The 72,089-nt window shown below is 37.3% G+C and overlaps 1 protein-coding gene across 1 annotated transcript; it reads right to left on the reverse strand.

The window, feature by feature from the left end:
- Window positions 1-2,812: 2,812 nt before the first annotated feature.
- On the reverse strand, window positions 2,813-40,433 carry SMYD3 (SET and MYND domain containing 3; the record flags this gene model as incomplete). Its single annotated transcript, XM_009080096.1, has 5 exons — window positions 40,324-40,433; window positions 37,554-37,656; window positions 28,790-28,900; window positions 6,398-6,485; window positions 2,813-2,987 (listed from the first exon to the last, which is right to left on the reverse strand). Coding segments are annotated over exons 1-5 (587 nt in total), but the record flags the coding sequence as incomplete, so codon positions are not given.
- Window positions 40,434-72,089: the final 31,656 nt, after the last annotated feature.

Consider the following 72,089-nt stretch of genomic DNA (forward strand, 5'->3'; position numbering starts at 1 on the left):
ACCTAAGGGAAATCTGTCTTTTTCAGTATCTCTGAATCTGATCCTTCATGAGCAGCAGTCAGCCCAGAGTGTGAATGTGCTAACTGAGACATGACAAACCCATGTAACACCTCTTGCTGATATTCTGTTATTCTGTGGTTAAGGCTCATGAGAATTTTTGAAAGGAAGTTTATTTTTGCAAGCTGCTGAGTGCTGACTATGATGTGGGGCAGCTTTCACTTAGGCAAATGTCTTAACTTTTGTTAAGTCTCTTGGACAGACAGGCTATTACTGTGACATTTACAAGTAAAGCCATGTAGATACACTTGGCTTAGGCTATTCAGTGAAAGTACTTGTAGGTTTTAACAAATAATGGACAGCTATGGTTTGGCACAAAAGGAGAAGACAGCTTTTCATCTTGGCAGACACTACCTCTCCCCTTCTTTTGGAAGTTCAGAAGTCCTAAACAATGCTCCTCATAGGTTATTGTTGCTACCTAAAACATAGAGTCTGGCATTCAGTATGACAAATCAGTGTTATGTAGTTTGGCTGTCTATCTCTGCCAGTTATGTGAAGTGGATGATTCTGAAGGTCAGCAACCATCACCACAAAAATATACATTATGATACAATGCATCACGCAGCACTGAAAATTAATCCTGCTGCTAAAGAAATGGAAAATGCACAATAAACACATTACCTGAAATTAAAACTGGTTTTGACCAAATCCCCAGAGCCTTTAAACTTGTAACAATGATTTCCTATTTATATAGACTGTGTGAATTCTCAGGTGATTCCCTGTGGAGAGTTGTATGAATACTTTTTCCAGAGCTGAGGAAAGGAAAATAGGTAGCTATAATGGAACTGCAGGAGCAGCCAAGCAGTAGATTGATTCAACAGGAGAAATTCAATGTATCCCAAAAGATTTCCTAGGATTTGCTCTCCTGCTGCTTATGGCACAATTTGTTGTAATGAGAAACCGAGGATTTTGTTTCAGGTGTGTCAAACCTTGTAGTGATGACTTGAAGGCATAAAGAAAAAGCAACAACTGAAAATCTCTCTTAAATAATGCTTTTGTATGATGAGAGAACAAGGACAAGCTCTTCAAGGTGCAAAAAAGGTCAAATATCTCCTGTAAATAACATTCCTTAAGAGATACTAATTGGACGCACAGTTGAACCTTTTCTTTCATCTCTAAACTGCTGCATTAAACAGCTTGAAAACTATGGTACACTTCAGCAAGCAAAACAGAGGAAGCTTTATTAAATTAACTGGTAAAATTGCACTCGGTCTCACTGTAATCTCTACTCTTGGAAATGTATGCAGAAAAAGAATCTCAGTTTTCAGTTGTGAAAAATGAAAAAAAATTTATTTAATTTATTTAACAAGGGAACATTTAAACAGGCAGACTACTCTGTTCATCTGGAGTGTGCTACATGGTATGGTAGGAGGCTGCAAGGAAGCATGCACTGCTTCAGTACTACACAAGTCCTGTTTGAAAGGTTAAGTGGGACATGCATGATGTGAATTTCACCCTGAAGGAATGTGAAAATGTGTAGGCACTCATGTCCTCCTCTACGAAAAAGAACAGTCATTATTAATACAGAGCTACTCTACAGAAATGTGAAAATGTGTAGGCACTCAAGTCCTCCTCTACGAAAAAGAACAATCATTATTAATACAGAGCTACTCTACAGCTGTGATGTACCACAGCCTATGCTGGTTTTCTCGATAATTACTTTTTAGTGAAAGCTCTGAAACACTATATTGTTTCCCAAGTGAAGCCCAGAGTTTTATTCAGAAACAGGCTGCCACATGAAATTTCCTCAGGCAAAATGCTGAATGCTGATGGCATCCCCATTTGATTAGGGAAAACATGTAAAATCTGAAATGTGCATGTTCACAGCAGAACATATTGTTTAGCACTAGCATGCCCCTCATACTTCTCAACATCACACTTTGTAGTGAAACATCACATGGTGTACCAACAGAGAAGAAATGGATGCTCTAAAAAATACCTTACAAAGAATGAATATTCATGCATGAACGATATTATGTCTGCACATTCAACATAGGCTTATATTTAGTTAAAAACAATGCAAATATCCAGAACCCAAAGATTTAAGTCTCAGAGCTTTTAGACCACAAATCAAAGCAGAGAGCACCTGCCCTTTCTCTACTAGATAACCAAAATCACATTACAGCTCCAGGCCCCACACAGTTTCAAGACCTACCACATGATGTATGATCTCCTTATTCTTCCTTATCGACAAACAACCATCAGCCTCAGAAACTCCCCCAACATACAGCATAGGAACATTTACTGACCAGGAGAGAAGAAAAGCAAGTGCTTTTTCACCCTAGTACTTTCCCTAAGTAAGAGATAGGGGCCTTTTCATTTCCATCTGAAGCTGCATTTTGCAAGGTGGCTTTTTTTTTTTTATTCTTTCCATAAATTCTATGTATAGAGTAAATAGAGAATATACATTATTTCAACCAGCTACCTGTGCCTCAAGTTTGACCCTTCTCAGCATAAAACACCAATACCCTCATGGCAATGTAGCCTGAACAAGAAAGTCAGCTTCTGCTCAGGGCTGGGCCAGCATCTGAACACATCCAACAGCAAGGAGCTAAGAACCAGTTATTTTTATAGTTCCTGTAATAATTTTATTTGCTCTCAGCCTGACTGTGGAAGCAGAATGAGAGTTCTGCCTGACGTACAGCAAGAAATAACAAGAGTGTGAAGCATAGAGATGAAGCACAATCTTTCCTTTTAATGAGACAGCCAGCTCTACCCCATCTTTGGAAATACTTGAACCAATTACATCTCTTACCTATATGGTTCCAGAGTCCTGCTGCCATAATACAATGCTTCTTCCCAGGATTCAAGGTTAATACAGGCATCCATGGCACAGTCAAGCATTTTCAGCTGATAGATATTTGTGTCTGGTAGGTGACCCGTGTTGCTGCTCAAGAGATTCTGGCATCTTGCCAGAACCTGCTCCCACTCTGTTATTGGCCTTAGTTAAAGAAATATATTTAATCAAACAAAACCACAAGTTCTAAATGTTTCTAGCAAGGAGTAAGAGCTACAGGGTATTAAGATAGAAAGGCTGCCATCATTCCAGACTTTGCTTCAATTCTTGAAAGCATACTTGAATCCAGGAGTGGTAGCTTAGGTAACTGTGCTTTGTTTACATCTAGCAAAACAATTTCTAAAGAAGGCAGCATTTTAATAATAAAGGGTAAAGGAAAGATGACAAATTTCAAGGATATTTTAATATCTAACAAAAATTCAAACACTTTTTATTTAGCTGCTGAAACATGATTATTTACTTAATAAACTCCAAATCTTACAGCCAACGGCAAGAGCCCGTGGAAATGTGTCTTAACAAAATGTCTCAGCAGCTAAAAAAAGACAGCTCTAATAGATATTAAAAAATGACACATTTTTAAGCTGTTCAAAATTCTGTTTAAAATTCTAATGCAATTAGAACCTTTTCTTGAAATTAATTAATTTTCACTCTCCTTGAAACAGTCTTAAAGAACATTGTTGGGTTTTTTTGTTTTTCATGTACAGCTGCATGTTTCATGCATGAGAAAGAAAAGCATTATAGTTTTGATGTCTGACTGTAGTTCAGGACTAACAATCTCAGCAGTAAAGAAGATTTTCATGTCCAATACTCAAGATTATTTGTGTGCTTGGAATAGAGGAGAAGTAACCTGGGACTTGCAGTCCCTTTATTTGGATATTCCTTACCACAACCACTTATTTTTATTACTTCTTTGTGGACCAGATACTTCTCTCCCTGACCATACCCAGGCTGAACACCAATACTTTCAGATTTTAAATGAGTATTGCCACCTGTGACTGTACTTTGTGGGAGTCCTAGAATGCAAGCAGTCTAAACACCAAAAAGATACCATACACATCAGTAAGAACAAATGAAATAAACTAGAAGTTAGACTTATAGTATGAGAAGTAATAACAGTGATTGTATCATAGCCCTTTCCATACATTCTGCTCAAGGCAGTCCAGCAGTTATCTTCACAACATTACTGAAAGTCTTATTCACACTAATCTGTCAATGAATTCAAAGTGTACAATGATAAACCTGTGATGAAGTAATTAATCCCTCTTGAACATGGGAATATTTACACACTTATATTTAAGAATGTGACCACTATGTGGCTGGGCCAGGATTTATAGCATGGTTGTTACAAGGCTAAACTAATTATTTGTGAATTGCTCTCATGGCCCTGGATTGAAAGAACCATATAAGGGAAGGAATGTGTTATTATAAAATTGCACCTTAACCTTTATATCTCTGGCAAACGTCCATGTGTTCTTTACAACTGATTAAGGACAGACAAACAGAAGAATGAGGGATATTATTTCCACTTGATACAATTTTTGTAGAAAGTACAAAGCACTGACATTCTTGAAAGATTACCATTTTAGCTGATGCATAGTCTGTCTGAATCTACTTCTCATTATTCTGCTTTGTTCACTCACTAGCACATAACAGCAGATGTGCTATATAACAAAACCTGTAGGGACCAAATTTGTAGGTATGTAAATTGCAAACTAGAAAACACGTTACCAGCTGCAATAGCACAAAAGAGAAGCTGAATGTCCTGTATCTGCCTGAGACTAGAGCAACAGTCCTCAAGCAGCTCCAACTGTAGATTTAGCATTACAACACTGTAGCAGCTATAATCAGTAGGTCAGATTTTTTTTTTCAACTATAGAAACTGTTGATTATAATCAGTAGGTCAGATTTATTTTTTTTTCAACTATAGAAACTGTTGACTTAATTTGCCTAAAAAAGGTGACATTTGCAGAAACTAATAATCATATGCCTGAGTCAGCCAGGAAGGTTTTCTACTCATTATTGGCAAGTGGACAAAAGTCAAGTTCCTTCTTCAGGTACTGCACTTGCCACTGCATGTCAATTAGCACTGCTATTGTGGTGCAGGGGAAGGAAAGGTGACACATTTCAAACAGTCCATGACTGAGAACAGAAGCCGAACAGACAACAAGGATGTATTTTTTTCAACCAGTCCTGATACCTTTTATTATGATGTGTTTGATTAATTTTTAAATATCAGTTAAATCAGTAATCTTAATTAAAGACCCTAGCAAAATTCCTTAGGTGCAATTATTCCAGAAATTAAATATAGGAACATTGAATAGGATCAGTATTCTGACTTCATAGTTACAGTATAAAAAGTATTGCAACTTCAGGTTGCATATCTATAATTTAACTTTCAGGTTAAAGCATGAGCCCTGAAGTAAAACTGAATGCCTGAAGATCTATATCAGTATTGTTTATCTCAATCCAGTGACTACAGAGGAACTTAGACTAGAAGGTATATGAAAAATAAAGTAAGATACGGTGTTTCCTTTTTGCTAACGAATTGCTCTGGATTAGAAAGAAACAAACTCAGTTGAGTGGGGGTTTTGTCATTACAATAAAAATTGTGATCACTTGTTTCCAGCCTGGAATATCACTGTGCAAACTTGTTTTCCATACTGCCAAAAAGGAGTGCTAGAAGATTTACTTGTCTCTACCTCAAGAGAATGTCCATGTTTCTGAAAATGGTAAGGCATCTTGCCACAATAGGCCAAATTCACAGTCAGCAAAATTCCACTGAATGGACCAAGATAAGGGAGAGAGCACTATACTCACAGTAGTCTTGCAAAAACCTCCACCTCTCTTCTGCTCATCTTTTCTTGGTTGTTGCTGTTCACTAATTTTTTTAATTGGATTGAATATCTACATGACAGTCATTAGGCTCCAGTTCTGTTTATTAGTGCAAGATCATCTCATTCAATTTGCTTAATTACCATTATTATATATTATTATAACTTATTATAATGATTCTGTAATGTCTGCTGTGAACCTGACTGTGATTATTTCCTTGTTATTGTCATTGCTGTGCAAAGAATGAGAACCTCTAAGTGTTCATGCTGAGAGTAATGGAACAAAGAATTTAACAATGGTTCAGATTAAGCTTTATTTCATTTAGAAATCAATTTATATGAAGTGGTGGGCTGTGATGACAGAAATCTAAACCTGAGCCAAAATAGCCCTTCACATCCTGGGTAGCAACTATCCCTGCCATAATGAAGTTCCAGTCCAAATAATCAGAAACTCTATTACTATCGATATAATAAGGAATATTACACATTTTAAACATCAAATGAATTTAAAGTATTTTTTAAAAAAGAAGAATGTAAATGTAAGGAAATAAAAAAGAGATGAACTTAATACTAAGGGATTCTCCAGATTGCTTTCACAACCAGAAGAATGTAAATGTAAGGACATAAAAAAGAGATGGACTTAATACTGAGGGATTCTCCAGATTGCTTTCACAACCAAATGACAGACTACAGCCTGTCACTGAAAGGATACCTTCTTTTGATTTTGGATATTTCACTTCATTTACAGCATCTTTGACTTCTTTCCAGGCATGCTCTTCACCAGCCAATTTCTCAGCATCCTGGTGAATGGAAACAAATGCATTCGATGAGAAAAACAATAAAATGAGAATATGCAGCAATAATGTAAACCAGGGTATAAAGATTTCATAAAAGCTACTTGTAGAGATTGTATCATTTTATTTTGTAAACACCCAAAAATTTATTTCACCTGGCATTCATACTCACCCCCTGTGATTGTAAGTAAATGAGATGTTATAAAGAATAATGAATTCAAACTTGGAAACATTAAATACTCAAATCAGCTACCAGATCAGTTTGCCACAAGAACTACGATCAACTAGGAAAGAGAAGTAACAGCATGTGATTTTTCCTATCAAAATGCATTGAGAAGATCAAATTCTCTCAAAGACCTGCTGCCTAATCTTTCACAGAAGCCCAACAACACTGTAGAAAGGATTTAGCAAATAATTTTCATTAACCTGTTGTGGTTTAACCCCAGCCAGTCACCAAAGACCACACAGCTGCTCACACACTCCCCCACCAATGGGATGGGGCAGAAAATCAGAAGGATACAAGCTAGAAAAACTCATGGGTTGAGATAAAGACAGTTTAATAGAGAAAGCAAAACCTGCACACACAAGCAAAGCAAAACAAGGAATGAAATCACTGTTTCCCATGGGCAGGAGGTGTTCAGTCATCTCCAGGAGAGCAGGACCCATCATGCATAACAGTTCCTGGGAAGACAAATACCATCACTCCAAATGTCCCCTCATCCTCCTTCTTCCTCCCACTTTACATACTGAGCATGATGTCATATGGTATGGAATATCCCTTTGGTCAGTTTGGGTCACCTGTCCCAGCTGTGTCTCCTCCCAATCTCCCATGCACCCCCAGCTTCCTTGCCAGTGTGGCAGTACAGAAAGCACCAAAGGCCTTGCCTCCATATAAGCTCTGCTCAGCAATAACAAAAACATCTCTATATTATCAACCCTGTGTTCAGCACAAACCCTAAACATAGCCCCATACTAGCCACTGTGAAGAAAGTTAACTCCACTTCAGCCCAAACCAGCAAACCACCAAAACCATGTGGTGATTATGCAATCTTTACAAACCTTCATCCATTACAGTTACAAACCTTAATCCATTACAGTTATAAACATGAGCTTGCAGAATAAGTCTGCCACTCAAAAAAAGCTGAATTTTAGTTTAATAACTCATTGCTATTTCTTCCCTATTCCATTGGATTCTACAAACTGCTACAGTTTCCCATCACTTTGTCATAAAGAAAGCAAAAATGATTAATGGCTACAGCAGTAGAAAGAAAGTTTCCATTTTCAACTCCCTAGCAGTGACAAAGTGCACCTTATGCAAACCACTTGAAACAAATTTATTAAAGCATCTACAGACACAGTTAAGCATCTTGAGGTATTTCCAAAAGTATCTAGATATTCAATTTCCATTGCTATAGCAGTTAAATACTGTCCTGGTTTCAAAATCTCGCCTGTAAGACACTGCAGTTCATTACCTCTCTCTCCTTATAAAAGGCCCTACTACTCACAAAAGAGGTTTTTAAGAGCAAGGTCTTGCAGGATTATTTAAAATACATTTCTAAAAAGATCAGCCTTCAGCAAGGGTGGAAGCCTGGAGATGAACGGAGAAGGTGTGTTAAAATCTAACCAAGCACTTTGTATCCAACAGATGCCCACTGGGCATCACAGAAGTACCTCTATTGAAAAGTCTGTAATGTGCATCTGCCTAGAATGGCATAATTTTCTTATTCCACTGCTCCTCATTTACCATAAATTCAGAATAGAAAATATTTACAGTGAGACTCAGCACTCAGTTTCACATTTAATTTGCAGTTTTGTCTTTCCATCTGCCTCATGAAACAGCAGACTTCTGCATATTCCTGGGATGATTAAATCAAGATTAAATCAAGATTGTTCTCAGCAGATGCCCCACCATTCTGTAGGGCCTTACAAGGAAGGCAGGCTGACCCCACTGCATTTTGAACATGTACTTCCCCTACAGTCAGTTCTCTGATCAAAATTATCACCTGGAAATAATTTTGTGCAGAGCTGAATTTGCCATCAGAAGGCATAAGGTGAATGTTAGGACAAACAAGCTCATACTGGAGAAATTTTATCAGCAGAGGTCCCTACCTAGACCTCATAGAGCTTTGCAATAGACACACACTGAATCTGTTAGCGTCAATGTAACTTCTACCAGTTTTTATGTGACTACATCTACTTCTGAACATAGCCTGTTAACCTCTAACAATCTCTCTAAAATGTCTTTGCAGATCAAGTGATGCACATTGGTTGATCGAAAAAATAAATCTATCCTGTAAGATCCTAATAATGAGGGCTGTGAAATTTTAGGTTTAAGGTGCTACCAAAACAGGAAAATTGTTTTAAGCTGTCTTTTCTTGCTGGCCCAAGTATTATTCTTGGTGTTTCTCTAACATGCTGCAAGCCTAGCAACTAAAACCTCTGAAACACAGGAAATGAGAGAGATTTATAAGTGAAAGAAGAAAAACAACCATGCACCAAGGCCAATGACTGATGCATCATTAGGGCTCACTTTGCACACAGCAAGACTGATGGATGAATCAGACTAAAGTGTTCACATGGGATTAATCTTTCTCTGTCTACTGTAGCCTTTTGAGTTGTTTTCCGTTGTCTTCTAGCATTTCATTAACAACACAAAGCAGTGCAAGGTTGGGGTTTTCTCTAACCTTTGCACTAGTGCATAGGGTTAAATCAACACTGGCCTCATATCCAGGTAGAGAACAGAGAGTGTCTGTTGCACCAATAATCTCCCAGCCCTCTCTGGATTATCTCTCTTTATCTCTCTTGTAAGAGAGTTTAGGATGGAGGTGGCTGGGCCAGATGCCCAGTTCTGGAAGGGATTTAAATCACAGGTTTCAATGAGATGATTTCTGTGTTCTCAAGATGAGGCATTTTGGGGACTGGCTGATGTAAGAACAAGCAAAGATCTGGCTAGTTGGGCCTTTTACACCTCTACGGTTCTTCATCAGATTTTCATACATGAAAGAAATCCTGTCCTTTCCTAAACAACCTAGTTCAAGGCATGGAGTCTGCTTCCAAACAGGCAGCCAAGCAGGGGCTGCAAAACAACCAAGAGAGCTTGTCACCAGGAATGCTTCTGTCTTCCAGCCTCATAAGCTTTCTCCAAGTAAGTTGTTTCTCTCCCTTGGACAATGCCTTGAAAGTCATGGCCATGTGATACGATTAAAACTGCTGAAATTACAAAGCTGCCTTGGAGTTGGAATTATGAAAATAATTGAAGTGGTTAATAGTTACACTGAACTATTTAATTTAATCTCTGAGCACGGCAGTAACAGCTATGGGTAACAGCTTTCCATGGAGTAATACCCATTCAAAGCCTCTCATTTCAGAACATGTTCCCAGTCAAACCTCCAGGTGTGCAGAGCTGCCAGTGATAAAGGAAGAAAGGCTTTTTTCATCTGTAGAAAAGAAGAACATCAGTTGAAGAAAAGGAAGAGGCCTTTGAAAAAGAAGGAAGAGTTAGCTACTTCTGCCTAATTATTTTCCCTTTTTTCTGACATTGACACTAAACACAAGAGTTTGCTTATCAGAATGTTTGTGCCTTGGTCTAAAAAATAATTAGACCAGACACTCAAGTCACAAAAATGTGTGACAATCTTATGATGGCTGAAACTGGCATGCTTTAAAATTCAGCTTTTGCACACAGAGGCATGCTGGAGAAAAGTAGAGAGTACTTCTGCTTGAGAGAAGAAGTGTTGAAGGCTCTTGGGGAAAGCAAAAAAGAGCTGCATTAGATGCTTTCCCATGGCAAGTACACAACTTGGTAATACTCTTAACACAGGTGCCAGCCATTGGAGGCAGTGGTGTCAGTGGATGTTCTAGCTGAACCCACAAATTAGGGCACAAGACAAAATTGACTCTGCAACTTATTTTGAGCAACTAGTCCAGAAAGAAGATGGTTCCAGTACCTGCTTTCCCCTTACTCCAAGCATATGCAAGGCACACTTATTCATTCAAAGGTGAATTAAGACACAACATTTCAATTCCATCTCTCCATTCTTCCAATACTACAGCAACTGCTGCAACAGCATTCTTGATAAGACACACCTGGGGATTCATCATCCTTACACTGAAGCTTTCTGGAAATGTCTATGGACTATCTATCCCTTGGACTACCCATCCCTTGGACTACCCATCCCTGACTGATTAGATCTGTGCTTCTAATCCTGTAGGTGAAATAATATCCAGTTATATTCAGTTCTTGTGAAACAAACTGTAAGCTAAATTCTTCACACCTGACACCACTTGCCTTCATATATTCATGAATTTAGTTAGAGCACATAAAACACAAAGGCTCATTTACATCATTCAACCAGACAAAATTCTACCCTTGAAATCTATTTGGCTCTTCAAAATGGGCAAATGTAAAATATTCTGTAAAGCAAAAGTTTTCTGCCTTAAAGAATCATCTGTCCTCCCACAAATTTAGCTATTGTGAAATTCTGCTGTATAAAGGATTCAGTAAGACTAATTTTCAAAAATATTTGCTTGAACAACATATTTCTATAGTTTGTAGATCAGAACAACATTAGTTGTTGTTTTTCTTTCAGAATACTTCCTGCTTTTATATCCAATGGTTCTCCAGACTTGTAAATTTGTAGATACTAAACTAAACTGTTTTAGAAGCCTGAGAATGGATGTGATCAGCTCTGCCCAGTAAATGTTCATAAAAATATAGTTTGTCCTACACAATACACCACAAAATGCCAATATTTGCTTTACATATTACATTTTTTCAGAGTTTCAGTTCCATTACTGACACTTGGAAAAATTAAGTTATAACCACTCATAACAAAGCATTAAACAAAAGAGAGAGAAATAAGGGAACCGGAGGGTATCTGATGAGGATTGTAATCTGTTTGGAGAGTGATGAAATACAAAATGTTTAAAATGGCTTTAAGTGATATTTAAGTGATTTATTATAAAAGCATCATCTCCTGAAACAAGTAGAGACATCAGCCACCAGAGAAATAAGCATTTGAAAATAACCACCTGTTCCATTCCCTACTATTCCTTTCCCATGTTCTTTCTAAGAGTCAATCTCTTCTTCTATTTGAGTGTCCTCACCCATCCTTAATGGAACTCTCCTTAGAAAGGAGTATGATCTTCAAAGTACATGTGAATGTTTCTCTTTCCTTCCTGTTGCTTTACACCACTCTTTCTTCCCTGACCACTCTTCTGTTTTTTATACTTGCTAAAAGTGCTGCCTGTCTATTAATTTCAGGTACCACTGCTTTCACACACTGTTTTCAGTCACTGTTCTTTGTTAACCCAGCATTTAAAATCCTGAATGCTAAAAGATTTCCACATGGACAGCATGTCCTCTGAGAGAAGATACCTCTCTTAACAACACAAGCACATGCCAACCAGTAAGTACCTTTGCCTCCTTGGCCCAAATGCTCTCCCATAGTCCCAACATTGCTCATTTGTAATGCATTGCACCTCTGAAACTCTCCCGAATATTGGACAGATTGATGAAGAGCTAGTTCTCCTTTCATACTTTGGCTACAGGATAGAAATAAGACATGGATTTTCTGTCCTCTCCACAAAATTCATCTTTCTCACAGATGAAAGTAGAGAAACAAGCCAGAGCTCACCCACAGAGAGGAACTGTGAAGCATTCCTCACTTCTCTTTAGAAAGCAAGTTTTCTGAACTATAATATTTTAACACTTTAAAAGTTACAGATATCTCAAATACCTGAACATTTCATAGAAATTGTTGATCATTGGTTATGACTTGCTTAATTTTTAAAAATATAAGTGGTAACTACAAATGTGCACCCAACAGAAAAATTCTGACCAACTTTTCAAATCAAAAAAGGTTTTCTTGGGTTTTATTCCAAGAAGGTGTCAGAGGAGCTCAGACACATTTAAATTAGGACATGACATTTTAGAACAGATCTCAGGTACATTATGCTCTGAAAGCATAAATAAAAATTTTATGTTTCTGATTCTACTTAAAAGTGCCGTAACTACTGAACATATGTTTCTAGTAAACTCAGTAACTCATCGTTTTATACTACATAGTAAAATAAAAACATTAAATGAGTGAAGACATTGCAGAACTTCTGAAGTTTCACTTTCAGAACAATTAAGAAAAATGTCAGAGAGAAAAAGTGTTATGGAAGCTGTTACAGTGCAGCTAAACTTAATTTCTGATTGGAGTGCTTCAGAGCAAAGAGGGTATGAGGGCCTGCCAGGCAATCACAGGTGCATGCAGCCATAGGCACAGCAAGAGAAAGCACACTTGAGTGGTTTCCCAAAATATCTGAGGTCATCTGTTGTGAAATATTTTCTGGATGAAGTTTAAACTCAGAATCAAAGACTCCTCATATCTTATTATGAGGGTTGTGGTTTACGGAAGCCTACAGCTTCAGCTGAGGATTCACTCACCTTCACTCTTGTGAATGCAATTTGTTATGAGCTACATGTGAAGTGATCAGTGCACAGAGCCCTGTCATAATTCAGGATTTACATGTGATTTCTGAAGTTTTAAAAGCTCCCCTACCATACTCCACGAAAAATAATTCCAGGTCCACAAATGCTTGTTCAACTGTCCTTTCCAACCTACACAAGGTTGTCCTCAGCAGAAGATGAGATGTCAGACGAGAAGACCTTATGTTTTCTGTCTGTCCTCCTCTCTGAAGAAGGTGGATGGGACACTTGGTAATTCCAAAGCTACTGTGTTTGCAAACAAAAACAACATTCTATTCCCTGTGAGGCTATTGGGAGGGGGTGAACTCAACTTCTGAACAAACTGAATTTGTACCTTTGATTTTTGAATTCTAAAACTAAACTAAGACACATTACAGCGGGATGTCATACTGCAGCTGTGCAGTACATTGCTCAGTATTAGGCAGGCTGCATTACCTCACATAATCGATATCAGCACTTCATGGATTACTGACTCTGGTATCTGGAAGTGCATAAGGGCTGCACAGGGTAGTAATACTCTAAATCGTATAGGTATTGGAAAATCTAACAGTTGTTCACACTAGTCATGTTTAAGTGCTCTACTTAGGCATTGAAATCAAGATGAAGGTTTCCCCAGACCCTGCATACAAGTAGTTTGAAAAGCCAAGCACCTTCACGGGGTAGTTATAAACAACCTTCGCTTAACATTATCCAACTTAGTTACAACATTACAATATTTACTCAGAAATTTAAAAGTGACATCAAAAACAGCTGTGGGAAATTTATTAAAATGAAATGCTTTCAATAAGGAGAAAATTAAGATCAGCAAGTCTGTTTTAAGAAGTCAGTTTAATTTATTAAAATTAAATGGGACTAAGATAAGTTTATCCTAATAACATCTTAGATTTAATTAAGACTTAAAGTATAAGGTAAGAGGAGCAAACAGACAAACATTTCTCAACCTCTCTGGCTGCAAGTCCAATATCTGTCAGGTTCACAATTCTGCACACCAAAAATAGTAATTGCATTTCTGTCAGGCTCATAGTCCTTTCTTATCCACTGCAATCCCACTTCAGCTATTAATTTCTGTGATTTTTTTTACACACATATTTTTAAACAGCCTTTTCAAAGATTGCTGCATCTGTCTATTGTATGTTATACAGGCAATCTCATTAATGTTTCATAGTGAGACAAACTGATATAATTCTTCCTACTGACTCCCCTGCTTACAGATTCAAGGGTCACATTAGCCTTCTTTGTCAGAGGAAAACACAATGTTTTCCATTTCTGTTCAGATACCCATGCTGAGATTCATCTGGCCATATGTAGACATTTGGGCTACCCTTCTATTTGACAAAGAAACACTCTCACTGTAGGTGTCTGAGATTTGGTGAAATAAATCATAGCTGTAGATCCCCATTTCAGATGTAGAACATGTGTTCTACCTTTGCAGTGGTGGTACATTTATTTCAATAGGTCTAATTTGCCAAGCAATACCAGTTACTCTGTATTATTTACCTGTTCTCATAAATGTTTATTATTCTCTCAGTCTTTGTCATTCATTATTTTACTGGCAAGGATTTTGCAATTACTTCCACTTCATTCATAAAAATGCTGGTTACCATAGAAACAGGGTTATTATGGACACTCTTTGGAACTCTTTGGTAAGCATTATATATAACTGATGATTATGGTGATTTAATGTTTAAGTGGTCAGAACAATCTTTAGAATGAATATATATTTAGAGTGTATATATATAAACTCCAGTAGTAAGAGAAATACATCCAAAAAAAGGAGCTGCAGCTTTCATTAATCTTGAACATCACAACCCAGCAGAACTTCTTTAAGACCAATAATGCTCACAGACCAAGTGTTATTATTAGAACTTTTCTGGTTTACATCCACTCCATGATAAAAATCTCAGCAAATAACATTACAGACAGTATTTTCTCTCTCAAAAAGCAGTATAAAAGGGTGCTAGGCTACTTAGCAAGAAAGCAAGATAGTGTCTAGAGACCTGTCAAAATAGAAACAATACACAGGTCTAAGCAGCTAAACTACATCATAGCATCTTGCTACCTGCAGACTCTTCAAATGAAAGACACATGCATTTAATTCATTCTGAACTCATTTCAGTTAAGTGATGGACATTCTGATTGCTGACCAAAGCAGTCCCCATATTTATTTTTAAACTAGGTTGCTTAAATACTACTACTCTTTTTGGTGAAAAAGGAGTCATAATTATACTAGGGCTATCCTTGTGTCACACATAGCTCAGCCACTGGGAATGACTGATACTTTGCAGGCCCAAGATCCCAATGCCAGCTCCCAGTCAAGTTGATGTAAGTTGCAGGAGCAACAGGACTGAGCTTTGTGTCTGTAACAGCACTGCCTTTATAAACCTCCCTATTTCAGGAGCATAGAGCTCACTGCACAATTCTCATCCAAACTGCATAGGTTACAAGTGGAAATAAAAATTGATTGGACAATGGGAAGAGCAACAAATAGAAGCTCACTATTTATCAACTTGTAAAAGCCAGCAGAAGGGAGCTGGAGAAAGGAAATTATTTACAGTTCAGCATGAGAGAAATAGGGCCTTATGCCAGATCACCCAAAAATTCTTGTCACGTTCATAATTCCATTGCAATTTCCAGCATTAGTCCAAAAATAAACCCTGTGGGTAATTCATTTACCTGGGGAAGGATACTGTTCAGCCTAATCCCTAGCAACTGTTAGGCTGGTATTTCAGGCTGTCTTAGACATTACACATTTATTAAGGCAATCTCTAGGTATATCTTAACACACAAACTGACAGCCATAAGGCAAATCTGCTTTATTCCTTAATTCTGTAACCTGTGGAGACATAGAGTGTCACTGAGTGCATTTAGTGGCTCAAAAGAGATATGTAGGTCCAAAATCCTCAGAATATTTAGATATTCACAATGCATAATCCAATCCACATCCATCAGTGCATTGAAATATGCACTTAAGTTTAAACACATGTATAAATCCCATTAAAGTTAATATTTATGTGAATGACTAAACACTTCACTAAGTAGAAGTGTAGTTACTTGTGTATCAAAGTTCAGTTTATGCTTCAACAATCTGAAGAATGTGTGCCCATTGAATTACTCGTTCTAACTGAAGTTAGATATTTATTTTTGAACACTAATATAAAAACAATTTAATATCTTATAGCCTTAATATATCACATGATAAAATTGTAGCTACAGTAATTATAGGGTATTTTAATGCATACTGCAATGTAAAAAACCAATATTTACTTCAGCATATGTTTTTTGAATGAATGGGCATGAAATAAAGGAAGTTGATTGTTTAGAAAAGTACATGCAACATGATTAAGATCATACACAGTTGATCAATCTACTCTATACCTTAAAATATTTGCTGAATCTCAAAAGTGAAAGTGGTAAGTCCTGGAGCACTGGTGAAAGCTGACTGCCTGATTCGTGAACATTTTTCTTGAATATTCTGTGTCAATACTGAAATCCACACTCTCTAGCCTCCAAGTTTTTAAAAGTCATGAATAAAGAAGGTTGAATTTATTTTTTATAACTGCAGCTCCTTAAGAGACTCCAGTATCTGGAGTTTCCTCCTCCTCTAGAATTTTGCCAACAAATTTGACTGTCACCTAGATGAATATTAGTTTAATATAATCAAAGAAGGGGATTGCAAATACCTTTAAAAGATGTACTGTGTTGTAGTAATTTCAAGAACTTCTACTTTGGAGAATTATTATTGACTTTCTTCATACTAACACTAATTTAAACCAGTAAAGGCTCTTCCACTGTGTAAGAGAAGCAGCTAGAAACACTCCATAAGGCAAATGAATGCTTGAAACAGTTTCCAGTACCTTTTTAGTACTCTATTGCTCTGATTCAATAATACAGACATTTTAGTCATTATCGCAAAAAATAGGAAAGTGGCCACATCCTAGAGGATGAAAAGGACTTCTTTAAAATTTCATAATGTCATGGAAACTATTACAAGACCCTTGAATATTTCTTAGGACCTTTATTTACTGTTTGGATAGCTATCATGCAGCTGGTTCCTGTTGACTGTGTGTTAGAAGTATTTACATGCCTCAGCAATCCACAGTGGTCAGCCAAGGCGATTCGAAGCAGGAGAGTTAGCCTACACCAAAAAACATGTACTGAAAATTAGACATCATGACTGTTTATGTGACCTGGTGCAGCAACATAATTTGGTGATACATAATCTATATTGGATTTCCAATTTTCCAAAACACTTCCCACTACTAGTCATCTATTTCTCTGCTTCCTGATAAGTACTCTCCATTAAGTACTTTGCTCATTGCTTAAAAACAGACAAACTGTTCTCCTAAAATATTTTTCCCAGTCAGATGGAGGAGTGTTGTCCCTCTGAAAAGCATGCTGTCTCAACCCTGTCTTTTTAAAACCTTTTTTGCAGGTCAGGGTTTGGGATAGGGGAGAAGCACCTTACTTTGTATGGATCCCCACCTTCATTAACCAAATACAATCTACTAGGAACTTCACTTCACAGAATCTTTCTCCACTGTACCAGATGTCTATACATTCAAACTACTGTTACTAGGCAGTAGCTGGAATCACATCAAAATAGCTGGAATCACATCAAAAGCTTTCAAAGTTCAGAAGAGTTTCTTTTGTGCATGGGAATCATGCAAACAAAATAAAGTCATGCACAAGAAGTACTTAAAGAGCAAAAATTTAGTTGTCTATATATTGTCAAAGGATGTGCAGGACCTTTAGTTTACACCCAACACTTATCAGCACTGATCAAGACAAAGATTCACAGCATAAGCAATATGATGCAGCAACATGTTTTTCTTAATGATGGTGTTCAGATGAATCTAGGGCAGAATTGTGATCCACTGTTTTACTACAGTCCCCAATTCAAACCACTGTTTATAGTATAATCAACGGCTTTCATACAATTCACTGAGCAATCCTGTGGAAAATAGCAGGACATCCTGCAATGGGTCAACAAATTACACAGTCCTCTGCTGTAACTCATGTGGTTGGAGTAAACACTGCCTTTTCAAGCCTGCTGTCGTTTACACAAAAAAAATGTTCCTATTCATGTCTTAGAATAAAGTTCACAAATACAAGATTTATAACTACAGCTTTAGTTACTGCACTGTTGTGATATTAATTAAATTAATGGCAAGAAACCGATAGGGCACATTACTTATCATAGCAATTTTTTGATTCAAAGAACTCAGTCTGCAGTTTTGCAGTCTCAAAAGTTACAGGCTTCCTTGTTATTCAAATGAGCTTGTTCTTGCTTTAATAGATTTCAGAGGATATTAGTTAAGGACCAGAACTGATTTAGGCACTGGAGAACATGAATCTGTCTTTCTCAGCCTAAGGTGCTCCTATAAATTTGGCCAGAGGCCCAAAGTTTGAAGTATTACACTGTCAAAAAGAAATTAGAATGAAGTCATGATACCTGATGACCTTGCCCAGGGTCTTCAATCAATCAATCAATCAATCTTTGAAAAATAAAATTAAAAATATAAACTGTCTTGCAAAGAGTGTCTAAAAGTTTAGAGGCAGCTACCAGAAAAGTCATCTTTCTTAATTTAAATAAACCTAGAGTGAAAGTTGCAATTCTGCAATGTGGCATGGGAAATAGCAATGTGAGTCGTTGTAGTAAGTTTCATACTGAAATATATTAAAGAATAATTCATCTCTTTAATTTTAGTTGCATAATGGGCATTTCAGTATCTGCAACAGGACCAGGGAGGTGATTGTGCCCCTGTCCTCAGTGCTGCTGAGGCCACACCTTGAGTACTGTGTACAGTTCTGGGCCCCTCAGTTCAGGAAGGATCTTGAGGTGCTGGAGCAAGTCCAGAGAAGAGCAACGAGGCTGGTGAAGGGACTCGAGCACAAGTGCCATGAGGAGAGGCTGAGGGAGCTGGGGGTGTTCAGCCTGGAGAAGAGGAGGCGCAGGGGAGACCTTATCACCCTCTGCAACTCCCTGAAAGGAGGTTGTAGTCAGGTGGGGGTTGGTCTCTTCTCCCAGGCAACCAGCAGTAGGACAAGAGGGCACTGACTCAAGCTCTGCCAGGGGAGGTTTAGGTTGGATATTAGGAAGAGATTTTTTACAGAGAGAGTAATCAGGCATTGGAATGGGCTGCCTGGGGAGGTGGTGGATTCACCATCCCTGGAGGTTTTCAAGACGAGACTGGATGTGACACTTAGTGCCATGGTCTAGTAATGACAGTAGGGTTGGACTCCGTGATCTTTGAGGTCTCTTCCAACCCGGTTAATTCTATGATTCTATGATACTTTATGGAGGGAGATATGAAATAGGGCTGCACATTACTTTGTAAAGATCACAAAACAAATAGCAGCAAAAGAAAACAAACACCACCAGGTACTACACGTGTAATATATTGCTCACAAAAAAGGCATCTCTTTAAAATTGTCCCTGAATGTTCCATGCATGTACCTATGCACATACATATATGCACGCAATATTGTTTTTCCCTTTAAAACCTGTTTGTCCAGTTTAGATAAATGTCCACTACACCACAAAAAGCAATTGCATTGAAACGGGTCAGAGAATACACTTCTTCTAAGTTAGTGTTCTTCCAAGATAGACAGGTTAAGGACATCATTTAGTTCATAGATTTAATGATGAGCATATTACCAAATTAAAATATAGACTACTAGATTAAAGTTTTCCCAGACTTTTTTAACCCATTATTGACCCATGTAAAGTAAAACCATGATCATACTTCAGGGCCCAATCTGCACAAGTCTGCTTAACACAACCACTTATTATTCTTCTCCTCTGATTGGAATTACCAGAAAACTAGAACAACAGACATAGCAATGAAACAAACCTACTGTATATGTAGAATTTAATTCTAGTGATTTCTGGGCATTGTATGAACAGTACTTGATTTCAGAAAAAATATACTGTAATAAAGGTAAGATTTATTAGCACAATTTTTTTTGGCTAAGGAAATATACCAAAAAGAATACAAACTGCCTAACATCATAAAGTATAAAGTATACAATTAGGATGGCATTAAGAATCAGAAATTTGGCGTATGAAGAAAGTATATTTAGAATCTGAAGAGAAAGACACAGAATGCACTGATACGAAGGGGCATCATAGGAACCACATTTGAAAAATGTTTATCCAGAACGAAAAAGGTTCCTCTGGACTACTTTTAGGTGGTGTCTTCAACAGGGAATAAGTTTGGACATGACAAAAACTTTTGCTGAAATTACTTGAAGATGGCCTGTTGCAAAAACATTCAGTGAGCTAATAAAAACATCTTATTTCGAGTTACTCGCAAATTTGCTGATAAACAGTAGAGTCCTTTTCCATCTTGTTTGTTTTCTCCATGTTGGTGTGACTCAGATTGTTTGTTGACTTCACAGTTGCTAGTATTTATAAAACTGGCAGTATCAGAATCACTTGATACTGTTTTGCAGGTTTTTAGACCGTACAGCATAAAAGCAGTAATCCCAAAAAGCTGAGTCTGACAGGAGAGAAAACAGTGAAATGGAGGGAGCAAAATATACAGCATGCCAGCAAAGGCTGAAGTTATGGTCAGCCCATATAATGCTGATGTCCTGGTTTGGAACTTTAAAGGTAAATGGTAAAATTCTTTCCGTGTCAGAAAGGGATTTAGATAACATACAGAGAACCAATGAGAAAAAGGTATTTCCAGTGACTTTCTTTTCCTTTTTCTTTAAAATTCATAGTTCATTAGTTAAAATATACACTTGGAAAGATAAAGATCCAAGCTCTTATTTCTACTTGATTTGGAGCAAGAATCTAGAAAAAAGATAGGGTGTGCTTTATGTACCCTGGACTCACCTGAACCTCACCCATTGCCTGAAGCACTAACAGAGTTGTGGAGTCCCCTTACCCCATGTGATCTGCTCTGACATCTAGGAAAAGATGTCATCCTGGTTCGGATACAGCTATTATTTTGTCCAAAGTGGAAGACCTTCAACAGGAGAGATGTTTGTATCTAGAGAATGGAATCCCAGTCAGTCCAGAAAAATGCAGTTTAAAGATACAATATCTTTTCTTTTGTTTAAGCACTGAAGTGGGACCTGAATTAAAATCCATCATATTTCAAGTAAATTACCTAATAAATGGGATTTTAAAAGATCAAGCATGATGCAGAGTAGAAGAAAGTGACTGAAAAACAGAGCAAAAACAGGCTTCCAAAATCGAGGTTATTCCCTTAGGTACTAGTGATATTAGAAACCATCTTGACATGTTCAAACATACAAGACCTTAGGAACATCAGTGAAAGGGAATTCAATATATATTTAGGATAAAAATGTGAACTGGTCCTTCCAAAATCACTGCAGGAAAAGAAGGTGTTTGGAAAATGATTTGTCTGATCTAGTCTTCTGGTTTAAATTACCACTGTTTCTCTCAGCATATTCTATCTTCTATATGTTTATTTTAGACTGCTAACCCAGAGTGAGACTTTTCTCATTTTTGTTTATCATTCAGCAAGGAACAAATACTGACTGCTATAGAAACAACACCATCTGAAAAAAAAAAAAACCCACAAAAAAAGAAACCATAACAGTAACAGCCAGTTCTAATAACAGTCCCAACAAAGCTGGACAACTACAAAGGGGGAACACTGCTAGCCAGCCATTTAAGTGGCCTAAAACAGTAATGAGAGTGGACTCCCTTCCCTTAGTTAAAAAAGTGTTTCTGCTTAAAACATCTGCCAAAACATTTACATTTCCTATTAGATGCCTAGGTCTGAAAGGAATGAAATTCTGTTCCCCTCAGATGAGCAGAAAGCCAGACTCCCAGTAGAGTCCACCTCCAACTTCTATGTTTGCTTCAAATATGAACTTGTTGGACCAAACTGATACAGGTTTCCTTATTAAGGATCTCCTAAACAGGCAAGGAGTTTGCATACAGCTTTCAACTCATGTCTGTTTATAAGAATAGCTGTATTTTTTCCATGACCTTGACTACCCAAGTGAGCTCCAGCTGACTGCTGCCAAGTGGTGACCAGAGCACACTGAGGCAGTCCTGAAGCAACTGGGAGAGGCAAGCTGTCAAAGAAAAATGATCACAGACCATTTGTCACTGTCTTTGGAACTGCCCTTCAGAGGAAAAAAAATTACAATGTTGAAAGATGGAAGGATCCTCAGAAGTCACGTAAGAAATGCTAAGAAGCTGAAGAGATGATGCCTTTGTTAAAGAACAAGAGACCCCAGAAATTAGAAGCGGTTGCCTTGTTTTCTGTGCCATTTTTGGCACTAGTAAAATAAAAGTCCTCTGTCCTTGGCTGTTTGGAAATCCATCCCAAGAGGATAAGATCCTCTGAAAGGGAACAGAAGAATCTTAGATTGACTGTTGGATTTCAGGAACCAATCCAGGGTTTATTTCACTTCTAAATGTCTTGCCAGAAGAAAGGAACTGTTAATCAGCCAAGCACCTATGGAAAGAATCAGCATTGTGTCCCAGTGGGCTGCTAATTACTGCCACTGGGTTTTGTAGGCACTGGTTATACAAACGTTGGGCTGAAAGAGTAGATGGGTGAAATATGCCTGATCTCTGGCTTGATGTCATTCTCTAGTTTGCTTCAAAGGCAATTCTAGTGGCAAAACAGTAAAAGAGATGAGAAATGAACAATTTCTACAATTAACTATTGCAAACTCTATATTTTGACAGAAAATGAATTAAACTAGGATTTTGCTGGAACAAAATCCTGATTTTTTTTTTTAAACACACCCTTTAGTACGTTACTACTTAGCAAGTTCCTTAGAATCATGACTAGATATACAGCTGCTCCTAGTTTATTCTTTGCTTTGATCAAGGGGTTTTATGTTCAGTTAGCTGCATAAACAGACTTCAACAATCCTATTTAATCCTTGCTTCCCAGGCTTCATCTTTTGAATTAATTTGGAGATCTTGTCTTTCATACTGTACATGGAAAACTTAGTGAGAATGTAAGTGTCTGAAAAAAATTAAATATTGGGGAAACTGGGACACAAATTTCTGGAACTTGGCAATTCAGCAATTTAAAAAGGCACTTCTTGACATATAATTTTGTATTTCCTGTGTCCTAAATATATGATCTCTGAGGGAGGGGTGATATTTTTGGACTAATACCAGTACAGTGATCTTGCATGAAGCCATTACATGCTAATTCAAAACAGTCAATAATACTATTCTTCATGTAACAAAGTCTCTGTGATTTAAGCACATATTCTTCAAAGGTATTGCTGACAACATGAAGGTCAAAGGTGGAAGTGTTGCGCAGATTCCACCCTTGGCCATATTCAAGTATCTTTCAGAAATCCTGGTGAAGCAAATCAATCATGGACATATGCTGTAGCAACAAATTCAATCAACTTAGATAGAGGTCCATTTACATTTTATGAAATTCCTAAACCACAGGTGTGTTTTTTCCTCAGCTAGGAAAAGAATGCCACAACTTAAGGTTCAGGCACTTATTCAAGTAGGGTTCTTTTATAATAAAGCTGGTGGATGTATGCAATAACAGCTAAAGAATTACAAGTGACATTTTTATATAGAGGTAGATAGCTTGGCTGCTGTTCAGGTGACCTAATTTTGAGAATCCTTGAGCTGGAAACTGGACTTGTGATGTTCTCTACCAAAACTCAGGATGCAATGTAAGTAAAGTACTAAGTAAAGCAATAAACTAATTAAAGAAATAACGTGCTTCCTGGCATTATGTTATTATTAACTTTGGCAACTGTCAAACACTGCCCAAATATAAAAATTATTCAAATTCAAACCCATTGCTTTTGACCCTGTAATAAATAAAAGCTTTCCAGAACCCAAGCTAGACTAAAATATTAAATCCTGGCTCCAAAAGAGAAAGACGACTCATAACACAAATGTCCCTGAAATCCTTGGCTGAAAATGTAGAACATGAACAATACTCTGGCTCATGACTGTGGAAAAAACTGTTCTTCATTTAAAATGTTTGTCATCAATGTAATCCCATCTTTAATTATAATTAATGTAAGGGGCTTTTATGTGCTGGAATTGTAATACATGGCCAAGAGTTCAGCTTTTACAAAGGCACACATTTCTGAATTACAGTGGAGATTGTTCTTAAAATAAAGCAAAGAATAATGTATAAAGCTGTCAGAGATACAATGAACTGAAGACATTATAGCAGCTATAACTTAAAGTACTGACAGTCAGGAAGTATTCTATGAATGACTTTTAGAAAGACATGGGCTTTTCCCTCTTTCTTTTCCAAACTTTAATCCAAAGTGTTGTTTAGATTTGTAGCTAGCACCATTTAATTTGCCAAGAAAAGGTTCATCTCGATCTTAACCACATAGAGTGCCAGGCTGCTTGACCAGTTGCTAAAAGAGACTAGCCAGCATTACAGTATGTCCTCATAGAATTAAAATGCAGCGGACATAGAGGCCCAGGCACCCAAAATTATTTAAGATCTCCAGGTCCTGCTAGTGCTACTGTTTGCCTCCATATTTTCTCATTCTTTATGCCAGCTATGCATCTGGATTATGCCATGGCTGTGCTCACAGTTGAAGAAGAAGATAAAAACCTACTTCTATATAGCAAACACAGATTCACTTTGAAGTCCTTTCACCAGCAGTAACCATTGAGGAAAGCTTCCTCTCATTTTGCATGCAATGCAAGTGTGACTGCACAGCTGTGGAACTCACCATTTGGTCTAGGGCTGTGACTGCTCACACTCACTGCCAGTGTGTATCAGTTGAAGCTGATGCTAAACTATACTAACTTTGGCTTTGCCAAGGGTCCCTGTGGTTGGGCTGCAGCCTGTTTCAGTATACTTCAAAATATAGCATTTGCCATATTACATATCTTACAGTCGTGCAAGGGAACTGTGTATACTTAGGCAGTGGTTAGAGAAGATTGTTATGCTGTATGAAATTGCTATATCTAGCTAAAAAGACTGTGTGACTATGAATTTTAGACATTGCTGATGCTAGAGTGAATTTTGCTGGTTTATATAGCTGTGACACAAAATACCACAGTAAATGAGAAATAAAGAATATTTCCTCATAGATAAGTTGAATTTTAAAACATAGGTCAGAAATCTGAAATATTAGAAAAAGCCCTCACAGAATCATGCAACTTAGCATGACAAAAGAAGGCTTTGACACACTGATCTCTTTTGTATGCACAGCTAAAATCATAGAATCATAGAATCAACCTGGTTGAAAGAGACCTCAGAGATCATCGAGTCCAACCCTCCTGTGGTTACTAGAACATGGCACTAAGTGCCACATCCAGTGTGTGACTGTAGTAGGATGTAACCACTATCTGAGTTTAATCAATTTTAGCACAAGCAACAGTGATGACGTAGTGACACTGGCTGCAAGACATATTTGTCTACAGCAGCAGCCAGAGACAAATGCTTCAAGTGATCTGCATAAACAAATTTTAGCAACAATCTGGATGTTGGCATGCTGAAACCTACATAGTTGTAACTGCACTCTGCTTATCCATGTCAGCTAGCATAGAAATGAAATCATGGGATTCTTGATTCTGTGTTTATATATACTTAATGGAGCACATAATTTATCTCACCAAACTTTATCTGTCTAAAGTGTGGGCATTTACTTGAAGGCACTCTGTTAACCTCTTATATACATTCTAGTTTTCATAGATTTCTACTGAAATGAGCTGCTTGTCTTTTCTTTGGGCACACGAATAAACCTCAAACCATTCTGCTTCAAGAAATTATTCTCATTTAAACAAATCCATCACATAATGCTAAGCGACCTTGGAAAATACAGCATCTTGCTTTATTATCCTTTGGGTATTAGAATACTCAGCAGAAGTATGAATTCCCATCTTTGTGCTGCATTTGTAGAAACTGAGCAAACCAGAGTTTCAGAGAACATTGGCAATAATGGCCCCCAATATAGACAGACTGATCTGGTTGCTAGCCAAAAACCTTTTCATCTCCAATTGAAATGGTAGCTTCTCACTAATTATCTAAAATAAGGGTAGGGTCTTAGAAAACACATTGGTTGCTTCTGAATAAAATGAGTTATCCAAGTCACCAACTGACTTGAGAACAGAAACGTGATAGCATCTTCCTATTCCACTCAGGCATATAACACTAAATGAATGAGCCATTAGAAAATATAGCAGGAAACATGAATTTCATTTATGATAAACCTGCAAAGTATTTTTATAAATATGCAAAAATAAGCATGCATGTAACTAAGCACAAATAGATACAAGGTGGACATGCTCATCATATAAACTGTAACGTATAATTCCCACAGGATTCTTAGGATCACTTTTAAAACATTATAAAGAATGTAGAATAAAAGCTACAGTGAAATTACTTGACTTACAGATTTACTTAAAATTGATATGTGCGTCTAATGAGTTTTCACTGGTCCCTAGTATGTGCTCAGCATCTAGCAGACACACTCAGCAAGACTGCAAGAAGCTATGATCTCTCTAAGTGTTTGCAAAAGTGTCTATGAGTGTTTTGAAAAGGAATCCAGCTTTATTGATGAGATTCCTACAACTGAAAATATCCCAAATATCCAAGAACTTTGTTGAATACATAAAGTATTTCTGGAATTTGCATTTTTACATATAAGAAAGATAAACAAGATGAACTGCTGTTGACTAAACTATCTTTTTCTTACAAAGCAATGTTTTAACATGGGAATTTACTATTAGCTGATTCCATTGAGTGATTCACAATGTAGAATCTGCCACTTTTGAAGACCCAAAGTTGCAGTCATTTCCTATTCTGTTGACAGAGACTTTGCTTTTTAAACATTTTCGAAGATGTCTTGGAAATTTGTCTCAGTATCAAGGGTATTTCAGCAGGGATGTTATTGATTAATTTTATCAACTGATGATTTTCAAGCATCTAAATCTAGACATTCTGTAGTGTAAATCAACAGAATTTCCAAAAATATTATCTCCCACTATAGCTGCAGCATTACATGCCTCTCAGCTTACCAATAGTGACTGAGATCAATGGGAAAAAAAATAAATCTAAGTCTCCAAGCTAGTCATGTAGAGATTTTATAAATACAATTGTTTGTTACAGATAAATGAAACATAATACTATTAGGACTGCTACAGATAATATCTAGTCACCCTAGACTGAGGCTGAGGGTAAAGGTGTCTTCTTCATAGACATCAACAGACAAAGTTGCCATGAGGCTCGTACACCTTTCACAGACTTCTGTACATGGGAACATGGTAACAATGAGGCAATTACAGAATTTCAGAATGCAGACCCAGAGAGCTTTCCAAATATTTTGCAGTACCATTCCCAAGGAAATTCTGCAAATGGGAAAAAAGACCTATAGAACATGAACACACACTGCAGTTATATTTTCAAAAAGGAAAAAATCATTAATTAATTTTAACCTATGTATGAGACTATTGTTTTCATGAATATATGCACATATAATTTCACTACAATATTTTTGATGTTATATGTTGACTCTTACAATGACGTATACACCAACCTGTGGATTTTGTTTCTTAAAACATTCCACATGCTGAATGGGCTTTACACCACTTGTCTACCCTTTCACAAACAGTTAAGTGATCCTTAAAGACTCTTTGGTCTGCTTATTTTTCTTAATCAGCATTGCCTCTGTAAGGATGCCATTTAGCCAAAACTAATCCAAGATTTCACGGCACTTGAGTGACCATCTTTAAAAAGAAGGCAAAAAGAGGTCTTCACTTCCCTTCAGTGCCTCTGAATAGACTTGCAGCAGTCTTTATCAGGCAGAGAATGCCAACACAGACAGGAAGTAATTTAGCATTATGTCATAAGCCTGAAACCTTTCCGTGTTCTCTTTTTTGAACTGCATACTGATGAACCAAAGCATGTATTGCAGTTTAAACTTTGGGGGGGAGGGGGTTGTACTTCTTTTTTCTTTTGTACACTAATTATTTAATGAACCATATTATGCTCCTTGGAATTATATTTTCATCAATACCTTTCTTACTATTTCTGATCTAGCAGGAACACATTTAGCTATGGGATGTGACTCACCCCAAACAGGCATTTGTAAAAATAAGAACAAATGTACATATAATGAAAGAGAGAAAAAGCATAAACAGCCCAATTTTGCATATTCCATTTGATCTCTCATCAGGCTCTGAGACAAAATTATTCTGTCAAGACCATATAAATATGAAGCAACCCAGAATTTAATTAAACCAGGCTAGGTTGAACCCTAGTAAAAGGTCACACTGAACAAAACTTTATCTATGACAATTACTGACCTGCTACTCCAAGAACTTGTGATATAAATGATCATAAAAACTACAAAGAGTCACCCAAGGAGGTTCACCACTCTCTCTAACAACTGCTGAGTAAGTCTGGTAGTTCTTGAAAATTACTGATGCAGGTGATTATCAGAAAAAATTCAATATTATTATGAGGATCAGCACAGCCTTCCTGTAGCATCAGACAATTGGCTTCAGTTAAAGTTCCAAGATTATCCTTTTGAATAGAAAAAAAAAGATTTTCTTTCAGCTTAAAGTCATGTTAACTCTCATGTTCCAAGGTCCTTGAATCTCAAAATGATCTGGACCACATAAATGGTTCCTAGCTTTATGAACAATACATATTTTACTAAGAAATTCTTCTTGTCATGTTACCAGCATTTTCTGCTTTTCTTTCCTTCACAGTTGTCTTTCATAGCAACACAAACAGCACACTGAGGGCAGAGGTCATTTTCTCCTTTATTCTGGCCATTCGATTAGTAGCAAGAGATAAGTATTACATTAAGGAAGGGAAGCTGCTGACAGGCCTTGGAAAATTGTTTCATTGGCAAGGAATTTCTCCACTCAACCTACCTTCTCTTGATTCTGGCAGAGAAGACAATCACATTCAAAGCAATACTGGCGCACCAGTTGCTTTTGGCGTTCACTGGTGGGCATCAGTGATTCTATGTAGCTGATGGTGAGCTGTAGGCAGTATATAAAAAACAAGAGTTGGTATATTTTACAAAAACTCTATATTCAGTATATGTACAGCTAAGGTAACAGTTTTTGGATACAAAACTCTTTTCCAGCACAAAATAAAATGTTAACAGATCAAAAATAATTTCCATGGAAATTTATATACATTTTAAGATCAATATACACATTTTACAATATACACATTTACATTTCAGACAATATCGATCTTATACACATTTTAAGATCAATATTGTCTGAAATCATTAATCCCCCCAAATTATCAATATCACAACTTTTCTTCCTAATTTGGAATAAAAAGAAAAAAGAAAGGAGAGCAAAAAAGAAGAGCGAAGAAACACAGTATCTGAATTCCCTGTGCATGAATTCTCATTTTCTGTCTAGCCCCAAAGCTTAGGTGTGTATTTACCACTGCTGTTATACAACATCCAACTATCTCCAAAAATTTTATCTCAGGGAAGCACCTACTCTCTTGGAAATACATGTTTGAGCCTGAGGAAAGTTCCTCTTATGTCATACGCATGTTCAGTATCTCTGTGAAGTTTCCCTTGTGACCAAGGAATCACAAAAGCATTGCAGTCTAAGTTGTTGAAACTATTGACAAGAAGATTTGTTAACATGAGAAAAGAAAATTTGTGCTTACATTTGTGCCATTCTCAACTCCTCATGCTGTACAGAGTGAATTCCAACAAACTACAGAGGTCTGTAGTTTGTTCACTTTGATGCCTGCCAGAAGAAATTTTACAGGGCTAACCATTTGTAGAGTTCTTGAAATGTTTAAAGTGCTGCACAGGCACAAAATAATGATAAGGGAAAGAATATAAGAAAAAAAACAGCCCAGCTCAGACCAGCATGCAGTCACACATGCTATTGAGTGATTACACTATACGCCCAACACACTTTGAAAGACTCCAGAGGGGTCAGAGCTAAAAAAAAATCAGGTCACATTATTTCATCCTGAGCCTAGACACTTCAACTAATTGGGAGAATTTTCCGTTGGTTCTCAGTTAAATCATGAGAGTCCACTCAAAGAAATTACAGGAAAGCCTGACCAATTTGTATTAATGACTCTGAAATCCATTGTCAGAACCTACATTTTGCAAATTAGTGAGCATTCTAATTGAATGAGCAATTAACAAGAAACTAAAACAATGCCTGCATTTTTTTCATTTATTATCACAGTATAATTTGATTACATATTGAAGGAAGACTGTGTTAAAAGAAGTCTACTGAGATGGCAAAGTCAAGCATTTAAAATTATCATAAGCAGAAAGCCTGCAGAAAAAATAAATATGCTCTCATAATTGAAGATTAATAGTATAATTAATGAAAGAGACAAATTAAAGTTCCACAATTAATCAAAAGTTACAAAGTGTGAGAACTTTTTTGGGTTTTGCATTCTATATAATGTTATTCTTTCCCAGCTTGTGCATGTTCAAGCCAAGGGAGGAATAGTTTCAACACTATTGGCTTAGAGCAGAAGAGTCTGTACTAATAATTTACACAGGAGCCATAGGCTTCTTGCTAAGGTTTCTGCAGTGAATGGATGGAAATTGTGCTGCCTATTTATTTTCTTCTCTTGTCTCTCGAGCTTGGTCTCTTCTGCCCCATTATCTCCAGTGGTCTTCTTATTCTTTCTCTTCCCTATTTCTCCACATGAGTATCATTTTCCAGTCTTCTTCTCCACACCTGGTTATCTAAACCTGGTTTCCAGCCCTCAATTCTAGCTCCTTACATAGCCATTCTTGGTACAATGGGCCAATTTCATCATTGTGCCAGTCTCAGATATGCCCTTCTGCCTCATCTTACACCTTTTCTCCATATTTGATCACCAACACTCTTACTCTCCCAAGTTAACAGTCCTTGTTGCCCTACTCTGTTTTCTCAGACATCTTCAGTGACCCTACCAACTTTGCCCTTGCTTCCACAGTTAGTCCTAATCTGCATCCTCCCTGATGTGGTAAGAAAGTATGTCTCCCTTCCTTCCCACAAAGCAGTTTCCAGCCAAGCTGCAGTCCTAATCTCATCCTTCAGACATTCCAAATGCAAGTTCCCTCTCCCACTGCAAGCCTCCCAGTCGTTACGTCTCCTTGCAACTTGCAAGTGTTTTCTGTCAAAATTGTTCCACACACTAGCTGGTTCCCTGTCTTTTACCCTCTGCATAAACCTGTTGGGTTCTGACTCACATCCTAGAGCGCTTTAGGTTCAGGTGGCATCCAGCAGTAAAAGGGATTTAATCAAGTTCAGACACAGTGCAAGACAGTAAGAATCTTCTGGGAAAAATATTTCATGTGAGATTAATCTATTCTTGGCCAAAATATTTAAGACAATGGTTTAAACCCTATCATCACTGTTGAAACCATCATTAGGCAGCGTTCAGTTCTAATACTGCAAAGCAATCACAGAGTCAAAATCGAATATACTTCATCTATCATCAGCCTATAAGCTTTAACCCTTTCACTCTTTATATTTTTAGCTTTTTTGTTTGGGTTTTTTCAATTTATGCTGCAGAAACCTTGGAAGTAGGAACAAATTTCAAACCAGTAATTAATATTTTTCAGAGGTTACCAAAGATTTGTGGATATGAACAGTCACATAAAAACCTGCTCTGGATTAGAGCATATGACTGAGCAGAAGGAGGAGGACAAGAAGCTTCATGACACTGATATCTCCTTTCAGCATTTCAACAACCTAGGGTTTCTCTTGCTGTCAAAGGCCAAAATCCAAATTCCCAGTCCTGCTAGCAGAAATCCATAAGTGAAAAAAAGTTTGTAGTTAGCAGACTGAGTGGGAAAATATAATTAGAATATTTAGAAACATGACAAACCTAACAGTGACTAAGCCTATACTAATCGTTTAATCATTTAAACATAAAAATTCTGTGCTCAAGTCTGTCTCCTACACTTGTTTTAATTTTGGATCACTTCATTAGATGCAAGGCTCATTTAACTTGTACATATTTCGGAAATATGCCCATTTATCAAAGATTGTCTTAATAGTATTTGCATGTGGGATGCATGCTATTAATTAAAACATTATTTCAGCTGACCAAAGCTTGCCTCTTTAATGCATCGCTTATAAAGAATGCAGTAAATCTTTCTCCCCCAAACTGGAGAAATCTATATTAAAAAGCATTTATGAAGGCAAGGAATTATTTAACAGCCATGAGACTTATTGACTCTCAAGACTTGTTCCTTAAAAATGCAGCTCTGTCTGAGCCCTGCTTCTTGCTCTGACACAGAAATTCTTTAACCATGGGTATGGTGGTTAGTTTCTCATGTTCCTCATCTACCACATGAGGTGGACACAATTTTCCAGTACTGCTGTGCTGCAGTGGACTCAATTTATGTGTGTGTGTGTGTTGGTTGTTTTTGTTGCTTGCTTTGGCTTGGTTTGTTTGGGTTTTTTTGCAACAGACTACAAGCTACAAAATTTCCAGATAGAGAATGCTGGGGAAATTTAAAATCAATTATTTTAATGCAAACAGCAGGGAGTAAAAAATGAATCTTCTTCATTTTGCAATCATGGGTCTCGGGGTCTTAGGGAGGGCGGTGTACAGAAATCTGTTCCTGAGACAATTATATACTAAGTGGTGCATAGTCTCTGCTCTTTGTCTTTTGACATATATGATCAAAATGTCTTCTAACTCAAGTAAAAATTTGGTTGTAAAACCTGCAATGTGACAAAATGTAATGTGTCAATCATACACAGATCTAAAAGTTCTCATAGAATTACAATAAAAGAAACATTATATAACTTGGTTGCAACCTAACATGAAGTTAGATTTAACTGCTGGTCATCTGAAATTATGATTTGTATTTATCATTAATTTAAAAAAATGTTGCTCTGTAAAGAGCACAATCAGTTATGCAATTCCCTGAAGAAAGATACAAATTTGCTCTAACTGAACTCTGAACATGATGAGAAGCCAAGCATCATTTTGGGGCAGAACAACACCTCAGCTAATCCATCCCATCTCACAGCAGAACTAATTGAACTAACCATAGACATACAACTTCTGATTGGAGAGGAGGTGAAATCAGCATGTGTCTGCCTGCAAAACACCAGGTAGACTCAGTAATTAATAAAAAGTCAACTGAAATTATAGCATACATCTTGATGGTGTTTAAAGTGGTTACTTAAGGGTAGGGAAAAGATTAAGACCTCTTTAGAGCAGGCTGCTTGTCTTCTTGACAAAACTAGCTGACAGGCTATCTTATCATTGAAGGAGCCTTTGTGATCTCTAGGTGAATAATCTTTGCTTTCTGATAATCCTTCCCCATACTTTACCTTTCTTTGCAGCACTGAAATTTATTTTTTGCAAAGAAGGAAGAGCAAGAAGAAGAAACCTTTGTATGCTGTCAAAGTAACATCACCTAAAGTTACAAAAACTGTGATAGTCAGCACTACAGAGAAGTGGTGAAGGCCCCATCCCTGGAAGGGTTTAAAGCCAGGTTGGATGTAGCTCTGAGCAACCTGGTCTAGTAAAAGGTGTCCCTGCCATGGCAAGAGGGTTGGAACTAGATAATCTCTGAGGTCCCTTCCAACTCAAGCCATTCTATGATTCCACGATTATCCTGAAGAGCAAAAAGTTGTTAGAATTAGTTTTGAGCTGTTGGAAGCAAGTTTCAGCATTCAACAGTCTTAAGTAAGGCCATATAGAACAAAGTCTCCACAAAAATCCCTTGGTTTTTAATTCATGTTATTAGATTAAATTATGCTCAAAAACCTGCTACAGATTAGAGTCTACAGAGTCTTATGAGACCCTTTCTAGCCACCTCAATCCCACATTTATGCATGGAGACCAATAGTTACTCCCAAGCCTTTTCCCCTTTTCAGTTCTTTTGTCCTCCCCTCTGCTCCCTATCTCTTTCATTCCCTTTATACCACTTGTAGAGCAGAAGACATTTAAATTTAATGGTGAACATTACCAAATGGTAAAGCACTAGAATTTGTGATATTAGCATAGACCCATGCTGCCTTATATGAATTATAACAGAGTCAGAGCAAGGATGAATAAGGAAAAAAAAGAAAGGCTACCAAGCTTGAAGGAAATTTCATATCAGAGCCAAGTTTTCACTTTAAAATTCTAGATTTAATGAGGATTTTAAATGTAATTTTAAAAAGTTATATGAAATCCTTTATTCTGAACATCACCTGAAGTATTCATTGGCAAAAACCAAAGGGAACATAGTGTAATTTTGTTTAAAATTGTTATTTTCTGCCCTCAAAGAGCATAGAACCACATTAATATAAAACCCAAATAATATATGTAAAGATACAGCCGAACTTTTGTTTTCCAAAGGAAAATTCAAGGACCATATACTTCTCCATCTTATGATTTCTGAAACTTACTGTTTTCTTAAAGCTTCAGCTTGGGAAACCATAGAATTACACATGAATCCTTTCTTTCAATGCCCTCAAAAAAAAGTTAACATTCGTTACATGTTTTTGTAGTGCTTCAGGACTGGCAACACCGTCTTTGCCACAAAAAAAAAAAAGAAAGGCCTTGATGACTGGAAATTTCATGTGTGATTTTTGAAGTGATTTGTTTTTCAAATATACAGCATCATCAAATTTAGCACTTTCATCCTATAAGAATACAGACAAATATTTTCTGGCTCATTTTCTACTGCCTGAGATACAGTCTGGCCTTAGGATTTGAAGTAATTTCAAGGCCCAAACCAAAATTCAATTAAATTCCACTAAATACCACATGCTTTCCTGTCAAAAACATGCAAAGTCAAAAGAAATTCACCCAGACATGAGACTAAAATTGAAATGAAACAACTTCAATCAGAACATAAAAACTTTCTGAGGTTTTTAAAATCTTGCATGCTTTTTATCACTGACTTGATAAATATAATTTGAGCTTGACCACTCTGAAGTGTGGTTGGGGTATAAATGTTACTCCTGAATAAATCTGCATTATGCTGCAGCAGCTACATCCAAAGTAACAACATCTCTTCTAGTTTAAAACCAAAATAAGGTCTAGTGGTACCTCCATCTTTATATGATTGTGAGATGACTACAATGGCCAGGCACCTCAGCTACCTTTGCCTCTGTTTTCCTTGTGGTTACAGGTGGTCAACAACTCTTTAACATGAGTAAACTGCTGTAGCATACTCTGAAATAAAGCACTAAAAATTTGAAAAAATATTTTTACTTCTCACTTGCCCAATAAACACATCATATTGTAATGGCTGACACTTTCCTGCAGAAGTCTTATCAAGTTCGTTACTGTATGGACAGAAACCCCATGGTCCTCTTTCACTAATCTAAGCTTGACTTCCTACTTAAGCTTCTTATTTCTAGTAAATCTTAGTGCTTATTTATTTTCTATTAAATATTATATAGGGGATCTCATTCTGTCTAAATCTAGCGTAGATAAGACAAATTTTCTAGTAAGTTTTCCTCTTGCTTCATTCATCTTACCAGCTCGGAGAACCCAGTTTATTCAGAAAACCCAAACAGATTCCTCTCTAGCATGTATTTTCTCTCTCATTGGCTCAGATCATGACATCAGTAATGTAAGTTAAAACTCAGCTCATAACAGGTGATGTAGTTTCATGTACATACGTGTGTGAATTCAATACATGGCTATTAATAAAACTGAGTTCACCCTGCTGTAGGCAAACAGTAAGGCACTGTGGAAACAAGCTGTACCAAAGTCACCATGTAGAACACAAAATGAAAAGTGGGAGCAGTTGTGTAAGAGGAAAAGTAATTGGGTGTTGAAATAGTATTAAAGTCCTGACTTATACATACCCTCATAATATTTTATTTCCCTTCCTCTTGCCATAACAGATCTAAACTAATACCTACTGTGTAGCTTTACTTCGTCACCTAAGCCCATTTTCTTCTATAGACACATCCTTACTCAATGAATCATGTACTTGAGACTGAGACTTTTATTTCCAGCTAAGTCAAGAAGACACCTGCTTTAACACAGTGTGTTGATATGTGTGTGTAGTCTTCATGTTCCTTAAGGCAAGTATTCCTTTCACTACCAAACCCAGAAGCAATTGTTGCAACAAAGACACCAGAACATGCACTCTTTGGAAAATTCTGACTTTAACTGCCTCATTGGCAGCAAAGTTTCTTAGAAAATACAATATGCCCACATAAGGTGCAGTCATTTTAAAGCTTGTATTCACACAACTGCCAAGGTCACCACAAACAAATGAGTCCTAGTTGCCCTGCTTATAATTTACATTTATTTCCTGATTACCTCACAAATGACTCATAAGTTACACTGTATCTCTCACCACTGATTTTAACCTAGACACTTCTGTGGGTTACAGACCACTAAGCCTAAAATTTAGGTCATAGCTTAATAGCCATATTACAGTCTGCACAGTGCTCATACCTGCACAGAATTCTACCTCACTTCTCACTCCAGAAACACCAAGGGCCACATCAGGGCCTCTCCTCTCTTTAAAAGCTGGTTATTACAAAGAACTGGCTTATGAAATTTACTTAGAAAAATATATACAGGTACATAAAAATAAAATAGCTTCAGAATTTAGAACTTTAATAATGAAGCCAAAGGCATCCTGGGAAGGCATTAGAATCTATTGCATTTTAAAATAAACAACCTATCTTAATGAACTGGGAAGCCAAGAGGAAAGTTATGTTTCATGGATAAAATAGAAGAAAGCCATCTATAATTTGTCTTAAACAAGAATGACAGGCAGAAAGATGTCTAGAGTTAATAGCTCCACAAATATATATTGCATCCTAAAAGATTTCAAGGTAAGCATGCAAAAGCATTTCTGTTGACTCTTAAAAATGTTTTGCCTAAAAAAGTATTTTACCATTTACTTATTTGAAAGGATACATTAAAAAAGAAAAAATTCCACAGGGAGAAAAAGAGATATTACTTCTAAATTAGAAGATGTATGCTCTTGATACTCCCAGAGTTTGAAGCACAGGTGTGAGTTGTATTTATATTAGGTCATGATTTTGAAATGACAAACAGCTAGGACTGTGCAGGTCATTGGTGCATCTGAAGTTATAAATATACACACACCTTTGCAGGTCTTATTAAGCAAACTCAGTATTGAATTGCTGCAAAAGACATTTACATTTACTTTGAAATGCTTGCCTAGCCACAAATGTCTATTTGCAAATTAATACTAATGCTGTCATAAAAATAAGCTGAGAAGACCTTAAATCAAATCAGAAACCTCTCAAAAGGGTTATTTTGAAGTCTTCCCTAGTGAAATGGACAAGAAAGGAAACCTTGTTTTGCTGCTTTGACTGTCAATGAAAGGTTTACTATAACAGCATTGTTGCAGCCTGACAAATGCTTACTGTTGCAATGCCTTAGTGAATAATTGTAAGTGTTTCCATCAGGGTAAAGATGCTAAAATACAAACAAAATTAAGTGCCTAGAGGAGGAAAGGAGGAACATGAATTTATCAAGACTGCTAGTGATTTATGAGAAGTAATGATTACGAGGCCCAGGCAGTGTGAAGAGATGATTCTATTTATCATTTTCCCCCTGATAGCTATGTGCTAGAAAGTGGCATCAATATATCATCAAAATATTAAGCTGGTGGCCCTGCAGTCTGGAATTTATTTAGGGAGATGTCATTGTTGCAGGTGTCTGTGATGGAAGGGAGGACAAGTTAATTACCTCTTCACCAATCTGGATCTCGCGGACAGAGCGCAGTAAAAGCTGGAATCCTTCAAAAACGATCACGCAGTTTGGGTCACAGCTGTGGTTCAGTAAAGACATGCTGTGAGGGGTGGTAGAGGGGGAAAGAGAGAAAAAAACTTAACAGAGGAGTCGTCACTGCTATTTCCTTTTAATCACGTAAAAGTAGCTAACATGATTACACCTGAAGTATCAAGCAATTAAGTTACAAAACAAAATCCCTGGTAAATCAGCAGCTCTTGGTTAGGGGAGGAGAATTAATGTTTTGAAGATTTATATTCACTACTAATAGGAGCCATGCCTGGATATCTTCATGTGTTTCTGCCTTCTTTGTCCTCAGGGTGGGAGGGAGGCAATGGCCTCCCTGTGACTCTCCGAGAGACCTGAGTCAGGGGAGAGGGCAAGTGGGGAATAAAGTAACCTGGACAGTTCAGAGGAAAGGTACCTCGGGACTGACATATTTCTACTGCTTCTGCTCAGTTTCAGGGCTCTAACCTTATCAGTTACCTGGCTGTCATTGGAACCTCAGCTCAAAGGGGACAATAATCAACCTCTATTTCATATCAAGAGAAAATGGAGTATACTAGGTCCCAAAGTCAAAGAACTTGGCATGTAGAGCTGAAAGAAGAAACACAGCCATTGCCTCTGTTTTACGCATTTTTTGGTCCAGCCTCTGTTCTTGTGGCCTGTGACAGCTGAAGCAGCACAGCTCTTTGGGGAGCTGCTGCCACCCTCAAGAGACATATACGCTGCACAAACATGCCCTTCCCTCTTTTTGAAGGAAGCTGTTAAGGACAACATGCACTATACATTTTTGAGTCACATGTTTCATTAGCTGAGAAACAACTGACTTTGTGAGGCCAACATCAGTCCCATAGCAGAAGTGGGGCTGATGGTTCTTCCCCTATGGGAATGACTCATTGAAAGAATAATTATGGCATCATCAAGCTGGAAAAAGAATTTTTTGCTTATCCAGCTCCTAGTTGCATTTATTTGCTTTCCTTGTCTCCTGAGTCAGCAACTCAAAATCCCAACTGTTGGCAAAACAGAGCATGTTGCCGAGGGTCAGAGCCCTGCATCAAACCATGTTTATTCACTTTTTGATTCTTAAAAGAGGTATCAACAGGAGCCTTGATCTTTCAATATCCCTTTTAGCCTAGTATAATATCTGTGGTTAATCTCCACAAGAACCTGGTAATGTATGCTGGGAAAGAGCATCCATTATATTTATTGTGAGATCACTGGCCATCCTCCCAAAGCTGCTGGCAAGGAGATGTAGAGCAGGACTAGGGGATTTTGTCTAAAATATATTGGGATGATGAAACTATCAAGCCACACAACAATATACAACCTCCTAAAGAGACTAAACAAAGTACTTTTAATTTAATTTCATCTCATAGAAGCACTAGTGTTTTTGACAACAATTTCATCTGGAAGCAGATGAATTCATCTGTGAGGACATTTGCCCAGGACTTGTGAACTGCAGATTTCAGTCCACAATTTTCCCAGCTCAGAGTGATTTGAAACAGCAAAACTCAAACTGCTCTGAAGTGACTTGAGGAAAGAGTTCATCTCTTGGCAGTGCATTATCATTGACCACAGACAGATACTTTCTTGACAGTTACGGGCCTTTCTCAACCAAACCCAAACATTTCACTAATAATAATGTTCTAAAATAATATTTCATTTTTCTCAAGTATGTGAAAGTATTTGTTTCCATTCAACTATGAAATCAAATTACTGTTTTGCACTGTTCATAACTGCTAATTCCCATGGCCCCACTGCATTATCATTGACCACAGACAGATACTTTCTTGACAGTTACGGGCCTTTCTCAACCAAACCCAAACATTTCACTAATAATAATGTTCTAAAATAATATTTCATTTTTCTCAAGTATGTGAAAGTATTTGTTTCCATTCAACTATGAAATCAAATTACTGTTTTGCACTGTTCATAACTGCTAATTCCCATGGCCCCACAGACACCTTTCCCTTATTTATACCACAAAGCAGGCCTCAAGATGTTAAGTGTCCTTAGTCAGATCTTACATGTGTGACATTGGTAGGAAAATAAACAACAGTGACAGCTTCACTGAGGTATTGACAACATAGTTCAACAATGCATTAACCAAAAATGTAGATAGCAAAATGTAATTTTAAATGATAAATACTAATTTTCCATACTAATGATTACAGGGAACTAATTCTATGAAGGCAAAACTTTCACTGGTATATTCTTCTTATCTAATACAAATAAGAAATAATAACAAGGAATTCAAATAGTAACATCCATCTTTCAAGGAACATATCTTTTCACCTTACTGTTTTCTTTGTTATGGCAGTTTACTAATAAACATATTATATTTTTTCTTTTAATTGCCAGTTCTGAAGGCTCTCAGCTGCAAAATATCTGTATTCTAAAGCACCACTGAACAGGTTTCCTTTAACTAGTCCCAGTCACACATTTTTGAAGGCAACATTTATTCTGACTTAGAAAAGAATGCCACTTCCATAAAAATAAAATATAAAGATGAATCTTATTAAAACTGTTTTACCTCTGTAATCACGACTATTAAGAATATTTACAACTAGATCATATTTTTTATTTTCCTTTAATTTATTTGCATTTCCCAGTTTCTTGTTTAGACATGTTACCTGCTGCTTTGATGGCCCTTACAGCTACCTTGCAAAAGATGAAAAAAAACTAACATAGATTTTGCCTGTGAATGAAACAGTGTCCACAGTACCTGGGATATAGGCCAACACCAACATCCTGCATCTCTCCATTACTGATGGTGAAACAGTTACAGGTCACCTGTAAAAACAAGGGAAAAAAATACAGGATTACCAGAACCATTTGGAAACCCCATACTCCAGTTAAAAAACCTTCCAAAATAAAATGAAGGGGCGATTGGTAATTGAATGGGAAACATTCAAGCCCAACACTGGTGCTCTTTCATTTTAAAGCAAGCACATCTGGGGCACACTCTCCTGTAAAACTGCTGTCAATTAAACCCAGAAATATTAGTATCCTGCAAAAATGTGGGGTTAAACACATGCAGAGACCCTACTTTCCTGTCCAGAGAAGGGAAAAAAAAAGCCACCCTACACAGAGCCAGAGAAGCTCAACCCAGAAACAACTAACACAACTAACAGATGACAGCGACTTCTGATGAAAAGAGTTTCCATGCAGGGACTCTGCTGATGCCAGGCTGTCACAGCACCTTTTAATGCGTAGTAGTGGAGCCCAAAGAATAGATATGGGACAGTTTTGAAGTAAAAAGCAGCCTTGGTTGTGGCAACCTGATCCAGGCATAAATAAATACTAAGACTGTACAATAACCTATCTTTGACATTATGGGTATTTTGATTTGCATGTACAAGATCCCACCAAAAAGGCATGTTCAAACTGCCATTCAAGAGAAATATAACCTTTCCTTTAATCTCAAATATTCAGCCTGAAAGTGTATTCTTCCCTCCTACAATCACACAAAGCTAAAGTGGTTTTAGAAAAGAGTGGAGAAGAAGAGAAGATGCCTGCAAGCAGATATACCACTACCCTAAACTATCAGACTGAAGATTTTTGGTGTTCAAGATATATCAATATGTAGCAAATGATTAGCAAGTATTTTCATGGCCTTAAACAAAAAGCAGAACCCAACTGTGAATGCTTTTTTAAAATAATAGATTTTTTTGGAAATGAAAAAAAAGCATGTTTTTTAATTTATTTTTGAGATTTGTTGTCAGTTATCAATGACATACTAACAAAATATTTTATTTCAAAAAGTGCTACATGATACTGTATTGACAAGAGAAGTCTCAGGTCTCTTCTGCATAACATCGGATTATTAATATAATTAATTCTCATTAGAACAGAAAATGACTTAGAGTGTAATTTGGCAGACACAGAAATGAGATTTGAAAGTTGCAGTTTTATCCACAGAGTAATTGTCCAGAACAGTAAATGCACACCTATGTTTTAAAGAGGTACACTGAACAATTTAATAGTACAACTTATCCCACAAAGTGACAAATTATTATTTATGAGAGCATTAACCATAAGGTGAAAATGAAATCCTCTTTCAAAATTTCTCATAAATTCTGACAGGAACATTAATTTAAATAAATGTACAAGCAGTAGGGCATGTGCTTTTAGTAAATCGTTAGACAATACTTTGATTAGTCTATTATTTATGTAACCCATTCAAATGTTCCTGATCAATTACCAAATGCATGCATCTTAATTATTTCTTTCCTGCTGGCATTGGATATAAAGTGTCAGACAACTTCTGAGCAAAGATTAGTCCATTTAAAGTGGCAATTATCCTGGTTCTAAAAATATTGACTCGATTTTGGTATTTATTGAAAAAATAACGCCTTCCAGGTAAACCAGACAGAAAGCCAGCTTTGGTGAACTCTAACTCTCTCTAATGGATCGTGAAGTAGCAGAGGTCAAACATCTCTTAGAACTAAATTAACTCCTCTTTCTTGCAAATCTCTTCTAGTACCATAAAACTTGTTTATTAATAATATTTAATTCTGATCACCACCGAGTTACAGAGGCTGTTTCATAATTTTCTATTAAAGGTATGTATTTTATTATGTGAAATGTTTTACACACAGAAGTCACCATAGTTTTACTTTTTCCTTTTTGTAAACATGCATTACTTTTTCGTATCAGGACATATGTGAAAAATGTGAGAGGAATGGATAAGCTGAGACTCAGACATCAAGAGATACTTTCAAGAGTAGTTCTCTGTGAGGCATTTTTTAACCTCTCTGTTTTAGATATTTTCACAGTATGCAGGTGCTTCTCAATATCCCAGTGAGGTAGTGAAATGCCATCTAGTTTCTATTTATTTTCAGTTTCGAATATAAGACTGAGAATCCCAAGTATACAGGGCCAGATCTATAAAAGTATTTAATAAACAAACACAGGCAGAAGCCTAACTGCTTTCATGAATTTTGAGCCACATCATTTTGCACACAATTGTACCAGAGGCATAAGAAGTTTTCAGGTGCTCTGGGGTTTATTTAACCTCCTAGGAAACAATCTTTCTCCCCTTTTAAACTCAGGTATGAAAAAACCAATGGTGATACACATATAATGCAGACTACAAGTAATAACCTTAGTTATGGCTGCCTTTTGTGCTCAGCAAGTGGAGAGAGAGGAGCTGAGATTAGGGTGGTGAGAGGAGGATGATCTTGCCATTTACAGTGTGAGAAATTGTGATATAATGACACTCCTTCACAGACAGTTAGCATCTTGCAGCAAATATCTAATATGAAACAGCCATAGTCTGTCACCAGAGGATGGGGCTGTTTTTTTTGTTTTCTTTTAGATTTGTTACATTCTCTAAAATCTACTGAATCAATTCTACATTTCTATTTTCATTTATATAAACTTTTAAATCTCAAAGATCAGTCCTACCAAGGGGAGTTCAGAGATTTCCACACAGGATTGATGTAGACCACACCTCCCAAGAAACAAAAGGATGAAGGCATTTCTTTTACAGAACACCCAAAGAAAAATCAATTTTCCTAGCTTCCTAGGGCTCACAGATGTAGCACAAATAACAGCTAAATCTGAAGTATCTAATATTGCTGCAGGAGATCATGAGTAAGCTGCTGGTTCCTGAGGCAATTGTTTACAGAACGAAACCTACCAGGACTGGAAGTTAGCTAACTCTTTTTCTAGGGAAAAAAACCCCAACAAACAACAAGGCAAATCAAATAAAATTTTCTTCATGCATCACAGTATTTCTTTCAAGGTTCATGGTCACCTTGTGCTATATTTTTTCTGCCTTAATCGACCAACCTTGTTCCTTATGCTACAACCAGGTTCTGATTCTGTGTGAACGCAGATTTTAAAATAAGAAAAAGAAACAATTCTCAGCAATTGAGTGCCTCAATAAGTATATTCTTCCATACAAAGGCATGTCCCTTGTCGTCTTAACTCCTGGAGAATCATTTGTCTCAGTAATTTAATTTGTGCCTGTCCCTTCTGATTCCTCTAAAAATTCCTCTCTATCCAGCCATGAATCACTAAAACTGCATATCCACATATAGAGGCAGAACAGAGTACTCACAATTTGTTAAACCCACAAATAAAGAAAATTGCCACATATTTCAGAACTTCAAAGTTGCAAAGACAAATTCTTTGCCCTTTCTAAAATTTCTGAACTAACACATCTCCCAGCATGAGAACCAAGGGAAAATTCTCAGGGGAGAATCACAAACTTGTCAAACCTCCACAATGCAAATCTTAGAGGTATCCTAAAGTTCTCAAGGCTTACCATCATAGCCTGATTGGCCATACAGCTCAGCAACAGTTTAAAGAGTCAATTCTCAGTGGTTTTGGCTCCATGGCAATAAACCTTGCAAGTTTATTTAAAAGGAACTGCTATTTCAAAAAAAATAATATTAGAGAAACTGATTGAATTAAATAAAAAGATTTGTTCGAGAGGCTGCACATATTTTAGAGAGGTATCCTGTACTCGGTAAAGTAACCCAAGTAGAAGACATTACCTTTCCTAGACTGGTAAACACACAATGAGTAAACCAGATTTGCTTACTGGCCAATATTCTCAAGCATACCTTATCATCAAACAAAAATTATTGCAACCTGTTAAATCTGATTTCCTCTCTGAGTGACTAATGAAAGCTCTGCAAATTTACCCTGTAAAGAGGTCACTGTTTACAAGATGTCTGGAGCTACTGTCTGAGCAATCTCTGTCTGTGCCAGACTCACAGTCTAGTGGACAGTCATGAAGATTTATTTCAGTGTTTGCATTTGACAGAGTATGAAGGCTTTGGTCTGGCAACATAACAAGTTGAATTTGCTTTCAGTTCAGACTTCCTTCATATTGCTTTGTACTAAGGATTTGCCTTTGAGTTAAATAAAGCAGAATTAGGCTTGATAGCAGGACATTCCAGATTTGAAATTTTGGACACTAAGACAATGAAATATGTCAATAAGAGAGTAAGGGAAAGAAAACAAATCATTATTGGCTAACGCTTGCTGCACCGATCAAATTGCAAACACCAGGGCCAATAATCAATCATTTTGTCCCCACGTGCTCCTGTCCATTACTGCAACATAGTGAAGCAGCTCTTATAACATGTGTAAGAAACCCTCACAAGAAGGACTCTAGCCATCTCTATAAATGGTGTGTTACAGCTGGTGTATTCTAACCCACCACCAGGAAGAAAGCCATAACAATTTTCCCTCTAATTTATGACCTCAATGTAATGTAAATTAAATATATATAAAAAAACCCACTTCATGGATTATTAAGTTTCTCATTCACACCAAGGCTGGCTTTGGGTATTGCTGGTCATTGGCAAATATTTAACAAAAGATGCTGCAAACAGTTCTCATGTTAACAGGCTTCTCAAGAGACTCAAACATTTTTCCAGGAGTAAGGGTTGAGTAGTAATGCTATGTGAGGGGTACATTAACTCAAATGACCAAGGTATACCCCAGAGATCTTCCAGTACCACAACATCCCACTATAGCTCTGCACTGATAGCTCTTTCCCACTCGAGGATGAGCAGATACCAGGGACAGATGGTTGATAGATCTCAAACCTGCTAATGACTTCATTTGGCAGTCAGAGCACCAGAGCTAAACCGTAAATGCACAGTATGCCATGGCAGAACCAGACCTGTCAAGCCCCTGTTTCGAGTGTATTTCACTCAGCTGCTCGTGCCCATGGATTATGACACCCAGGCTTCCTACTCAGGAAGAGCTTCTTGCTCTGAAACCTCAGGTCTGTCCGTGGTGGGAAGGCATCTGCTATCTGAACACTGTGCACCTTTGACAACTAGACTGTTGTGGCTTATATATACATGCATACAAGCTTTTACTGAATCAGGAACCTTGAATCCAAGTCTAGATTGTATTGAACTCAGGACCTGCTTACTGGCTCCCATGGGAGCCATGGAACCAAAACTAGATGAAAGGAGATAACAGAAAGAACAAAATAACTGAGTGAAAAAAATTATTCTTTGGTGTTTTGTTCTAGACAGAAACCAAAACATATTAGAAGGGCTTAGAGGAAGTTTTCTTATTTAGATTTTCAGAGACTAGGTAAAATGAACAAGTAGTTAACAGTTTGTGACATTTGCTCAGAAGCTAAAGTATGCTGCAATACCATGAAATTTGGAGAAGTTACATTTCTTTCACACCTTGAATGAATTTGCAAATATATAATTTTACTTCAGAAACTTCCTATTAATCTCTTGTGCCAAAACATCAACGTTTCGGCTGAATTAGAAATTACTATTACTTCAGAGCTAGTTATGGTGAAGATACGCATTTCCAACTGTTTTCTAAGCTCTTCATCTTACATCTTTGGGCACCTTTCTTCACATCAACTATCAATATTTCAGGCCTTTTTTTTGCTATCCTAGCACATAAAAGTTTCTGATGAGTGTGCAGAACACAGGTATCCCTTGCAGATAGGCTGTCACCACCTACAAGGCAGCAGACCAGAAATTTGGCCTGACATTAACAGATGATTTAATGGAAGTGTGCTTCAGGCATCCCTTTATAGTACTCAGCTAAGTGGTGCAATTTCGATTGGATTGGAATGAAAATAGGTCATGGCAAATTACCTCCTCTCTTCTTAACCTGACACATACCTCTCCAATCTTTCAAATAAAAATATTTAGCTAAGCACCTAAATATATTTGATTACCAAGAATTTCAAAGCCATCATTACTAGGATAAATGTTATGTTTGCTGTGAGCACCTTTTAAAAAAATGTCTGTGTAACATGTAGTTACAAACCTAAGACTTAAAAAACTAAAGCTTGAAACATGCAAAATTATTGCACTCTTTGGGTAAAATGAAATATCTTGACGTTTTGTAGAACTCCCATTAAAAGTTTTGTGCAACCTGTCCTAACCTTTTCACATTTCTCCTCTGACAATAGTCAGCAAGTCTCATGTTCCCCTTGGTGAAATTCTAGCTTTTAGCCAGCTCTGTAAATGTCATTATTATTCCTGCTTTTTGGAACAGAACTGAAATGCATCTATTTCTGGAGCAGAACTGGAGAGTGGGAGTGCAAAGTTGCTAATGGATCATATTACAGTATGCTTGCAGCATTTGGTATTATTAATTGGAGTGGAGTAGGAGCATGACATCCTTCTCTTCATCCTCATTTTCCTTCTGGTAACTCCACTCCTGTGAAATAGGGCAAAGTTATTAACTTGATTTCAATAGCCACTATGTGCCCCTCCCCATTGAAAACACACTGCTTGTTTGTTGAATGAGATCAAACTTCACGGGCATCCAGGAGTATTTAACTGACTTTGTCTTGCCTATTTTGTTACAGACAGATGCTTATATGCTTTGCAATGGTATATTAAAAAAATAAATGTTTGACTTTATATGAAAAATTAGACTGGCGTGTAGCTATGGTTGCTGGTATGAAAATTACATAGGCAAAAACAAAACATTAATGAATTAATTTTATATAACTTAATCTAATAATACAGGTGGAATGCAGTATTACATATCACCCTCTGCCACTACTCAGATGATTTCCTCATACCAGACTCATAACTGCTAAGCAGTCCAATGTAGGTGAGAGAAAATCTAACCTAAATGTTTCAGGATTTGACAGCTTTGTTATCACAGATGCATTATAATTGTTATTCCTTTTGGAGGTGCTTGTTTAGCTAGACCTTGAAGTATATTTTCCTCTTGAAGTTCATCCACCATAAGTCTTTGGATTTGGTCTGTTTGGCTTAGTGGATTTTTGCTTCTCTTTCCTCTTCAGTCTTTAAGTATTGCCCAATAATACTTTTTTCCACTGGGGGAAAGGAGGAGGGAGTGAGGGGGAAGATAAAAATCTGGGGGAAACTTTTTCATACCATCACTTTAAAATGGCTTCCATCAGGAAATTTCTGAAAGCACAAAAGCTGAGAATGTTTGAAGAGAAGAAAATTTCAAAGAGTACGAAAAAATGAAATGTCTCTTCCAAAATTTGAAGGCATGAAATGAGTATTTAGGATCTTAAAAACTTAAACAAATAGAAATAAAAGGCTTGATTTTTAACTTCTTCTGAAAAAGACAACAAAACCCCATTAAACTTGATTAATTTAGAAATATGGAAAGCTTTTTTGTTTTAAATCTGAGACTCTTTTCTTAGTATGGGAAAAATATATACATGGAAGCCCAAGCAAGGCTAAATAAAACCTGTTTTGTTTTGCATTAACCAGATAAAATTTCAGGATCTTGTAACATTTGCACATTGAGGCCCAAAAGAACACCGATATTGTAGCCAGTTCCTTTCATTTTTCTTATGCTTTTTCCTTATAGATAAACTACTACTATTTTCTTTGTGATGTACAGTTTTATCAAAAGGAATAAGTACTGTTCTTTTTATCATACCAGTAGAGAAAAAAATTATAAAAGGGTTTTAAGTTACTTAGATATCATTTATTTTCCAACTTATTCCTATAATTCAAACTGGGCGACATTACTACTTCTAAAAATCAGTCAGCCAGATATATCCTTTTGCAAATCCATCACCTTTAGTGATATAAACACCTTTCTCCCCATTAAAGGCATTTGGAAATCAGTAAGGTAATAGGAAACATTCACTGTGTTGTTCCAGACAGCCGACTGCTCAACACACCTGCTGAGAGCAGGTAATCTAAATTATGTGTAAAAGCATAATCTGAAAAGTATATGAACTGTTCACAAAACGCCAAAGTAGAATTTCATAAAATACTGTCCTTTCAGAGTTTTTAAGCAGTTGACTAGCATATGCCTGCAAAATGCTTTTGAACTCACCCTATGCCTTCCTTCCATGGACAGTATATGGACAGTGCTGTCAGATACAATGACCGATTCTACTGCACCATAGCAGGTGTTCTGTATGAGGCAGGCTAGAGCTGCCTGTGGCTGCTGAAAAGGAGTGGAGTACCAGCTGATATTGATCAAATATAATAAGTCCAGGTGGCAATTAGAAGTTTAACAGGACACAGTAAAACTGTGCAACAAAAAGCTCACTATGTATTCAATTCTGAAGCCCTGAAATACCCAGCTGATTGACTTAATGAGAAGTCTTTGGGGGGAAAAAGGCTAACTGCCTACTAAAGGCATTGAAGAGATGGATAGATCCAGACCACAGCTCTAGACCTCTTTCTGACTGAAAGGGAAAACTGATTGCACTGCAAGTGTGTGCACAGGCACAGAAGGGTGAATGTGACCATATCAGAAAACAGCAGGATAAGATAAGGCAGAATATAGAAGTCAAACTCAATATAAATACAAAATAGAACAGAATTACATTTAACTGAAAGATGTGATGTGATGCATAGAACGAATTAAAGCTAAAGCCATAAATTTAAGACCTGTATAACCCAAGCACTCAGTATTCAATGAGTTCCTGGATTTCTACAGGTTGTGTGCATTCTTACTATATCTGAAAAATCAACTCCCCAAGGGTTTCCAGCCAGCATTTATTTTTATATCTCTATATTTTTTTGGTCTATTTCAAACATAGCTCTGTCCAGGAAACAGTTGCAATAATTGAATTTTCAGAATTTCATAACATTGGACTTGTTTAGTCTCAACACAGTACATATGCTTCAAGTTACAGTGAGGCATAGCTTTTGTGCTGATGCCACTCATTTTCTCATTCCCCCAGTGCTAGTCCAACATACATGGACAATCCTATTTGATAATAAACCACAGTAAGTCAATGACTTCTAATAATACCAAAGACCATCTACTAGCATTGTATGCTATATTTGACTATACTGGAGAATTACAGGAGTTAAGTCAGAAATAAAGCGCAATCCTGCTCTACTCCTTTGGACCACAGGGTGCATGTGGCACCCACAATCTAAACCAGAGCATCACAGATCTGCATTTCCCATTGTTAGACCATGATGGGGGATTTTGCTTGAAGAGGCTCTGGATGCTACAAACCTGCTCCAAACAGAAATGACTGGATAGCTGGTACTGAGTAACAGGAAACCCCTTTCACATTTTGTTTGGATTCCTTTATGACTTTTGAAGGTACTAGCAGAAAATAACTGGGTTTCATAACAAGGAAAGGAACCATGGATATATTTTGGGTGGTTACATGGAAACAAGGCTGGTGGAACTCACAATGCCTCTACCTCAGAAACTACTAGAGAGAAGGTCACCATCCTTAGAATGACATTACCTTTTAAAACGGAAAACTCCCAGTATATTGCTCCACCTACAACTGGACAGAATACATTTTCCTTTGAAATAGCATTTTTCTTTATTGTACCAGATTAGATATAGCCATTATACAGATATTCTGCATTGTTACTAAATACTATTACTGTTTAGGAAAAATCCCACAATACTTGAAGGCAGCATTAAGCAATATTTCCATTTGTATAAGAGAGACAGCGTAAAGAAAATATAACAATTTACTCCAAAATAATCTCATAAATTAAGCTCAAACAGAACTCTTAGTCAAGGAGCATTTAGCAATGGGTTGACAAAAGAAAATAGCTACATATTGAGTAGCTTTCATTTGCACAGCTAGAATCATAGCTTGCAGAAAAAGTCAAGAAAGAGCTTAACTCCTATGTATGCTTCCTACTTAATGAACTCTCTTAGGGTATGCAAGCTGTAAATTGGTGAGAAAATAGCCAAATAACTGCAATATTTTATCTTTCACTTGTAATGGGAAGGGGGGAAAAGTATTTAATTTTGAAAAGTCTCTACCAGATATCTTAGAACTAAAGGAAGGTTATACAAACACTACATTGAGCTCACAGTTCAAATGCTTGTGGGTAGCTAACTAAAGTTCACAGACCTGTATGTAATTGCTGTCTACAGGAAATACTTGTGTTAGCAAAAGAATTTTCTCCTTGCTCCTTCACCTTTGCCCTTCCACAAACTCAGCAGCAAAGAAACCTCCTCAGAGCACTTCTCTGGTCAACAGGGCTTTCCCCACCTCTGCAAGATTAACTGAAACTAACAGACAGGAACAGAATCTGCCAACTTCTCAGAAAAAAGTGATTTTAACAACTATTAATTGATAAAGGACATACTTTTATTCAAATAGGCTTGAAACAACATGATCCACTCCTTGAATTTTTTTTTGTTTACACTCTACAGATATTTCTTGAAGCTTGCAACATGAATAAGAGCACAAAATTTGCACTTAAATTAATGCAAATTGTCACTGTGACTTCCATGGCACCAGATGAGTTACACAAAGCAACAAATTGGTAGGAAGAAAGCTCACAAGTTGAACTTGAATTAAAATTTCTGTGAGCACTGAAATTGGGTGATCTAACTCCACGTGGTTAAAATTCTGTACATTTCAGACAAAACAAATCCTTGCCATTAAACACCTGCAAACTGGGTTGCTTAATTCTTAACCTAAGCTCTTTACCACAAATGTCGCACATTAACATTAAAAATCAAATAAAAAGACAGAAGATTTTTTAAAAACCAGACACTATAAGTGATATTATTAAATAGCCTGGCTAGTGAAACTTGAAAGCTGAGAAAACATTTTAAAAAATAACCTGCAATTTTGTTTCATTTTGCCCCCTAGCTTGAGAAGTCTTGAAAGGCACTGAAACTTTGAATGCATCAAAAATGTCTGTGTTTTCCCAGCACTCAAATGATATACTGCCATTTTAAAAGTCCCATTTACTACCATAACAATGTATTTTTTCATGTGAAAAATGACACTTTTGCCTATGAACGAGTATCAAAATTTATTTATATGAAAATTTGTATCATCTTCCCTTATATATGCAAGACTGGGAAAGCAATTACCCCTAGTGTACCCTGGAAAGCTAATGTTTTAATTTAATTTTCTTCATCTTACATTTTTTAAGCCAATTCAACTGTTGTCATTACCTAGATTTATGACTGCAGAAACTTTAAGAACACGATCTCTGTATTTCAAAGTCCCAACATTCATGACATGCACTGAGAAAATTAAATGGTCTTATGTTATATATTCCAAGTGAGAAAGATGGCTGAGATGGCTGTGCTGGATTTACAAAACTAACTAAACATTTACAAAACTCATCACAACACTCTTATATTACTTCATGCTTTCTTTTCTGATATGCAGATTCACCCTCAGCAAATCCTTATTGTCAGTTTTTGTGCTCCTTACTTTGAGCTTTTGTTTCATTTTGTGCAAACTAGATCTTTGCATGTACCCAAGACAAGCAAACCAGCTAAATAAACAGTGACTTCAGCAAGCAACAAGGTGCAGCTGGCATTTCTATCACACCTGACAAAATGCAGGGTGACAGCAAAGAACTTATTCATTTTTGGTCACGACACCTGTAGATCCTAGGAAGTTCCTCACTTCCAATGAAATCTCCAAGTTTACACCATGAATGTCTCTTATAATCATCACAGAACTAAAGAAACTGCAAAATTGGATCAGAAATACAAACTGCAATGCATAAGGTTATTCAAATCTACTTTATTATTTCCCCTAGTTTGTGACACTGACTCCCCTCCTGATGCTAATACTGGGGTTTTTTACCCAAACATCATGTCAAATACCTACATGCCAAAACACATTCATGCTTGATAAATAAAGACCTTTAAAATTCCAGTATTCTGGCTGTGATTATTTAAGAATACATTTTCCTTTCAGTTAAGACTTGTCTCTCACCTGATTTGCCTGAATATGAAAACTTTACCTTTAAATTGTTATATTTTCATGAACAGAATGAGGTAAAACTACAAAGTAATTCCAAAACCCAAGGAATTTCACCCTAAGGGGTCTTTCATGATACAATAAGAATTTAAAACAAAAATTACAAAATCACTCTAGGTAACGTTCCATTGCTAGCTTTTGTTATGAGATCCATATGAGAACAAACAAAATAAATTCATACCTTTTTTCACCCACAAATGTGGAAATAATTATCTTTTTTACATGTTATGACAGAAAAGAATAATTTGTTCCATTAATTCCTGTTTAAGTTACAGTTAAAATGTATTTTTAAAGTATTTTACATGCTGTGCTAGTTTTGGCCATTCACCTGAAATATAAATCAGGTGTGTGAGAATTGTAAAATTGGAACATTTAGGTAATATAACAAGATTTTAAAATATCAAGCTTTCAAATACCAAATACTTTTTTTTTTATCCTAAAGAACATGTAAAACATTTTGAAGGTCTGATTCACAATCCAGTCTTTGTGACCAGCCTTTCCAGACTGAGTCCAACTGTTTTCCCATGGACAGTCAGTAACATCACCTCCTCAGGAAGCTGAAACAGGTGCCCCTTTTCACTGGCAATGCTCTTACTGGCCATGAACAAAAGCATTTACTTCTCTTAAACTTCACTGTTATTTTTTTTGACATTTTATACTCACTGTGATAACACTGCATCCAAGAATCTTTTGAGCAATTACTACTTGATGAATCATTTAAATCTGTCATTTAGATTGTGCAAGACATTAAAACCAAATATGTGAAAATTATTCCTTAGGACAAAATTTAGCTTTATAAATCTGTTTCTCCAAACTACATTGCCAATCTTTGAGTTACATGCCCATGATTTTTAGTAAGAAGATAAGAAGCAGGTGAAGTAAAAGTAACAACCACTATAAAATGACTGAATTAAGTAAAGAGAAAAAAAGATGATGCATTCAAAACCAAGTTCAAACAGATAACTTGCTTCTTAATTAGCACTTATTAACTATTTGTGGATAGAGTATGAAGAAGAGAATTAGCAAAATACCAGTCAAGGCCAAAGGTGCTAATTTTCCACCAGCAGCAGCTCAAAGGTGTTACAATATGCAGGTCCCAATGGAGTACTGGTAAAGAGAGAGTTTTGTTTTTAAAATTATTACAAATCTTATTTCAGTCAGTAGTTCTAAGCAGCAATCCAAGCTCAGGCACAGTACTTGCCCATAAGCACCTTTTGGTCTGCTCTCAAAGGTGACAGCGCAGCAATCGATGGTCAACAGCAGTTTCTGACTCTTAAGTAAATGCAGGGCTGAACTCAGCCCCATGAAGCTGAAGCTTCACTTGTGCATGGATCTCAAGGTCCCTAGCTCCAAGCCATACACACCAATTCACAAACTCTGCCTCTTATTAACTTTACCTGTGAAACAACTGGGGCTACATAAATCATATACCTTGCCCTGCAAAGGTGGCTGCATAAATACTGGGATCCATCCACCAATACCTCACCCAGTCAGCATCCAATCCATGGATATTGCACTTTCAATTGACCTATTCTAGCAATGACTGAATGAATGAGTACTGATACCTTTACGAGTAAAAGTTCCAGATTGTCACCTAACTTTCCATATGGTGACAGATTTGTATAAAGTCATATGCTTTGCACTTGTTTCAGAAAGAGGCCCTGCTTATGCAAGTACTTACAGAGAAGTTTTATTTTTAGCTGAGATTTCTCACTAACCTCAAACAGGTGATTCACAGGTTACTGCTGCCATTTCTTACCTGTCTCAGTAAGTCACACTGCAACCCAAGCCCCACGAATGGTTCATCCTTTCACTTGAGTATTGCTATTCTAGTTGTAACTAGTTGTGGCTTACTGTGTCTAAAGTCCCTTTAATGGGACTACTGTAAGAAAGGTAATACCATGTTTAAACTTATTTTTTGTTGAAGAGGCATATGATTTTCATGCATAATCTGGCTACTGGAGGGATTCTCAAAGCAGAAGACTCAGTGACAGCCCCAGGATCAGTGCATGAGATGGCACCACGACAATAACAACTGTGGGGGGCGACTTTCTTACATGTCACTTATTGGTAAATGTATCACTGAGTAATACTTGACAATATTTAATGAAAGGAATGCAGAAGTCTTTTACCAGAGGAAACATGTTAAAGTGAGAAACCAAGTGAAGGAGACTCAGTCTTGATCACCAAAAGATGATCTGTTTGTACCACAATACTTCCAAAAGACTGAACAACAACAGCAAAGGGCAGGAGATCTGATCAGGCTTTAGGGGAGCTGCATGTGGGAAGCATGTGGGAAGACACAAGCAGGATTATTTTGTCAAAACAAAAATAATAATTGAACTTCTACATAAAAGCCATTTAAAAAGCCTTATTTATACAAACCTGACAAACCCATTTCAAGACATGCAAAAAGACAATTGCAGAAAAAAGCTCACTGATATTTACTTATTCACACCTCTCCTCCAGATCTGTGTGTGTGACTATGAACATACTCTTATGCCACTTCATGTGTTTGTCTAAAAAAAAAAGGTGTTATTTTACAATATGGTCTTTGGCACAAGTTTAGCTATAAAGCTACATATTTTGCAAACCAAGTATCCATAGTAACTAACTGCACAATAAATGAAAATAGGTAATAACAATCTCAAAATTATTCATAAACAAAACCACTACATATTTGAATCAATGAACATCTGAGCCTGTACATTCCCTTCATTTCCACAATTAAAAATATTTAGTCTAATTAGAGCTAAGCAAAAAATTTTCAAGAAATCATTTACCCTCCAAAAGCAATTTCTATCTTTACTTTTGGAATTCCTGAAAGCAGATTATAAATCTGTCAAAATTCATTCAAAATCAGATCAAATCTTTCTTTCTGTTTCTATTTTTGAACAAAATGAGCCAACCATGAACTAGGTAGTACAAATTCACACCCAAATACTAAAATTGTGACAGTTGCTGAGTCACTTTGGCTGGCTTAAAAATTGAATTTTTTTAGCTTATGGTAGCTTATTGTGATTACATTGCAACATAGAAGCTAAATGTTAATCACAATCCCAAAAACAAGCTGGAAGAAGCTTTGCCCTGGTACAGTAGCAATTAATGGAACAATGAATCTTGCAAAATATTGATTCTTTATTTTTTAGCCCACACAGAAATTGTCATGCACACCATGCTGAGAATTATTATTTTAGGAATCAAATTTTCTTTTCTTGTCCTAGTACCATATCATTATTGGAATAACAACTATCTTTGTTGTAATTCTTTTGCCTCAAATTTGGGACATAAAATAATGGAGCATTTCATCAGTAGGGAGAAAAAAGATACTGCTTTAGGAGATCATTGCAGCTTCTCACAAACCTTCCTTCCAGTTTCTCACTTTGGTAATTCAAGTTGAAAACAGAGTTCAGAAGGCCTGAAATACTATTATTTGCCTGTATATCTCTAGCTTAATGTTTTATTTGCTCAAAGACATCAAGCAATGTATAGATACTAATTAGTTAAGCATAGTTAAGCTGTGAAGAATGCAAATGCAGAACTGAATCACAAAGATGTTGAATGTAACACCAAGGCCACAAAGCACCTTAGCAGCAGTTTAGCATACAAAGGATTTTTTTTCAGTCTTTGACTGTATTCAAAAGATTTACCCTTAGAAAGAAAAAAACCTTAATGTTATTTGGAAAATAACAGAAGTATAAAATCCACGACTGAAATAGGATTCCTGGCTTTACACTTCCCTGTGGCACACGTTGATGGTGCAGTGCTGTAGTACAGCTGCAGGCACAGCATTGGTCATGTTATGCCAGTTAAAGGACCATGTACTATTTCATGTCTTCTGTCTTGGCTGCATGATGCTGTGAAATCAGATGGTAGTTTCGCTGCACTTCCCTGGTGCATTTTCAGTCTACACTTGCCTTTCTCCACTTACGCAGATTACTGCATGCCTGTTAACTGCCATTACATGGCAAACTCACCATACAGAAAACACAAAAGTGAGCAACACAGGGAAAGAAATCTCAGCAGCCAAAACCTATAAAGCACCAGAGTGTTTTTAAAAGCTCAACTGAAAACCAGGAAGGGAAACACCTGAAAAACTAGGGACAAGAGCAACTAAACTAGCACAGAGAGGCTGCACAGCCCACCTTGTCCCCTTGCTGTGGGACATTTCCCATCCTGACACTGCAGCCTGCCTTGGCAGGGGTGATGTTGCCTCTACACCCACAGCACTGGTGGTCAAGGAGTGACTGCTGTGGGCAACAGCTCATCTGGGCCTCAGTGGGTGAGGGGGGCAAGTGGGGAGGCATGTGGGGCTGCTATGTCTACAACCTCAAGCATACATGACTGTGTCAGCCCAGGAAGGCACCGAAGGAAATACACCCAGCACTATACTAGTCAGGCCCCAAATTCAACGCTAACCCCAATGTGACTGGTGTGTGTTTGGTGTGCCCTGGTAGTGTTCATGTTCTCCAAACACTTGTACTTGGGGGCTGAAAAGCTCCAAGTTGGCTCCTGTCTCCTAGTGAGCTGAGAAAGTCACCTGAGCCCAGAGTGGGGCTTCCTGGGAAGAACAGTCACCAGGAAGACCTGAGACTGTCATAAGACTCCCTGGGTCAGTCAGAGCTTCTTATCAGTACCTGGTGGGCACCAGGGGGCCCTGGCCACCTGCCCTGCCCTGAGCCCCTGGGGAATCCCTGCTGCCCCTCACCCCAAGCCCATACAGTGCCATTTACATGTCTTGATTTCTTCAGTGAACCACATCATGGCAAAATATTGCAATGAAAAGATTATAGTACTAAAGATATAATCACAACAGAAACATAATTATTCCAGCCTGACAGCAAATACTTTCTGTTCCTCCTCCTCACCCTCCATGATGGAGGAAGACCTGAAACAAAAAACTGAAGAAAGCAGCTTTAATAGAAAACTAGTGCGCAAACAGATGCCTCTAGAACAGGTGTGACAGGAAAGCCACAGAGATTCTGGTAGAATTTAAAGTATTTTCTTCACTGAAAGTAGAAAACGTGACAAGATCTAAAAGGCTGCCTTCTCCTTTCCCTTATTCCATGAGGAAACAGCCCTCAACAGTCAAACTTTTGCTGTGACAGGCAAAAAAAAATTCACCATCAACTGTGTGTTTTCCAAAATTATAGTGTTCTCTGTATATTGAAAGCATGTGCATTTTCTGGCACCTATACTACCTACAAAGAATTTTCAAAAAAAAAATATTTTCTGTCTGAGAGAACTAAAACATATATAAATGTATGTAAGAAAATAATGCATGTGGGAAAACAATGTATGTAGGAAAACAATCACTGCTCTTCATTTTCAGTGGACAAACACTATGAACTGTTTTTCTTGGAGCTGAAAGTGCACAATTATTTTCCACTTTAGGAGGAGCATGTTGGGATGAATGGTAACTTATTTCTATGGGTTGTTTTCACAGAAGGCCACAACTAGAGAGTCTTAATTCAAATCAATATGCAACTTTTTTTAAAAGTGTGAGAAAAATTTTGGTTTCAGATCCTACACCCATTAGCTCAAGTTTACATCATATCACAAAAATAATGTACACAACTTTCTGGTTCTCTGAAACCTTCATATATGCTTTTACAGATTTGCATACTACATAATATTCTTCTGTAAATAATGCCAAAAGTACAAGGCTTTTTCAAGAAAATAAGGCAATTCTAGTCACATAAATCATAGTCTCACTGGAAATAAAAGATCAGCTTATAACCCTCAGTAACAACACCAAGTAAAAAAAATAAATCTTAAATTCTTGCATGATTCATGCTGCTTTCAAGAACTCTTGTTCAGTCTTCATGCAAGGCAGTCCAAAGTAACACTGTAGATGCCATGAATTTAGGAGTGCAAAAGCATTTACATTAGCACACCAGAAGCCTCATTCTCAAGCAAGTAAGGCTTTAACAAAAGTATAGTGGTTTGTGTTAGCACAGGGTACCTCACCATATGTTTTACCCAGACAGTGTATCTTCTGGAGATTATAACTGAAAGCAGCTGTGACTCAGACAAATCAGAGGAGAATATCCTTCACAGGAAGGAGAAAATGGATTTGACATTGAACACTAAGAATAATCTGTAAACTAGATTCAACTGATGGTTTGTCAGTAAATGCCATGTTATAGAATCTGAGTATTTTATAGAAATGCCAGTCTTGTACAATTCATGCTGTGATGCAGGAGAGTGCATTTAACTTGAAAATAACTTTTATTAGATTTGGGGAGTTTTCTGAATTTTTTTTCCAGTAATTTCCTATTTGTAAGATTTTTTTTGAATGAAGCATCATTCTAAATTGGCATGAGTCAGGCACTTGGAGCTCAACCAGCCACATCATTACAAAGTACATCCAACATCACAAATAAAGACATTTTTCTAAAACTACAATAAATGTTTCCAATAGGGTTGTTAAACAGCCTGCACATCATACTATTGAGTTAATTTGATTTCTCATTTCAACAAACAACTGGAAGATGCCTGCACTAATGTGGCCATGCTTGTAACAATTAGGCCCATCAAACTGAGACCCAGTGGGTGCTTGCAGTACTGAGCCAGCTCCTCAGCCATGCAGATCAGCACAGTTCAAGCAGATTTCACATGGTACTGAAAAAATTCCAACAGTAAAGGATCCATCAGCCAGTGATGAAAACATAATGTAGTTAGGGAGGAAGTTGGTCGCTTTCTTTGTAATGTTAAATATTCTACCTAGGCCAAACTCATTTGCTGAATTCATTTTGTCTGAGATTCACTCTCATTTCTTTTTAACAGGAATCTCTGTTAAGGTTAGAATGAATTAAACATTATTCCAAGAAAGAAAATGGCAATAAGAACATTAATTGGTACCGACAGCAGTTTCATGATACCATCCTATTTTCCTGAACAGCAGTACATTTGTCAAAATGTGAATTCTCTGCTCTGAGAACATGAAAACATAAAGCCAACCAACTCTTATCTGGACTTTTAGAAACATCAGCAAACTGATCAAATAAAAATGTAGAAGATTTATCACAGAAGTCCTTGACCTCTGAGACAGCTTTTCAAACCAGTTAACTTTCCTTCTTAAAGTAGAATAATTTTCTTATGCTTATCTCAGACTGTGTGGGTGGATGAATGAAATCAAGTGTCTGTGAATCTCTCACAAAGATATGATGTCTCTGTTCTCAGGCTCTAACAGCAGCCCTTCGTTTTTTAAACCAACATGCCTGATGAATGATCAATTTTGACCAACACTTTAAATATTAAAAAGAATGTGCACAATTATTTTCTAAAAATACACCAGATACAATCTCTGTCTAGGTTTTTAAACTGTCTAGCTGGAGTCCTACTTTGGCAGCACTCACTGTAGGATCTGAGCATTTCCCAACTAGCAGTCTGCAATTCTGTATTCTGGAAGCCTGTTGTGTCCCAGAAGCTACCCCAACAGCACATGTCTGTTTATTGTCCCATTCTGAAAATCTCTTTCTTCTGAGGGTAACTCTGTGGCTATGCAGAGCTTCACTGATATCCAAGGAAACACTGTGCCTGTGTCAATTAATAATATGTAAGTCTACACTGGATAAATGAATCCTAAGTGAGCATTCTGGCTCGTGCCTTCCCCTTCCTTCGAAAACATGCCAAAATTATATCTATATAGAGCCATTTAGCAGGGAATAGCAGCACTTAGGAAACTTTCAAGAAAATTCCACATTAGTTACCGAATAAAAAGATGTTAGCATCTAATACTCTTTACTTCAGTAAACACAGCAAACTCAAATGCAATCAAGAGGGTACAGAAGCCACACTGTCCCCAAGGACAGAATGTTCAAGGCCCGTGCCAGAGCAACCATACTGGCTGGTGTGCTGCCATGCACCTGCACTGGAAACAGAATCTACAACCAGCAGCAGCTTCCACTGTTTTACATGCTTCCCTGAACAAAATTAATTTTCTGAAACATGTGAGTCAAGTGTGTGACCTAGTATTGACACTGTCAGATGAATCAGTTTTAGATAGCCTGTAAGCAACTTCAGACTTCCTTGTTAAAAAAAAAAATTAACCTAAATATTTAAAAGAATAGATTGTAAGGTATGGTTAGATAATCAGGCACGGCGTAGTGACTTACATTAGCATTAAATTACCCAGTTTACCTGTCATGAAAGAGAAGCATGCAACAATCAGTTACTGCATCTCAGCTCAAGGGTAGTAACTTCTTAAGACATGCTAACTTAATAATTGACAACCATCTTCTCAGAATTCTAATTTACATGACATTGCTTCAGCAAATAGATTACGCAGGTTGCAAATGACCTTCAGGGATATTATTGTATTACTTAAAATTGTAACAATGCAAATTAGGACAGGCCCTTGGCTATACACTCAGTCACAAATCATTATTCTAGTGGTGCCAAATGTAGAATTCATAACATACAAACAGGGCTTCCAGAAACTGTGGCACATCAGTAAAAATATACCAGAATATAACAGTTACTACATTCTTGGATTTTATTGGTGAGACACTGGCACAGGTTGCCCAGGGAAGTTGTGGATGCTCCAACCTTGGCAGTGTTTCATTCCAGGTTGGATAAAGCCTTGAGCAACCTGCTCTGGTGGGAGATGTCCCTGCACAGGACAGGGATTTTGGGCTGGATAACCTCTAATCTCCATCCCAACCCCAAAACCTCTATGATTCCACCTCTCCTCCAGCCCCTAAAATCCTATGATTTTCTTTTCCAGCGTCACATAAGAAGATTAAACAAAATGCAGAGAATATAGGAAGATTGTGGTAAAGACTGTGAGTGAGAAAAGAGACATGGCGTTGTTTGCCTCCAATGCTCACTAATTCTTGCAGTAAAATTACCAAGAATCCAAGCACCAATTTTCAAACCTTTGACTTGCAACATAATTCCTCTGTGGTGTTGGTCAAATCTCTTATCCTTTCTGTGACCCAGAGCTCTGCATTTAATAGAAATTGTTTGATCCAACTCCACAGCTCTGTGTTCCAGTTTGCTTTGTTTTCTCCCTGTCCTGTGAGGCTTACAGTACCATTTCATAAGAATGTGATGCAACAACAGCAAAAAGCTCAGACCCTTTGTTCTTGTTTCCTACAATTTGTTCTAATGTCACACCCTGTTTTCTGCAGTGAATAAGCTCAGAGTCAAGCTACAGCCAAATATCTTGGAATGTACAATCTGTTCATCTGACATAAGCCCAAAACAACTAAACATCAGTGTTTCAAACATATCTGAACTGTTATCCAGAATTAAGTGACTTTGATTAGACTGTCTCATATAAGGTTGACAGACAGATGCCAATTTTTCAAACACTGTTATGCAAAAATGTGCTTCTACGTGAAAAAGATACCCAGAGGTCTTTCCTCAACTATTGTGGATAATTCTAGCTTCTATTTTTTCATTTGTAAGACCCATGACCTTCTGTAATGTTGCTTAACCAACTGTGATTTCCAATTATTTTAGGGAAGAAAACAGCAAGCTTTCTTAAATGCAGCTTTACAAGGTAGCAGCATCCTGAGTGACAGATAAAATTACTACAGTTATGCTTATTGTAAATGAAGTGCTTATCAGGGAAAGATTGTTTTAACTCAATTATACTTTCAGCCAAGAGGAAAACAAAGTATAAATATCAAATATTAAGTGCTTAAAGAAGCCCTCAGTGTTTCATGGGAGGAATGGTACAAAAGTTCTCTCAAAAGAGGCCCTGAATACTTCCTGCAATTTCACTTGCTTGAAACCAACTGAAATGAGAAACCCCCTTGCCCTTAATAATCATGAAATATTGTCATCACTGAAAAAACAGATCTAAATTTTTTTTACTGCATGTGTTAATATGTAGGAAAGAAGCAATGAATTTGTAATTTTTCAAGAAATTGCTTATAATGTGTCTCAAACATCCCCCATCAAAACTGTTTCATGTATTGAGAAGTAAATTCTGTCTTCAAGGATAATTTTGTCCTTGGTCTTTAATGCCACCACAAGAAGTTAGGAAGAGGAGAGTAACATCTGCTATCATAGGCAGATTCCCAGTACTTCCATGACTAAGATAATTCTGTCTTTAGCATCTACCCTGTAAGACTCAAAACCATCATGCATTGGTATTACAAGGACAAACTTTATACTTGGTCTCTGAACAGGCTGAAAGAAGTCACAAAAAAATGTTAGTTTGCTCATCAGCACAGAAGTAGGTAAAAATCTATTGGCTGTCTTGCAACCTGTGATGCAAAAAACCACCACTGTTTCTCAATTTTCAGCATTAGAACAGTAGAGAAACAGATTTCCCATGTTCAGCACATTAACACAAGTTATAAGCCACAAGCATCTGACACAGAGCTCATGACACTCAATGGAAGAACTCCCACTGACTTCAAAGTGTTTTGATCCACTGCTTTCCTATATGAGCCTGAGAGTAGATGCTTTGCAGAAAAAGAAGAAATAGAATATAATTTCATAATATTATTTAGTCAGTCCTTTGACAGAAGAACATCTAACTCTCTAAGAATGGAATTTTTCCCTTCCATTCCTAAGGACATTTCCTCCATTTTCTGTTTATAATCATTATATTTTAATAGCAAATGCTTTTGTAAAAAACAGATTATAATCTCTGAAAAATTTGCTATGTTATTAAACAGAATTTCCACTACTGCTGGCAGAACAACAATCATATATACACCAAAAAGCCACTAGGAAGAAAGGATTCTGGGTTAAAATCATCTTCAGCCGTACTTTAGGGCAGCATTAAAATTTTATGCTGAACTAAGCAAAAAAAACAAATTCTGTTGCTTGCATATTCATCATTACCACCCTTATTGCAGACCATTTTGTGCTAGTTCGGTAAGTCATTCAAAGGCATTTGCCACTACAAAAAAAAGCAATAGTAGGATGATCACAAGTGTTTGCAAGACAACTGTCTATGTTTCGATAGGAGTGATATGTGGCCCTGTAGGAAAAGTGCCTAATTGCTCATAATCAGAAATTAAGCTCAGCCACATTCAACCCCTGTGACCTCCGAGGACCACCTGGAATGCAAGGGGGTTTATGTTCTGCCAAATTTCTGTATACTTAATGCAACAGGTCCATCTCTGCCATCACCTTCTACTCACTACAGTACCAACTACTGACAATGGCATAACCATCCATCATGCACTTGTCCTCCACAAAAGTTGCAAGCAGAGTGCCAGGTGCTACCTGTTCAGCATCACAGCAAAATGCTAGTTTTAGAAATGTTCGTGACTTATGAAGTCAAACCTACCTTTCTATATTACAGTGTTGATTCCAAGTTTTAGAATCCTTTTAATTGACTGGACATGGCAAGATAGTCACCAAGGAATGACAAGAAAATGCAATCAGTAAAGTTTATAAATTGCAAACTGGAGATGAAATCACACTGATCTTCTGAATGATGCTGCAATGTTTCCTCAGTTCTGTACTATTAAATTTTCATCTGAATTTCAACTGTTGTGCCAGGACTACCCATCCTCATCCCTACACTAGGAATAATCCTTCTGACTTGTGGACAGTCCTTCACCACTCACCTCAGCTAACTGGCTATAGCACAAAATGCCCTTGTTCTTCCTGCTCTTCCTCAGGTCACACATTTATGACCATTTCCTCCTGTGAAGAATAGATTCTCAAAGCCTAAATTTCATTTTATGGTCTCATGGATACATTGAGAGAAATAACGTGAGGGACAGGTCTTCCGCTGTGGCATCACCTTGACAGGAAATTCTAAGTGCTGCAGCAGTTAAAATGAAGGACGGACTTACTTATTGAATGATTATTAAATCAGTCTATCTGATAAAAGCACCTGTTCTGGAAAAACGTATGTCTGTGTTTCATTCAACTACATAGGAAAAATAAATGATGTTAACTGGATGACTCACCAATACAAATGTATATCCTGAAGCATTAGACTGACATTTAACTGCACAGTATTTTTCCTGATGTTCTGGTTGACTGAAAATGTCCCTCAGTGACTCAGAGTTTAAGCATACAGAACTGCCAAATGGCTATATACTTACTAAGGAAATCAGATCACAGGCACCAGAGAGTACAGAACCCTATGGTCCATTAACCTGTGCAATAACCCTTATGAGGTGGGTTGACCCAGGCCAGCAGTGAAGCACCCACCCAGCACACAATCCCCACCACCACCTCAGTGGGATGAGGAAGAGTCAGGACGAATAAAAGCAAGAAAACTTGTGGGTTGAAATAAATACAATTTAATAACCACACCCTGACCCATACCCCATGCCAGGGGTTTCTACTGTTGAGAAATATGGTATATGGCATGGAATATCCCTGTGGCTGAGTTGGGTCAGATGTCCCAGCTGTATCTCCTCCCCAGTCTACTCACTAGGAGAGGGCAGAGCATGAACAAGAGAGAGCCTTGGGGCTGTTCCAGCACTGTTCAGCAATAGCCAAAACATGAGTGTGTTTCCAATACTGTTTTAGTCACAATTCCAAAACACAGCACCATAGGGGCTGCTATGAAGAAAGCTACCTCATCCAAACCCAGTCCAGTCCAGTACATCTGTAACTATTCTGTCTGCTGACAAACTAAGAAGAGTCGCTGTCCTGAATACTCTCTAGTGCTCACTGCTCTTCTCTTCCACAATTACTGTCCTAGGTTACAATGGTATGTATTCTATTATAATCTCCACAAGCTGTTACAGCAGGTGGGGCAGTGGTCATTATCTCCTATTCATCCCTGATGGCTCCCTCAGGGGCTGTCTCTGTTTAATGGGCTGTCAAGGACCCACCGAATGACCCATAGAATTACATAGTCCCATTGTGAGATGCTTCACCCCAAGGGGGGGAAGTCAAGCATTCCCACAGGGATATAAGCTGGGGTTTGGACCAGCACAGAGACCTTTGCTTGCTGGATTCCCAGAGAACAAGAGCTGCCACTGGACCTTCAGGTGAAGACCAGACCTACAGGATCACTGCTCCAACAGACCCATCACTCCAGCAGGACTGCAGCCACCATGTAATCAGACTACTACCAGCACCCTGACTGACAGGGTGTCAGGTTGCTTTCTGACTCTGTCAGTGGTTTCTTTTTGTACTTGACAAACCTGACATCTCTGTTGCCATCCCATGCCATTCCTGACTGCTCAGTAAGGCAAGGACATAACCATTACCATAATTATTTTCCCTTTCCAGATAAGATGCAGCTCACATCTACACTGCTGTAGATGATCCTCCACATCTGTGGGAGCTGATACACTAAGGGTACATTATTGAAACAAATGATGCTTTTTCATTTTCACACCACTATTTCCTATCTTTCCTTCTGGCAGACTGAAAACATGTCTTCAACTTTCAAAATCCAGAGCAAAACGTTTTGCAGATTTTTCTGAGGTTTTTTTATATTCTTCTGTCATTGTTTTCAACCATCAGGAACCACATGACCATTTCCTACTTCAATCGCCTCATTTCTTGCTCAAAGGTTTCAATGATGATTTAGTTATTCTTATCTCTTAGAACTTTTAATCTGTTTATTATGGTTAAGTGCAAGGTCGAAAATTAATTTTTTAGGAAATAGGAGGTGAATCTGTCTGACTCTCATTCACTTAGCAAGCATATATGACATGCTGCTGAGCTGTGAAATTTTCAGATTTCAGGTCCTTCATTCTGTCCATAAAAGGCCAAAAACTCACATGATAACGTTTTTCAGTTAATATTTCACATAGTAAAAAGCACTAAAATTAACAGAAGTCCAGCCAGTGATCCGTGTCGAGCTACAGTACACACAGCATGCTTGTTTTTCAGTTAATATTTCACATAGTAGAAAGCACTAAATTTAACAGAAGTCCAGCCAGTGATCCATGTCGAGCTACAGTACACACAGCATGCTTGAAATACATCTTCAGATATTTCTGTCTCACATTTAGCTGGCACTGCAAAGATCTGGGCTGCTTAAGGCATGTGCAGCACAGCAAGACTTACACCTGGGGTATACAAGTGTATCAGTTAGAGTTTAGGAACGGAATAGCAAGTGCAGGTTGAAGTGATTAAAAATCACTGTGCTAAAAATTCTAGCCACATGAAGAACAGAAAGTTTAAAGAAATTGGTCGCAATCTATTCTACCAAAAATCTCAGCCTTCAGGGAAAAGACACAGAAGGAGCTACTGAGTGGATGGTCAAGTTAGCAGAGGTGGAGTTGAAAAGTTTTGAGGGTCATGGCTAAATTCTCCTGTATTTGCACTCGCAGACCCAGAGCATTTATCTTTCCAAAAGATGTTTTAATTCAGCCTTAAATTATTAGCCTCAATGAAAGATGTGGTGTTGAAACCTTGCAGTCTGTGTTTCACAAAAAGAAAGACTGGATTATCACACTAAGTATTCTGATTTTCAGAATGAGAAAAAGAAAACCTTAACCTCTTTGACTGTTGCCTCAAAATTAAATATATAAACTTCAGTTTAAACCTTTTAGTATGCATCTTCATGCCACTGTCCAGTACAATTCTAGCCATTTCACTGCAATCTCTGCTCATCAGAGACCTATGCTTTTAAATAAACACAGCCTGGAAAGCCTGCCTGAGTTAAACTCCACTATACATTCACCAAAGCTCCTTTCTTTGTTTCCTTTACCTTTGTCACATACAATGTCTCAAGTAACCAATATTAAGAAGCGCACATTAGACATAAGAATGTATGTCCTTTACATTTAGAAAGATAAATATAGCAGCAAAGGATTGTAGGAAAAAAGTAGTATCTTTCATAAGAGTGATTGATGTTGGAGGAAATAAGTAAAGTTTTGATCTTTTTTTCCCAATTACATCAGATGATCTAACAAAAGCCTACTCAGTCTACAAGCCTCAATTCTTTCTTTTGACATTTATGGCTACAACACAGCTCCTAAACCCAGGATCTCTCACAGCACTGTATGGAATTCACAGCTCAATGCTTCAGTGACACTCTCGTATTCTCCCACTAATACTGATATATACAACTCATATTGAGTTGCAGAAGTAATATGAGCCAAATTCTGCTTTTGCTTAGGACACACCCCAAGCTTTTATTCACTTTGCCATGATCTGTGTGGTAGTATTACAGAGTGGAAAGATGCCTCACATTTCGAATGCATTTCCGGACATTTTATGTAAGTAATGTATTTATCAATTTACATAATCACAGATCAAATTTCTTTTTGAAAGGATTTTGCCTTTCTGAGACACAATTTAGTTTTCTGGTTTTCTAGCTCATACGAAAAGCCTTTAGAGACCTTATTAGACTTTATTAGGATCTTTCCAAAATCTTGATGTGTCACTTAAGAAGTATAAAACCATCTACCATTTGCACATAATCTTCCATCTGAAAGTATAAAAAAATTCACTACACAATGTATTTCACCTGTCCATTGCTTGATACTGTAATTTGTTAAATGAGAGCATTTCGAAGCAGCACATTAACTGATGCTGCACAGGCAAAAAACTGTCACACTGCAATACGGCCTGGCTAGGTGGACACACTGCCCTCAAGGGGAAACATTACCCTAATTCCTGTTCCTTCCTTCCATCTCTCCGTTATACTCTTATTTGCAGACTCTTCCTCATGAGAAGTAACATGAGCCAAATTATGCCTTTAAGAAACTGTGTCCTCACACTCTGCCACTTAGTCATCACTACAAAATGATTAATTTCATTTTCAAGATAGTTAATTTGCATGTCTTTTTATCTGATATATATGTGGGCATTACTCTTTCTTGGAAATACCCACTCAGGTATGGCAGTACCCCCAAACACAGTAAAAAGGAAGGCCATTTAGGAAGTCACTTTCAGTATTAAGTTACAATTTTCATTATTAATATGTAATACAGAATTTATACTCAAAGCTCCCAGTGAACTAGAATTGATGAACATATTTACAATGAGTACTTCTCATGAAGTGTATGATTTACAGAGTTGAGTAGCAATTGTTGAGATGCTGTAAACAGGAAAAAGCCAGCCAAGCTAGAAGGAATGTGCTAATTAAAGGATACAAATTAAATGCAACTTAAAAGCAGACAGATAAGGAGAAGGGAAAATCTTGGCCCAAAACAGGAAGGAAGGAAGGAGTGTGTGTACCCCTTGCTAAATTTGCATATCATATCCCAAGGCCCAGCTGCAGCTAGCAGGGGAGGGAAACACTGATCCTTCACATCTCTATTTAGTGCAGGTCCCCAGGCAGCTTTCCTATTGAAAAAGATCTAGGAAGGAAGTTGAAAAGAAGGATGGTAAAAGGAACAAAAGAGAAAGTGAGGGAGTGGAGCTCAGAGCAGAATCTACTCCAAGGGAAGGGCGGTTTCTCAGCAATTCACTCTGCAGATAGAATCCAAGGACGGTCAAAGTCATTCCAGTCAAAACTAAGACAGTGACTAGGGAAGAGGAAAAGTTCAGAGGCTGAGCAGTGGCATCACTGTATGGGTTAAGTATTTAGGCAAAGCAAAGTTTGTAAGTAAAGCTTCTGCCTTTCATCAGAATAACTGATACAGTGTGGAGGGGGGGAAAAAAAGACAAGTTTTTGGCTTACACAAGCCTTTCTTCAAGTGAGGTGCCAAGGTGTGATGCTTAGGGGCAGTGTGTGAGGAAGGACCTTCAGTTCTGGTACTTCAATATGGCACCTTGAACAAGAATTACATCACAGATATACCTGACCACATGCTTTTTAATTCCTTGTGTAACATTTTTTCTCATTCTGTAATGCAATACCTAACTTACTTTTACTTCATTATTTTCTTTTTACTTTCCCTAGCCATATGAGTAACTTCCAAATACAGATAGGCAACTCCCTATTCCTGAGGACACAACCATCCTGCTTACCCTAATTGCCAGTATAGTCTTATTTTCAACATCTATTTTATGGTTGTGAGGATGTGAAGTGCGTCCTTCCCTCGAGTTGTAACTGGTGCCACAAAGAACAGCAGGGACACGTGGGTATGAAAGAAGGCTTTAGCAAAACTTCACATACCTTCCATGAGCAACAAGTTCTGGGAAGATGGCCTCTACCCATAGCAATATCCATAGATGTACAAACAGGTGTAGAATTTGGTGGCATAGTCCAAAGTCCCACAAAGTCCATAGTGAACCTGTTGACTTAGGGGACTTTGCAGCAGGTCCTTAAATCCGACAAATCCATGAAGCAACACCAACTGATGTTGCAGTTTAGATCTGAAATAACTCTAATGATTTCCCTGGTTTTATGTTGCAAGTGTCCCTTGGTATTCAGATAGCTGTTTTTTCTCAAACCCAGTCTGCCAATAGTGGAAATGAGGACTCAAGAGGAAGCACTTAAAGTCATTAATAATCATTATGGGCTGGGTTTAATTTAACATGGTCTTAAACATTATCTGTGGTCTTGGACTACTTCTCTGAGGTTTACTGGAAATTTATTAATCTTGGGGAAAAAAACATACTGATAATGGAAGGAACAGACAAAAGCACCTTGGGAAAAAAAACATGCTGATAATGGAAGGAACAGACAAAAGCAAGAGTGTTTTTAAAACTGCAGAACCCTAGAGTTGCTGGGTTTGATTTATTTTTAAAAAGCTAAGAGTTATTTTGCCCAAACTCTGAAGCCTAAAGAGAATAACAGACAGAAAAAATATAAATAAATAATGCTTTTGGCCTTTTTGAACTCTGTAAAGATCTAAATTACTGAAGGTCTTGAAAGTCATTTCTTCAGCAAAGGGAGCAAACAAATTAAACCACCATTCTGCTATTCCCCTGTGATATCTGTGTTGGTAAATGGTCTCCAAATAACATAAAAGAGAAAATTTTCAACTGTTGAGGATCAGAAGGATTTTTCAGAGGTTCACTTTAATTAGGTTAAAGCTAAGAATATGTCCTATAAACTAATACCAAGTTCTTAGTCAACCTTTTCACATTTTTGCCAGTGGGTAAACAAAGATACAGGCCCTAATCAGTGCTCCCAAGTGTTTGTTAATAAACTCTGAGAGGACCAAACTGCCAAAATTGTCTTTCATAAATGGAAACCTTCCTTGTAAAGAGGTTCTTTGTCTCCATATCAGATCTTTATATGGCTTAATGTTGCTTTTATCACTTCATTGCTTTTGTTACTTTTCCATGTGGGAAATGTTTTGATTAGATACCTTCAGAGAAACTTCCTTATCTTCCACAATAGCTATTTCTGCATTTACAGTGATAATGCAATCTCCATAATCCTGAATTTGTAGAATTTTGTCATTATTTTATCATAGTACCTGCACTAACAGCATCTTCATGTAGCCAGCTTAGCAATTATGAGTGTAGTATTACCATTTAACAATGAAGTGTAAAGTTTGTGACTAAAATAGGAAACTGGATCAGAATCTCAATTTCAATAACAGAATGCATCATTGTGGCAACACTAAGCACACTCTTTAGTGAACCTTGAGTATTCATCTAGACCTGTGACTACGATGATGTTTCTGGACAAAGATTTTGATTTAAATCTTTCCCAAGAATGCTCTAAGCAAGCAAGGAGGCAGACTCTCTCTTACAGTTGCCTAAGAGTGTACTTGATGATCTTTCATGATATAGCTGCAAGGCCATTGGACTGCAACTCACGCAGGTGCATTTAAGCAAGTTAGATTAATTTTAACAACTAATATTCAATCCAACCCAAACAGCAGTCAAGGCAGCTGCACTGTGATGCTGGCCAGCTAGCTGTGTGCAGGTGAGCTTGTACAGCCTACACTGGCATGTATGTTATGAGAGTTATGCTGTTGGACTACATCTGGGCAAGTTTACTGGTGCAAAGCACATGTCTCAGCTAAGTGCTGAGATAGCTTTATGTTGTACATGTGCAAGGTGGGTCAAGGATGCTTACTCAACTGCTTCAGAAGACAGGCAGGGACATGTAGGACTCTCTCAAGGCAGGAGGACTCCCCAACAGAATACAGACGTGATCAGGTAAAATGCTTATGTTTATCTTTCCCAAAAAGAAGTACCTGCCTATTGTATACTGTAGCTGTCAGTTGGACCTAAAAATCTGCAGACCTGTCTGTCACATAAAATCATTCTTTTGCTACTTCCAAGATGACATATTATGCTAACCCTTTGCCAGACTGGTTGTGAATTACATTGCTTTGACGTTCCACCAATGCAGCCCTCTGCTAAGAGGGCTGCAAACAACAGCCATCACACTGAATTCAGTCCCACTTGGATCTTATGTGGCATTTTTACAAATTCAATCATTATCAGTACATTTACTGAGAACAGACCTAAGTCAAAATCTGAAGTACAGTAACTGAAGTCTGGTAGAGGAAATTAATTTCAGAGAAGATCAAGCAGGTGATCCAAAATATTCCAGTAAGGAGCTAAACAGCTTGGTTTCTTCCTGTTTAATTGAAATGCCAAATTGTAATCACTGATCTGCTCCTCATCATAATCTAGAAAATCTACAGCATACCATGCAGTTCTTAAGCTTTCAATTTATGTTTAAACAAAAAGCAAATGAGCACATACATATCTGGATTGATATCTTGAGATGAAATTGTGGTTCTGTTTAAATCAGTGGAAGACTTGTCATTGACTTATGTACTCAATAATGTCAGTAAGTACTTTTTCACATAAAAGACTAAACTTTCAGAATAAGCATGAAGGGACTGGCTTTGAAACTAAATTCAGAATTTCTTATTACTTTTGTTCTTCTCCCTCCAAAAGAAAAGAGAAATCAATATAGGTTAATACTATGTTTATATTTCTGCCATCCTGTTTTAAATCTAAAGTGAAAGGGGTTGTTTTAACATTGCAAATGCTTCTTTCCTCCATAGAACTGTAGATCAAGGTCTGACATAAGAAAAGTGTAACTCTAT

This window comes from Acanthisitta chloris, unplaced genomic scaffold (assembly GCF_000695815.1).
Source record: "Acanthisitta chloris isolate BGI_N310 unplaced genomic scaffold, ASM69581v1 scaffold6658, whole genome shotgun sequence".
Classification (NCBI taxonomy): domain Eukaryota; kingdom Metazoa; phylum Chordata; class Aves; order Passeriformes; family Acanthisittidae; genus Acanthisitta; species Acanthisitta chloris.